We start from the raw sequence: 72,089 nt of genomic DNA on the forward strand, positions 1-72,089 counted from the left end.
CGCCTTTTTTTTTTTTTTTTTTTTAATAGGCCGTTACCAGCTGGAGTTACTCCAGCCGGTAACGAGCCCTATTTACTTACCGATCCTGGCAGGTGCCTGGATCGGTAAGTGACGCCATGGGCCCCACAAACATCATTATTATACTCGGGGGTCTTTTCACACCCCCGAGTATAATGATCAGAGGCCTGGGAGAGGTAAGGGAACATAAAAAACACTGTTACTTACCTCTCCCCGCTCCAGACAGGCTTCGGCCTAGTTGTGTGATATATCTGATGTCACTTGACCTTCACCTGCGTCATGTGACGTCCCGACGTTATTGAAGATGGCCGACACTACCGAGGACTGCAGCGGAGCTGGGCAGGGCCGCCGATAGGCCAGTACTACCGGTACTGGCATCAGGGGCCCGGACAAATTGAAAAATGGGGGGGGCCCGGTTTTGGCCCGCCACCGTGTGCCGGGCCCCTGTAGCAGTCATTGTATGTCCTATTTCAACTCAGATCTGCATCCAGAGGATGCAGATCTGAGTTGAAGACATACGCGGCTGAAGCAAGGAGCTGACACACGTCAGCTCCTCGCTTCGCCGCTGCGCGCCTCTCTCGCTGACACATATGCAGCTGAAGCGAGGAGCTGATCACATCGCGTCTACAAGCCAGTAGCCGGCGAAGCGAGGAGCTAACACAGGTCAGCTCCTCGCTTCGCCGCTGCGTGCCTCTCTCGCTGACACATATGCGGCTGCAGCGAGGAGCTGACCTGTGCCAGCTCCTCGCTTCGCCGCTGCCGCCGCTGCCGCCGCTGCTACTGGCTTGTAGACGCGATGTGATGACGTCACATTGCGTCTACAACTGTACGCCAGTGAGAGAGAGGCGCGCAGAGAGCTGCGAGGGAACGAAGGAGAAGGTAAGTGTAATGTTGTGTACGCTGAGGTGGAACGTGAAACTGGGGGCAGATGAAGGAGAGGACGGCATGACACTGGGGGCAGAGATGGAGAGGACGGCATGACACTGGGGGCAGAGGTGGAGGGGACATGAATCTGGGGCAGAGATGGAGGGACATGACACTGGGGGCAGAGATGGAGGGGACATGAAACTGGGGGTAGAGATGGAGGGGACATGAATATGGGGGCAGAGATGGAGGGGACATGAATATGGGGTCAGAGATGGAGGGGACATGAATATGGGGCAGAGATGGAGGGGACATGAATCTGGGGGCAGAGATGGGGGACATGAATCTGGGGGCAGAGATGGAGGGACATGAATCTGGGGGCAGAGATGGAGGGACATGAATCTGGGGGCAGAGATGGAGGGACATGAATCTGGGGGCAGAGATGGAGGGGACATGAAACTGGGGGCAGAGATGGAGGGGACATGAATATGGGGGCAGAGATGGAGGGGACATGAATATGGGGTCAGAGATGGAGGGGACATGAATATGGGGCAGAGATGGAGAGGACATGAATCTGGGGGCAGAGATGGAGGGGACATGAATCTGGGGGCAGAGATGGAGGGGACATGAATCTGGGGCAGAGATGGAGGGGACATGAATCTGGGGGCAGAGATGGAGGGGACATGAATCTGGGGGCAGAGATGGAGGGGACATGTATCTGGGGACAGAGATGGAGGGGACATGAATCTGGGGGCAGAGATGGAGGGGGGACATGAAACTGGGGGCAGAAATGGATGGGCGGACATGAATCTGGGGGCAGAGATGGAGGGGGAGACATGAAACTGAGGGCAGATGAAGGGTGTATATGAAGCTGGGGGAGAGATAGAGGGGGTACATATAATGTACGGGTGACTGTAGGAGGATTATACTGTGTGCGGGCAAATGGTAAATTAATGAGAATGGGCGGAGTCAACATAAAAGTGGGTGGGGCTAAATTTGCCGCGGCGCGCAATTTCTCCCTCTTTTGGTTCTTCAAAAGTTGGGAGGTATGGGTACAATGGGTACAATGGAAAGATGTTAGAAAGGGGGGGATTGTTGGGGCATCGGGTGTGCGGCACTGCGGAGAGGGAACTGGGGCAATAATATATAATATATAAGTTTTTAGCTGGAGAACTACAAAGCACACAATACCTCCAAAGGTACGTGTGCTTTGTATTAATAATGATGTAGGGGCTGACATGTTACTAGCATAGCAGCCTGTTTGGGGGTGGGACTTTCACTTTAAAGGAGTGTTCACATTGCGTTTTTGGCCTCCCTTGCCGAGATACGTTGGTAACCAGTCACAATCAGCTCCCCACTTATCCCTGCACGGAGAACTGCAGGCCCCCCCCTTTTTTTTAATGGCCAGTTCTTCGTGCAGGGATAAGTTGACATCTGATTCTGACTGATTACCAACGTATACCGGCAAGGGAGGCCAAAAACACAATGTGAAAAAGCCCTGAGGATTTATTCAGAGGGCTCTTAAAAATGGTGTTGGCTCCCTATAGGCGCTGTCACACGGAGCAGATTTTACCTGCAAATAGAATTTGATTAAGCCTTGTAATGCTGCTAAATAAAGGGAAATGTAATACAGAATTGGTATGTCGCAAAATAAAGTAGTTTTAAAATGGCGAGGGGGGCCCAGACACTTAGGGTGCATGCACACTACGTAACGCCGGGCGTGTATGAGAGCCGTACACGCCGGCGTTACAGCAGGGCTGCCGAACACTTCCCATTCACTTCAATGGGAGCGCTCGTAAACGCCGCTGTTACGAGCGCTCCCATTGAAGTGAATGGGAAGTGTTCGGCAGTCTGCTGTAATGCCGGCGTGTACGGCTCTCATACACGCCCGGCGTTACTCAGTGTGCATGCACCCTTAGGCTGTATGGGGCCCCAAAATTCCTGATGGCGGCCCTGGAGCCGGGGATAGGTAAGTGACAGTGTTTTTTATGTTTGTATCCCCCCTTGCTCTCAGATTATTATACTCTGGGGTTCCAGTGTGAGAAGGCGCGCTATCGGAAGTCTTTCCTCCCTGTTGCAGATAAACTGTACAATCAACACCGAGCTAAGCGCAGATCATTCCATACAGAGAACTGAAAGATCTTTAAGTTGTGATATTGCTTCTTCTACTTTTTTACATTTACCTTTTTATCTGTACCTACTGTGACTGTAATGCCTCTACCTTGAGCTTTTGTATTTATAGTATTATATTATCTATGCTGCTGTAACACACTGAATTTCCCCAGGGTGGGACTATTAAAGGATTATTTTATCTTATCTTATAAAAAATCAATTGTTTTCAATGGGACTAATTTAGCGAACCATCAGAAAACAGAACATGTCCTATTATTGCCATTTTCATGTAGAGGCCTGGTAGATGCAAAACAGCCGTGAAAAATGTGTGAGTGGAAGACGCACAAAATTTTGGATGTCAGTTCTGCCTTCTCCTATGGGTATGTTAACACAGCAACAAATTACAAAGATTTTGAGGCAGATTCCACCTCAAAATCAGCAACAAATGCTGCCCTGATTCTGCCTTCTATTACTTCCAATGTGAAGCAGAGATTTGAACAAGACACACATATAACATAGATGTGTATATAAATATAAGCATCCTTGTCAATCCTGCCATGGATTCTGCGGGCACAAGACAGTTAGCTGGCTAGACCCATTCATCTGGCTGTGAAGAGCTAGAGCAGGGGTAGGGAACCTTTGGCTCTCCAGCTGCTGTGAAACTACAACTCCCAGCATGCTCCATTCACTTCCATGGGAGTTCCCAGAACAGCAGAGCCAGTATGCATGCTGGGAGTTGTAGTTTTGCAACAGCTGGAGAGCCGTACGTTCCCTACCCCTGAGCTAGAGGGTTGGAAAATGAAGAGGAATTTGAGTCGGAAGCCTGATTGCAGGCATTAGGGTAAGTTCACACAGGGTTTTTTGGTCAGGATTTTGAGGCCGTATCTGCCTCAAAATCCTGACCAAAAAGACGGCTCCCATTGAAATCAATGGGAGCTGGTCAGTTCTTTTTTCCGACCTGCTCATTCTTTCACGCGGATTCACATCATGACATCTGCCTGAAGACACTCCCTCCCGACTAGGCCCATTCATTTGGGCCTAATCCAGAGCGAAGTGAGCGACTGAAGCGGCCTCCGCCTCAGGTTCTGGACCAAAAAACCCTGTGTGAGTTTAACCAAAAGGTCCCTGGTGCCTGATTCAAAGCTGACCAAGGTGCCATTTTACATGTGGAGAAAATGCAAAAAAAGTTACAGGTGTCAGGGGTTAAAATGTAAATAAAACTATATAAATTTGTTATCCCTTATACCGAAACATAGACAAGTGACATGCCATATTGGATGCAGATTGAACGCCATAAACACAAAGCCTGTAAGAAAGTTGCACAAGTGTACTTTTACTCCAATTCTACCCCATTCTGATTTTTTTCCAGATTCCCAGTACATTATACAGAATAATAAATGGCACCATTATGAAGAACAATTTGTACCACAAACATTAATCCCTCATATGGCTCTGGGAATGGAAAAATAAAAAAAATTATGGGAAGCGGGGGTTAAAAGCGAAAATTGTCACTGGCTGGAAGGGGTCAAAGCGGACTTCTCACCACCTCCATCAGTTCTAGTTCTTAGCATGTGTGAATAGGTTCACTCCACTGATTCCAACACATTTGGTATTTTTTCTCTGGTCCTGACAGTTGGTGTCAGTGCCTGATGCGCTGTTTAAGCACTATACTATCAGAAGGGCAGTGTGTCAGGGGTTGTGATTCAGAGCTCCAGTCAGAGGCAGCCACTGTCATAGGTCAGAATCACACCCCTTGTCTGCTCCTGCCTGACACCGCCCACCTGACAGTACAGAGACTTAGGGTGCATGCACACTACGTAACGCCGGGCATGTATGAGAGCCGTACACGCCGGCGTTACAGCAGGGCTGCCGAACACTTCCCATTCACTTCAATGGGAGCGCTCGTAACAGCGGCGTTTACGAGCGCTCCCATTGAAGTGAATGGAAAGTGTTCGGCAGTCTGCTGTAATGCCGGCGTGTACGGCTCTCATACATGCCCGGCGTTACTCAGTGTGCATGCACCCTTAGGCTGCATTCACACTGAGTAACGCTGGCGTTTTTTGTGCTTATTTTTGCACACAGCGCCGGGCAACGCCACCGCAAAATAGCGCAGCGTTAACGCCGCGTACACGCGGCGTTAATGCGGTGCTACGCGGCGCTATGTGCAAAAATAAGCACAAAAAACGCCAGCGTTACTCAGTGTGAATGCAGCCTAAATAGCTTATCAGGCACCAAAACTAACAGAACTTATTGCTCAGAAATGGTGGGGAGCTAGAGAATCCAACGGTGCCAGACTCAGTGGAGCATTGACTATTAATTGATGTAAAGAGCTGGACTTATTAGAGGTGGTGAAAGGTTCTCTTCGTCGTCATGTTCTGAACTCTGGGGAGCTAGGAATCTGCAGAATACGCTTTTGGGTCTGTTGGAGCAAGCACTGGAGACAAACAACTCCAGAAACAACATAAATAAACCAGGTTATTATTACTAGTCTCTTTCCTCACACTACACGCGCAGCGCGTGAACCACGCCCACCAACGTAAGAGGTCTGGCGTATGACGGAAACCACGCTGCTCTTCTGCGCATGCTTCTTGCTCTTGATCAGCGGCTGCTTCCTTAGCGCAAACGCATTACTTAGTGAACCTAGTGCGCATGCTCGATGAGCCGGGCCAGGCGCTGGAGACGGCAAAATGATCATGGCGCTGAGTAAAACATTCGGCCAAAAGCCGGTGAAATTTCAGCTAGAAGAAGATGGCGAATTTTACATGATCGGCTCCGAGGTACGAGACTGAGAAGTCCGAGTTCAGAGCCCGAGAACACGGCAGCGCTAATCCGTTTAGAGCCGGGTCACAGACAAAGGCTTGGGAGGGGGTGGGGAGCTCCAGACAATAATGTGTAGAGAGGAGCACCAGGAGTTTTATCTACATTATTATCCTGATCCTTGTCCTGTGGTAACCTGTATCTAAATCCTGTCAGTGACTTGACATGAGGTCTAGGAACATCTTCAATGACTTTGCTGTGCATGCTGTGACCCCAGTGATGTCTTTGTGTTTACAGGTGGGGAATTACCTGCGCATGTTCAGGGGTTCGCTGTACAAGAGGTACCCCTCTCTCTGGAGACGCCTGGCTACGGTTGAAGAAAGGAAGAAAATAGTAGCGTCTTCACATGGGAAGAAATGTAAATGTTGATTTTATCATCTTCTTGCTTTACCAGTGTATGTGACAGCCCAGAGCCGGGCAATGTGAAGGATTGTACCTAGCACTGTGATATGGATGCATGGCAAATCGTAGTCACGCAGCATAAGATCATAGCATTGTGATTTTACACCTCAGCCAGTGACAGGCAATGTGATCATGTCATAATCCATGTTACTGCCATCTGGCAATTGTGATAGATCCATGGATCTCTGCAGCCATCCCACTAACCTACTATCATTAGTTACAATTGGCAGTGCAGTATTCGCATTCTAAAGCCCCTTGCAGACAACCGTGTCAATGGTCAGTGTGCTATGTGGGTTTTTTCCTGGATGGCACACTGATCCATTCATTTCTGTGGGCCCATTCACATGTGTGGGCCAACGCTCAACCACAAATGGAACAGGCCCTATTCGTGTCCGATTATGTGGCCTTGCTTCTGCAGCTCCTATTCATTGAATAAATGGGACTGCGGAAGCAGGGGTGACGCACAGATGACATTCACATGAGGGCTGTGCCTTTCATTCACGGCCGGTGGTAATTGCACAGTCGTGTTCAACCAGGCTTAATGTAACACAGCCATAAGTAACCATATATTTGTAGTAAGGTTGGGTAATTAATCGAAAAATAATCTAATTTGAAAGTCCACTCAATTAATAGTCGTGAATTTACATAGGTTATTTCAATTATTTTGCATTCACACCATCCTGTTTTCACACTGCTATTGGCTAAAGAAGATGTCGCTAACTGTACACTATCCAGTCTACATAAGTTATATGTAAATAACCGACTAAAATTCATTGGCATGGTATGGCATGTAAAAAGGGGAGTGTCCTAAAATAATCATTCATGAATTGTAATCATCCAGCCCTAACCTGTAGCCTAATATTTGCTTCCTGACGTGCTCGTCCCTAGTGAACAGTAGGAAGATTCTGGGATATTTGCGAATACAGAAAGGCCAGTGTTTATTACATTGCATTTCTGTGTCATAGCTCTGGTGGATTGGTAGTGATACATATTGTTTGTAAATATCTGTGGAATATGTTTGTGAAATATAAATAACATATCAAGTTGTTTTATGATAAGGTATTGGAGTGCTAGGTGCCCACGAATACCGCTCTTTCACAGGGACACTCTGCTCTCTTTTGCTTTGTGTCCATATATCTGTGGATGTATAGGAGATAATGCTGGGGACCAGATAGTTTATTGTGGTGGCTGATGGAACGCTGTAATACTCGTGTATATTTTGATGTACAGTATTATTCATATCAGAATGAAACATTCCCTTATATTGTGCAAACAGAAATGCAGTAAATGTGACCTCATTTAATTATATACAGTCTTTTATAATATGTCTGAACTGTGTGTGGGGGGGGGGGACTTTTTTAAATTCTATACATATGGATAAGATATAAATATTGCTGTGGCAATGCATACCAAGAAAGGCAAAAGAGTTATACTCACCAGGGTATCTGGTTCATATGTTAAGTAGCAATGGGCCGTTTTATGCATTGTTATCGACTGAGCACATTTTGTCTCCTTGAAATGGGTTAAAACATTTATTTTTTTTGCTCTGACTCCATAACTTAGAGAAGTGCGTGGATTATATACACATATGGATATGAAAGTAGTGCTAGTTTGACGGTGAGGCCTTAGCCTTTTAGTGTAGATTGTGAGCCCCATATAGGGGTCACAATGCACTTTTTTATATTTTTTTTCATTTAAGTATGTCTTTGTAGAATGGGAGGAAATCCACGCAAATACGGGGAGAACATACAAACTCCTTGCAGATGTTGTCCTTGGCAGGATTCAAACCCAGGACTCCAGCGTTGCAAGGCTGCAGTGCTAACCACTGAGCCACCGCTTTGCCCCTGCCTAAAGAGGTTTTGTCACAAAAATATATCCATAGGATAGGGAATAAGTTGCTGATTGGTGTGTGTGGGGAATCTGACTAATGAAAACTCTAGTGATCTTAAGAATGGAAATGCCTTACCCTTGTTATGAATGTAGCATTGGATGCAGAATTTATGTTCCTTCTCTATCCACTTCAGTGGGAGTGGTGCAGATTTCTGAGTGCTATTACCTGTGTAACTCATTTGAAAAAATGTCCACCACTTGATATTGTCGATGTAATCAGTGAAGTTAGTATAACAAGGTCTGTTTTTCGTGTTTTCCTTTAGACCATGGTTACACAACATTAGCTACTAGTGTCACCCTATTGAAAGCTTCGGAAGTTGAAGAGATCCTAGATGGAAACGATGAAAAATACAAAGCTGTTTCTATTAGCACAGAACCTCCAACTTACCTCAGGTAAGCTTGATTTTAGGTAAAATGCGTGTTTTTTTTGCTTGTTTTTTATAGCTAAAACCAGGAGTGGATTGAGCAGAAGTATAAATACTTCCTATATATTTCCCATTCCTTTTGTAGCCATTCTTGGTTTTGGCTCAAAAAAACTGTGCAACATTTGCAACAAAAACTGCTGTGTTTCCGATAAGTGGGGCCTTAACCTAAAAAGTAACTTTCATCAGCTCCAGCAACTTGAGCTTTTTCCAACCTTTAATGGCTGCCACTCTGCTGATTCCAGCACAGTTGGCTTTTTTTTTCTCTAGCCTCCACTGTTCCCAAGCAATCAGTGCAGTTAGTTTTGGTGCTGATAAGCTAACTGTACTCTCTAACGTTCAATCAGTGGTGTCCGATAGGAGCAAGATGGTGTGACTATCAGAGCTCATAATCACATCTGCTTCTGCCTTACACCATCCACTTGATAGTAGATATTCTAGTTAGCATAGCAAGTACCAAAACTAATTGCACTGATTGTTCAAGAATGATGGTGGCTAGAGAAGTGTGAAGGGGCATCTGTTAAAGGAAAAGAGCTTGAGGTGGTGAAAGGTGCTCTTTAAATGAAGATGCAAAGGTTCATTTTTTGGGTGTTTCAGTTCTTTTTGGTTGTACATCACATCTCTGTTTTGTTTTGTTTTTGATTGCAGGGAACAAAAAGCAAAAAGAAACAGTCAGTGGGTTCCAACACTGCCTAATAGCTCTCACCACTTGGATGCTGTGCCCTGTTCTACTACTATTAATAGAAACCGCCTAGGTCGTGACAAGAAAAGGACCTTCCCTCTCTGGTGAGATATCCTTGTTTATTTTGTGTTATTGGTTATGTAGTATCACTGTTGTATTGCACACCTTTTGATACTAAGTTCTTATGCTTACTTACAGATAAGAAAAGATAAAATATGTTATATAATTTCCCAGTTTCCATTGGGAAGACATTGTCTGTCTGATCTTTGTGATTTATTTAGTCAGTCTATGTTAACTAGGACCTCAAAAGAAAAAGATCTAGACATCTTGATATCAGACAGCTGTATAGAGGTATAACCAGGAAGTGATGAATTTTAATCCCACTATATAGAGCGCAGGTAGGACTACATCTGGAATACTGTGTCCAGTTCAGGAGATATCACTTCAGGAAAAGACATAGATAAAATAGAACAGGTGCAAACATGATCTGTTGGAGCATCTGGTGCAAAAAAAACATATCAGGAGAAGTTAAATCACTTCAGGGGACATTTTAACATTACTTTTTTTTTTTCCTGATTTCCCTTGTAACTTGGTCTGATGTGTTAGCCCCAGTTACAAGAGGAATGCAGCCTCCTATACTATACCATAGAACTGATCTGGTTCCTCTACGACCCAGCAGCTCACGCAGTCTGGAAGTTGAGCCACATCATGGTGGCTCTGATAGTGGTTTCTTTTGTTTGTTTTTTCGTACAGTTGTCGGGAAGGCAGGGATGGTGATAAACCATCCCTCACTTCCCTATGGGAGCATGGGAAGAATATGCAAATCTGTCTCCCAAGATGTAAACAGGGAGACAGTGCCTCTGTTATGCTGCCCACTATTGGGAAGCACCCTGAACATCATGCCCGACTTTCCCAGAAGTCTTTACTGCATAATGCGGGGTTATAACCAAATCAATTTCTCAGCTACGGACGGCACCGTTTCTGTCTGGTTAGCAGCGCAGCCTAGAGAGAACTGATTTGGTAGAAGTGAGAGGCTGAGAGACCAGATTATGGGGATAATGTCACTCCTTAGGGAGAGACCACCTTCTCAGGTGTGTGGAGACTTATACAGCCATAGTTGCTGTGGGAGGTCAAGCTGTAGTAATAACTGGCATCACGATTCTGTAGCTGTACAATTTTGTGTAGCTGCTTAACTTTGAAAGCTTACACACACACACACACACACACACACACACACACGTGTTCTTGCAGAGTTAAGCATGGACTATCTGGACATATATATTGACAATGGATAGTCAGGAAATAGTTAAAGAATTTAATCTGTATAGCCTTGAGGGACGAAGAGGAAGGTGGGATATTATTGCAATCGTTCAATATGTTAAAGGTATAAGTAAACTTCAGTACGGGAGAGGTTTTAGTTAAAAAAAAAAACAAAACAAAAAACAAAAAACAAAACCCAAGAACAAGGGGGCACCGTTTGAAATTACTTGAAAGGGAGGACAGAAGCTGTGTCAGGAAATAGATAACATGGTGAAGCTGTCTTTTTGAGTTGTTAGACAATACAAAACAATATATTTCATGTATTTATTTTTTTCCTCGATTTTATAGTTTTGATGATCATGATCCAGCAGTGATTCATGAGAATGCTTCTCAGCCAGAGGTGCTAGTTCCTATCCGATTGGACATGGAAATCGATGGGCAGAAGTTGCGTGATGCCTTCACATGGAACATGAATGGTACTTTCTACTTTAATTTGATCAATATTTTGTGAAATATCTTTTGCAAGCTGTGTCACTACTAGTAGTCTGTCAAAATGTAGACTTTCAACTTATAGGGTATCAAAATTGTTTTAAAGGGGGTGTGCACTCTTCTGCTTGAATTCATAATTTTTGAGATGGATGAGAAAATTGTATTGGTGGTCAGAATGCTAAGACTTGCACCCATTGCTTGAACAATGGGCTCTGAAGATCTTCAATCAGTGCCCATTTGGCTCCAGTAAGTCTTCACTTGAGATTGTTGCTGTTGGGCCATGGACCGTAGCCAATCCACTTTAACAGCTCTGTACTTTTTTTTTTTTTTTTTTTTTTTCTTATGTAGATTGTGAGCCCCATATAGGGATCACAATGTACATTTTTTTCCTATCAGTATGTCTTTGTAGAATGAGAGGAAATCCACACTAACACGAGGAGAACATACAAACTCCTTGCAGATGTTGTTCCTGGCGGGATTCGAACCCAGGACTCCAGCACTGCAAGGCTGCAGAGCTAACCACTGAGCCACTGTGTTGCCCCCAGCTCTGTACTTTTGGTTGTTGTGCCTAGTATTACAGTTTATAGAAATCCAGCCTCATTCAATTGAATTACAGTATCAGCCACAGCCACTATAAAGCAGTGTCTGGTTAAGCAATAAATGGTATAGCATCTTCATTGTGGGGGTGCTGGGAGTTGGATGTTTATGGCCTGTGCAAGTCCTAAAGACCTGTGGAAAAATTGTCAAACACAACAAATGATTGTGCAGTACCTTGCTAGGCAGAGGCCCTGCTTATGCTGGGTTTGAGTAAGACCGTTTGGAAAGTTGAAATATTAAATGCTATACTATTTATTAGAGATGAGCGAGTACTGTTCGGATCAGCCGATCCGAACAGCACGCTCCATAGAAATGAATGGATGCACCTGGTACTTCCACTTTGACGTCGGCCGGCGCTTAACCCCCCGCGTGCCGGCTACGTCCATTCATTTCTATTCGGCTGATCCGAACAGTACTCGCTCATCTCTACTATTTATGCTATAAATATTTAGTTTTTGGTTATTAAGAGAGTTATGACACATTTTTGTTTTCCTCTTTCATCTGCAGAGAAGTTAATGACCCCAGAAATGTTTGCAGAGATTCTCTGTGACGACCTAGACCTCAATCCTCTTGCCTTTGTCCCAGCCATTGCTTCAGCTATCCGCCAGCAAATAGAATCTTATCCTACTGACAGCATTCTGGAAGACCAGTCTGACCAGAGAGTCATCATAAAGGTACATCTGAATTCTGTCTCTACATTGTGCCATAACATATAACAATGGCTTAAATGCATTTTCAGTTGACTCCATTGCATGTTGTTGCAGTGTGTTGCATGGGTTTACTTTTAGTGTAGTTTTAAGCTTGTAAGATGTGTTTGCCTTTTTCAGACAGTTTTTTAATCCTTGGACATTCGTGCAGTTTTCACAGCTGATTTCATTTTTGGATGATGTTTTTGCATGGCACTTCTGGAATATGACTGTTTTCTAACATCAAAAAAGGCTGGCCGTGTGTGTTCCGAATCTGCATAATGTCTCTCTTTGGAGACTTTTGCTGTGTTGGTGAATGAAAGATAGCAGCCTCACTTTGTGGTTTGCGGTTTTTCTCCTTGTGCTCTTCCTCAGCTAAATATCCACGTTGGGAACATTTCCTTGGTTGACCAGTTTGAGTGGGATATGTCGGAAAAAGAGAACTCCCCGGAGAAGTTTGCACTGAAGTTATGTTCAGAGCTTGGCTTGGGTGGCGAGTTTGTTACCACTATTGCATACAGCATCCGTGGGCAGCTCAGCTGGCATCAAAAGACCTATGCATTCAGGTAGGTACTGGTGCAAGTGGTGACAAAATGCATACACAAAGACAATGTGTGGTTTGAAGTGAATATCCAGTTTACTTACATAGAACATATATACACCGCAAATAACACTATATCCCTGACTTAAAGGCGTTTTCCCATGGTGTCAGCTGTCCCTCCTGTCGTTTTTATTAACTAGTTTTTGGGGCTCAGCAACTGAAAACTGTATGCAGAGTGAGGGAAAGAATTTAATCTAGAATGGGAGCAGGAACTGTGACCAGAAAGGAGGTCTGGAACCTAGGCAACTAGCTGTATAAACCCAGTATACCCTAAATAGCTATAGCTGGCAATTGGAGCAAGATAGATAATGTATTGGGTAAAGCGCTTCGGTTAACTTAAGGTACAAGTCTGAATATGATCCTTGAGATGGGAAGGTCCCTATAAGCATGGTTAAACTTTGTCATTCTGTGAAAGTTTCCAATGAAACATACCAATCACTTGGACAATCGGCAATCTCAGGGAAGGCCCAAGCAGCCATTTTTGATGGCAAGTGGCCATGCATTTTGTTTTTTTACACCACATGTTAAATGCATATGTAGCAGAAATGTTCTTTGTAGGATTAGATCACCACCTAAATTGTTTATAAACCATTCTATTTTAGGGATGGTTAGTGACAGTGAATATATCTTTTTTGTGTCTAAGTACAATCTTGCTTCTGCGGAACTCAACTTTTTATTTCATGGAAATGAGCTGTTCGTAGCATTCATCGTAGACCCACAACTGTCAGAGCACCAATTTTTTATTTATTTTTTTTTGGTCACCAGCCACATATGAAATTTACATATGGAATAAAAGCTGAATTGAGTTTTGACACAAGAAAGGTATATTCACCATGTCACTAACCAGCCCTACAACAGCATACAAGTGGTTTAAAAGTAGCTTTGGTGATGGTAAGATTTGCTGCATATTCATTTGTCACCGATTTCACCACAGATTGTACCCCTTTAAATTTGTGAGGGGTAAATCTGCAGCAGATTCTTCCTTTCCATATGGCGCTAACCTTATTGTACTGATTATAACTTTAGAACGTTGAAAGCCTTAAGTACAGATAGCAATTTCAGCACAAACAGTATGTTCTCAGATGATACAGTATTTGTGGTTGGCTCATTTTGTTTTGTACGCCTCAGATGCTGTTTGTTTGCATATTCTGAAAATGTGAATCAATGTTCTTGTATCACTGTCAAGTTGGAATGCAAATGAATCCCTTTTACCCTCCCTTAAACTCTACACAAAATACATTTCACTTGGGATGCCTTCCAGGAGAAACTAGTGATAAGATTTAAGCTCACCCAGCTTAAATTTTATCTTGGATGACTACCAGGGTCATAGATTTCTTACAATTTTTTTTTTCATTACTTGTGAACATTTGTCAGTCTCAGCATAAAACATAGGTGGTAACACCTTGTGGCTAAAATAATTGCACATGTGGATGGAATTTTCTACTTTTATTAAAAGTGCATATCATAGCTTCTTGAAGGTCACTGGTATTTAAATGGGTTTTTTCAGGCAAAAAATATTTTGTTTTTAAATTATCTTGGGTTAATAAGCTTATTAATGGGTTAATATGTACACTCCTATACCTTTTTAGCCATGTTTTGAGTGATTTCTGTGTGTCCCTTGGAGCTCCTGGCATCTTCTGTATTTGTTTTCATAGTTCAGCTTCCTGCTATGTAACTTCCCTACTAACCCCTCTCACCTTACTCCAACCCCCTCCTTTCTCTGCTCCCCCTATACACCCCCTCCCTGTTTTTCTAGCTATCCCACCTACTAGCCCTTTCTTACCTACTCAGCCCAACCTCCGACCCCATTATTTACTTACCTCTCTTCCTTCCAGGCTTCTTTCTGTGAGACGGCCCCTCCTTCTTTACTGATTCTGCCAGAACAAAAGTTGCCCTGTTCTCTACAGCGATGATCCACCTCTATTGAGCAGGCGTGGAAGCTGAGCAGTAGAGGTGGATTATCGGCAACCGTGCACAGAGCAGCGCTTGGAGAAACGGCAGCAGTCAGAAAAGGAGGAGGAACCGTCCCACTGGAAGAAGCCTGGAAGGTAAGTATGATGGCGTGGATAGGGAAGGGGAGAGTAGTAGTGTCGATCCGTTTCCTGAAACGGATCGGCACCGGATAATCAGAAAATGGGTAATATGATTGATTATACTTTTTTTTTTTTTTTTTTTTTTTTTTCTATTACGTTATTTAGAAAGTAGGCAGGGGAGGGTGTTTAGATTGGTGTAGGGATTTCCGTTTATCCTAGACAAACCCTTTAAGCAACAAAAATCCTTATGAAAATTTATAGCTATGTAATCACATACTTTGGAGATATTTCCGATATTTCATCATCTTTGTTATATTAAAAATTATATGTTGCCTCTCCTTAAATGTCTGTCTTATTAAATGTAAATTCCTAATGGGTTAACAATTCTGGAACATTTATCCATTTAATAAGCAGGCAGTGTGATATTAATCTGTAATTACTCCTGGGAATGTAGGACTAAATCGGCATCTGGGTATTTCCATTCCCCTTGTGAAGTGAAGGAGGCTAGTTTCAAGAGAGGTATCAATAGACCTGACTTCAAAGGTAGCCATGGTCATCCTAGTGTGGTTTTTGATCTGGATGTTCTAACCACAGATACATCTACACACAACAAATCACTCCAGGCAGTAGGTTTCTGCCTGTTGTCCAATTCCTTTGTCACCTGAGCCTATCTGTCTTATCTTCACTTTCTGTCCCCCCAGATTTTTCAGTGCTAACTCTTGTCAGTATTAGGTCCTGTGTGCAACATTATCGGTCATTCAGCTATTGCGTATTACTTGTATAGAAAGTGGTGTCGCCCATTAACATCTAGGGTGGAAAAGTCTTCAAAGCATGCATTGTAAATTTCCATAGAAAACAGCACTGTGATGCAATGTATTTTATTGCTATTAGAGAATTGTTGTGCAAGTGGAGTAACATTAGGACCCTTTTGGTGAATCTTTCTTATATACGTATATATGTTATACGATAGGGAATTGCAAGCGCAACAGTTCTTCAGAGTGGTGTATGTGAGATCTGAATTGGGATAAGAAGAACATGTTTTGGGAGCTGCGGCATATGCAGTTCTTCATTGTATTATTGATTTTGTGGGGAAAAAAGACCTAACACCGTAGCAAAGTACTACAGTTACAATATGTTCAAAGAAAAGTTGGTCACTTATTGAACGCCATTGCCACTGAATCAATGATTTCTACCTTTAGTTGACGCTGTACTGTTATGCAGCTGTGTCCTCTATTTGTCCCTTAACATTTTAATACCTTATTTCAGTGAAAACCCCTTGCCAACAGTGGAGATCGCCATCCGAAATACAGGTGATGCAGACCAATGGTGTCCTCTTCTGGAGACCCTCACAGACGCAGAAATGGAAAAGAAGATCCGTGACCAGGACAGGAACACCAGGTGCCACCGTCGTTTCATACGCTTTTCCTTCCGGGCTTCTCGCCGGGGTAGAATATAGACAACAATGTGGCACTTCCTCGGAGCGTCCGCGAGGAAGACTTTTCAGCTTTTGCGCACCAGCCTATGAAGTGATGTGTGTCTATCCGTGTCTGTGCTGTCGTGCTTCAGCCAGTGGAGCTGCTCTTTTAATCATTATCGCACTTTGCAAGTGTCGTGTTGGTATTTCATTTGACTTTAGCTGGTGGGATTGGACATTTCTCCCAGTGCTCGCCATTAGCTTAGTAGCACCATTTGTGCCCAATTCCCCTTATTAGAAAAGTATTTCTGTATAAATGCTAATCCCGGTACTTGGCCCTGAGGCTTAATGCACTTATAATTGATTTCCAACTTCTAGCACCTTTGTCTCACATTGAGATAGTCAATCACCCTCTTGCCTCATAACTTTTTTTTTTTTGACCCCTTAGCGGGACTTACAATATACAAGATATTGTAGGTTCCTCTAGCAAGAGTACATCTGTGTAACTAAAGAGTGCCCACAACAGAATCTTTTAACGTTCTCTAGTGTATCTCATTTCTGTTGATCAGGCTTTAGTATTCTTTATATTGATAGATGATACTTAAAACTGGTGCCAAAAATATGCTTGTGAAATGTCGTTCTAGATATAGCTTTGCTGCTTCAAATGCTAACCATAATCCTTTAACTTCTGCTAGTTCCTGTAGAGTATAAGTCTACTGGTGCATGCTGGGTTAATGGAACATGAATCGCCACTGGTTATATTACAGGTGGTGGCTTTATGAAGTACTTATGTGCAGTATTAAGACTTGTATTTTTACTTTTCCGTGTATAGCAGTGTAGTGACAGTATTAATGTTTTCATGGAAGGTTAGGAGCTGTGTTTCAGAAAGGTTGGCTCACGCTGGGCATAGGTCAGAATATAAACGGTACACGATCAGTACTGGAGAACTCCGGTTGGGTTCTTTGTGGACTTCATAGCAGATATTTCTATAAAGCATTGCGATACTCCTCTTGCAGTTAAAGGGCTTATGGACACTAATGTCTGTAGTATTGTCCACTTTGTGGTATAAGCTGGAATTATATGAATACCCGGCTTGCTGGTATTGTTTATCGTCCCTGAGACTTGTGAATGCACAAGTGTAGCTTTTAGTCTTGGTTTTCAGTAATTGAGGACATTCGGATCCATATTACCCGATCTGGTTCTTATAGGTTCCGTATGAATGTTTTAGTGCAATACCTTCTTCTATATACTGCAGCATGTGCCTTTTGTAGGAAGTGTATGTGCTTTTAGGTGGTTGCCTCAATAACGGTGGTAGTAAGAGCTGTTACAAGCACAAGAGGTGTAGGACAAGCTTCCTAGTAGCTTTATTGAAATATCACAGAAAAGGCTGTGAATGTACTAACATTTTGAGTCTTTACACAAATGCCTTAGCTGCCCCAGGCAAGGAGAGTTTTCGATTTGGCACTTTACTTAGAAGAAGAAAAGGGAACTTTTGGGACTGTTATTGCTTTATTGTCCCCAATGCTATATTTGTACACAGATGGCAATTTTGTCCATCTATAAATATGTTCCAGGTTCTCTCTTTAAACACTAGGCCATTTTCATAGCATTGTAACACTCAGCACTTTTGTGGTGTGTCATAGTGGTAAAATACACTGCCATATTAGAATTAGTCAGGCTTAGTTCACGTTGCGCAGAAACTGGCAGAAATTGGTGGAGAGAATAGTCCTGCATAGAGGACATCTGGTGGACCTGATTATAGTTAATAGTCTGTCGGTGGCCACTATTTTAGAGTTCCAGCTGTTTGTCATTTGTGTCCCCCCCCCCCCCCCCCTTCCCGAGAGCCCGTCGCAGATGTGAACCTAGCCAGAAACTAGCAAATTTAATAAAGTAGTGCAATACTTTGCAGTAGCTGTCACTTGTATGACTATTAAATCCTAGTACAGTTGCTTCTAACAAAAGCTTATTGTTTGGCCTTGATGTATTCCATCAGCACATACCAGTTCTCACAGTAGTAGACTGTGAGATTACAAACATATAATTCCCATCAACTTGGTCTAAACCGGAATTGTCTTAAGAGTTTTATTTGGCTTCGGGCATGTAGATGTGTATACAATGGACTTTGCAGTTGGCATTTCCAGTTTTGAAGCGGTGCCACCGCATTACATTTTATGCCTTTTGTATAGTATGACTTAGCAGCAATGCTCTTTAGATGAAGGATTATTTCAGGATGCAGGAGTTGGTTTTATGTTGGTTTGTTAGCGTGTCTGGAAGGGTTAGAAAGATCTTTAGTACAGAATTGTTTTTCAAGTGGCCAGTGTGAAGCTAAAACCCCCCCATGAACATAACATGATCCTCTGCCTTAGTGTTAAGAATACACCTACAACCTCCTTATCATTTACCTTGCCCCTCTTCTCTTTTCCTCCCTATAGGCGTATGAGACGTCTTGCCAACACTGCACCGGCCTGGTAAACAGTCCCCTCCCGACGAAAATCGCGGTTCACATCCTGGAGATGGAACCTCGCCCCATAAATAAACAAAAAAGTAACCATTAAAAAAAGAGAAAATTGTTTAAAAAAAAAAACAAATCTAAGACTAAAGAGTTGTGGAGGAGAGGAGGGTTACCTTAGCACCTCTTGAGCCCAAATCAGAAGGTGCAGGGGACCCACACATTCCACTTTCAAAGCAGCTGGGTGCTGCCTAGTTTGACTCCCTCATCCTTTCCTTCCATGTACAGAGTGTGAAGCTTTAGTGTTACCTGACTACCGGAAGACCTGAGACAGATGTCCCAAGCCCTCCTTTATACCTGTGTACGTGATATGTAAAGCTTTTTTGTGTTCTATTTTTAATTTGTATAGGTGCATCACGCACTTGTAGAGAACTTTTTAAATAAACATAATGCTCAATATTTTGCATTGAGGGTTTTGCCTTATTTGCTTTTTTCCTTCAATTTCTTCATGTGCCAACTGGGCAAGTTTGTTTTGGGTAAAGTCTTAAGATGAGTCGATTTTGTCTGCCAATAACCTCTTCCTTTTAAGTGCCTTACTGTTTAGTTAAGTCAGCGCTGTAAGATACTGCGTGCACAGAAGCAATGTTATACAGCTGGAACCCAACACTGTATGCTGGTCAGAGAGACGCCCTAGATGCCATGATCAAAGGTGGTTACTATGGAAAACATTTGCATTATCCATTTGCATACAATTCTGAATTATCAAAATGTTTATGCTATACGTGAGTGATGTATATTAAAAAAATGCACAACTTTTTTTTTTTTTTTTTTTCTCCTCCTGCAAAAAATAAAAGGAGTAAAAAAGTTGTATATGCCAGAAAATTGTAGCAACAAAGATTACAGTTTACCCTGCAAAAAAAGAGCTCTCAGGCCGAGGCCCCACATTGCAGAACCTCGGCTTTTCTTGTTGTAGATTTTGGTTTGGTTTTTTGAGACAAAGCCAGGAGTGGATTGAGCAGATGGGAGAAGTATAAGTGATGCCTTTATATTCCCTATTCCTTTTGTAGCTATTCTTGGCTTTGGTTGAAAAAAAAAAAAAAAAAACCACAGTAAAATCTACAACAACAAAAAAACTAGATTTCCACAGGGTGGGACCTCAACATCAAACAGTTTCTACAAAAAAAAATTATGGTTGTCGGAATATGGTGTTCATAGGCAAATTCTTTTTTACAAAAAGACATTTGGCCCAAATCTACTGTTATGGCTACAATTGGTTACTGTCTTAAATCTGGTCTATTTAGTTTGGTCTACCGTATATACTCGAGTATAAGCCGAGGCCCCTAATTTTACCACAAAAAAAATTGGGAAAACTTATTGACTCGAATATAAGCCGAAGGGGGGAAATGCAGCAGCTACTGGAAAATTTCAAAAATTAAAATGGTCGGAGTTTTTTTCATCAGATCGGGCACATGCAGTTTTATATACTGCTGGAAAGCTGACCGTGCGCTGAATTCGGCGCACTGTCGGCTTTCCGGATCTGTGCCCGGTGTAAAGCGCTATTGGTCTCGGTACCGTAGCGCTTTACAGTCAGAAGGGCGTTTCTGACACTTAGCCAGGGACGCCCTTCTGCCCAGCAGCGCCTATCGCGCTGTACAGAGTGAGCGCGGAGAAACACCCCCTCCCTCTGCTCACTATGCTCACTTATAGACGAGTATTATCAGGAGCGGGAGGGGGGAGTTACTCCCCGCTCCACAGTACAGCGCGATAGGCGCTGCTGGGCAGAAGGGCGTCCCTGGCTAAGTGTCAGAAATGCCCTTCTGACTGTAAAGCGCTACGGTACCGGGACCGATAGCGCTTTACACCGGGCACAGATCGGGAAAGCCGATAGTGCGCTGAATTTAGCGCACTGTCAGCTTTCCAGCAGTATATATAGAACTGCCTGTGCCCGATCTGATGAGAGGTCCTCTTTAAATCTCTTATTTTCAGACTGCCTAACTCTAATAGTAAATCTGGGCCATGCTGTTTAGTAAAAGTGGTAAAACATAACTAAACCTATTAAAATATGACTTGGCTGTAACCGTAATGGCACATTGGAAAGTCACAATGTCATTTTTTAATATGGAGTGAATGTCATAAAACCAAAACACAAAAAAAGAACACAATTGCAGTTTGTTTGTTTTTTTGTTCACGTAGTCCTCTAAAAGCTAAATAAAATTACATGTACTCCAAGGGGCAACTTGTAATGCAATAGAATAATCCTTCTTATCGCTATTTCAACAGAAAAATAAGTCATCAGTTTTGGAATACAGAGCTTAGACTAAGAAATCCACCAAGTTAAAAAAAAATAAAAAAAAATCATTTCCAAAACTATGTAAAAATCAATATTGTACCATATGTATGCATTGAGTTTTAGTTCTTTTCAGATATTCTGGTAATTTGGGATTAAAACAGTTACTTTAGTCATCTTGGGGTGGTTGGTCATTGTTCCACTGGTTTACAATCTCTTCAGGCAAAGGGTTGTAGTTGGGGTCTGAATGAGGATCTTCAAATATTTGTTTCCTGCAGAAGACATAGACACAAGGCTGCTCATCCTATTACATTGCTGCCTGTAGGAGGTTGCATTCACGTTTTCAGAATGACTCTCTTGAAAGACCATGGTCGCTATTTATTACATTGCTTGTTTTTTCCATGCCTTATTTTCTTTGTATACATTGGATTATCCAGTACAAGATGTTCTGATTTTAAGTCTGGGCAAATAATATCTCTTCTGCCAACAACTGAACTCCTGCCAGTATTCTACATCAACAAATGACATATAGTCCTCTGGCTTTATCATACTCACAGAAAAGCTGGAGTAACTAAGAGTTTCTTTCCTCCTGGTTGCCTTGGGAAAACATCTTCAAGAAAGAAGTAAATGTGCCCAGTTAGAATACCTGAAATAAGAATGAGATTAAATGCAAATAAAAATATAAAGAGCAAAAAAAAAATCCCTTCCATCACTTCTTCTTTATCTTATTACAATTTGAGCTAGAATATATGTGTATTTCAGGAGCTCAACCACATCCTACTGGGTATACGACAACTAGGTGGAGCAGGAGCCTCCCACCTGTGCTCTGGGTTAAGCCCCATACTGCTGCTGGTCTGCACCCAAACATAGTTCAGATCAGTAGGAGATTAATCCTTGTGTTCTTTGCAGGGTTTCTAGAAGCCCATCTTGTTTCTGTATCATCAGATGATGGTACAAACAGTGAGGCCAAGATTATCTGTTTACTTTTATAAACAATATTCCTTTTGCTATGTATGTAGCATTTGTAGATTTGGAGAAAAGACATTTTGAGCCTTATACAGATGAGGCAGTTGGTGCACTGGGGGCGGGCCTTGGTTCTTGCTCCTTACGTAAGCTAAGTGATGTAATAGCTGTGGGAGGATCAATTCCAACTGCGCTGATTGCTCACTTGCATAAGGCTTCAAAGTTGTTTCTCTAAATACACAAAAGTGACATACATAGCAGGTTGGTTATCTCTGTAATGTGCTCTGTAACATGGTGGTAACAGCTGGATATGCTTCAGGGAAATGGTAGACTCTCCTTTAAAACAACTGAAGATATTTCTTACCTAGTGTGTCCACAAGGATGGAGTCGCCCACCAGTATGGAGAAAGCCAAAAGCACCCAGGGCAGGTAAGGGGCCTGAACTGTCATAACTCCAAATATATTGATGCGAACATTTGGATTTCTGCGGCTCCAAACATATACCAACATCAGAGTGAAAGCTTGGCCCAGGAACGAAATATTGACAAAAAGACCAAACAACTGTTTCTTGTTTAGGAGCAGGGAACGGGTGCATTGATATACTTAAGTTGGATTTTCAAGTTGCAGTTTTTGAAGCCAAATCCTGAATCTGAAAACCCAACACTAGACGTTCATTAGAATTAAATTTATTGAAGAAATCATTGGCTATTGTCAAGATCCACATTTATTTAATTGCCACAGTACTGTTGCCATCTGATGGAAATTAACAGGTTATGATTCAGCAGTCATCGTTTATAAATAAATATACTACTCTTTTTAAGAATTTTTTTTTTCTTTACTTTGATTTGAATATCAGCTACATGGCTGCAGTATCATTCATGTGGGGTGCGAGCATATGAGTTTCTGCAAGTTCCATGCAAAATGAATGGTACATTTGCACACCCCCAAAAGGTTATGACTTGCTGAGCATATTCACATCCTCTTGTTTACTAGAGATTCCTACATAAGCTCATTAGGATTTGGATTTCTTAAATAGGGACTCGCTCAAATATATTTAATTTTTGAAGATGCAGCCAAAATATTACATTTGTTTTACTTAAGTCTGGTACACAGAACCTTTATATTTGTTAATTTCTGTGGTCCTATTCACACAGTCATAATACTTATAGAACTGTGTGGGGATGTGAAGCTGGGCCCCAAGAACGCAGCACATGATCTATTGTTGTCTCTTGTGCCGTCCAGAATCCTTTATTGAAGTGTATGGGTTTACAGGAAAGCACAGACTGCACATGGATGGCATCTGTGTGCCTTCCTTTCTATTTTCCAAGGACCTATTCATGTACATAGTCATAAGCATTTAGCCTAATGATATTGTCAGACAATAACTATACAGTGGTGGCCAAAAAAAAAAAAAGCACCACCAGTGGATTTTGTGAAATGTATGTGATGCTTATGAATTGAGTCCCTGCAGATGATATGTATATCTCCTACTACAAAATCGACTGAAAATATCACATACTCGTCATCCAAGAGAGAAGAGGATAGAAATGGAAAGACAAGAAATCATTTTCGCTACAATCATTACACTTTGTGAGATGGTGTGGGGTTTTTTTGGCCGCCACTGTATATCAATAGAAAGACTGTATTCTACCAAACTTGGATCAAATGGAACTGAACATGAATCAACAGGATAATCCAATACCCAATCCCATTTTCTGGATTCAGGACAGCAGTTTCTTTAAAAAAAATCCAAAATGTGCACTTTAATCAATACCATATAAAAATAAACCCAATAACCATGCTAGAAGAATTTCTGACAACAACAATAAAAAAAAAGTATACTGATGCATCCTTCAAGCTGCACATCCAAACCCTCAACACCTCCTGCCGCCTTCAACTCAAGAACATCCATTGAATCCGCTCCTTCCTCATCCCTGAAACTATAAAGATGCTCGTCCATGCCCTCATAATCTCCCACTTAGATTACTGTAACACCCTTCTCCATGGCCTCCCAGCAAACACCCTCGACCTCCTCCAGTGCACCTTAAACTGCGCTGCTCGCTTAATCCACCTCACCCCCAGCTCTTCATCGGCTGCTCCCCTCGGTCAGTCCCTCCACTGGCTACCTGTTGCCCAGCGAATAGAGTTCAAGTTATTAACGCTGACATACAAAGCCATCCACAACCTGTCCCCTCCATATATCTGTGAACTAATCTCTCACTACCTGTCCACACGTAACCACCAATGACTTCCTACTCCGCTCTGCTCTTATCCACTCCTCACACAACCGTCTCCAAGATTTCTCCCGTGCATCCCCCATACTCTGGAACTCGTTACCAAGACACATGAGACTGACTCCCACAATCACAGGCTTCAAGAGGGCCTTGAAGACTCACCTATTCAGAAAGGCCTACAAACTCCAATAACACTACTATCACCTCACCACCACCTGAACTGTCTCCCTCTCTCCTTCTGTCTCTACCCCTCTTCCGTCATAGATTGTAAGTAGAGATGAGCGAACAGTGTTCTATCGAACTCATGTTCGATCGGATATTAGGCTGTTCGGCATGTTCGAATCGAATCGAACACCGCGTGGTAAAGTGCGCCATTACTCGATTCCCCTCCCACCTTCCCTGGCGCCTTTTTTGCTCCAATAACAGCGCAGGGTAGGTGGGACAGGAACTACGACACCGGTGACGTTGAGAAAAGTAGGCAAAACCCATTGGCTGCCGAAAACATGTGACCTCTAATTTAAAAGAACAGCGCCGCCCAGGTTCGCGTCATTCTGAGCTTGCAATTCACCGAGGACGGAGGTTTCCGTCCAGCTAGCTAGGGCTTAGATTCTGGGTAGGCAGGGACAGGCTAGGATAGGAAGGAGAAGACAACCACAACAGCTCTTGTAAGAGCTAAATTCCAGGGAGAAGCTTGTCAGTGTAACGTGGCACTGACGGGCTCAATCGCCGCAACCCAGCTTTCCCAGGATCCTGAATGGAATACACTGTCAGTGTATTCCCGTATACCCGATATATACCCCCGATACCCATTCCAACGGTGTGCCCCCCCACCTTCACCCCAGAAATACCCTGCAAGTCCCCTAGCAATAGAATTGGGGCTATATACACCCACTATTTTTGCTACTGCCATATAGTGCCATTGTCTGACTGGGAATTCAAAGAATATATTGGGGTTACGTGCACCCACAATTTTTGCTACTGGTATACAGTGCCAGTTTCTGACTGGGAATTCAAAGAATATATTGGGGTTATAAATACCCTCATTTCTTGCTACTGCCATATAGTGCCAGTTTCTGACTGGTAATTCAAAGAATATATTGGGGTTATAAATACCCTCATTTCTTGCTACTGGTATATAGTGCCATTGTCTGACTGGGAATTCAAAGAATATATTGGGGTTACGTGCACCCACAATTTTTACTACTGGTATACAGTGCCAGTTTCTGACTGGGAATTCAAAGAATATATTGGGGTTACAAATACCCTCATTTCTTGCTACTGCCATATAGTGCCAGTTTCTGACTGGTAATTCAAAGAATATATTGGGGTTACGTGCACCCACAATTTTTACTACTGGTATACAGTGCCATTGTCTGACTGGGAATTCAAAGAATATATTGGGGTTATAAATACCCTCATTTCTTGCTACTGGTATATAGTGCCATTGTCTGACTGGGAATTCAAAGAATATATTGGGGTTACGTGCACCCACAATTTTTACTACTGGTATACAGTGCCAGTTTCTGACTGGGAATTCAAAGAATATATTGGGGTTACAAATACCCTCATTTCTTGCTACTGCCATATAGTGCCAGTTTCTGACTGGTAATTCAAAGAATATATTGGGGTTATAAATACCCTCATTTCTTGCTACTGGTATATAGTGCCATTGTCTGACTGGGAATTCAAAGAATATATTGGGGTTACGTGCACCCACAATTTTTACTACTGGTATACAGTGCCAGTTTCTGACTGGGAATTCAAAGAATATATTGGGGTTACAAATACCCTCATTTCTTGCTACTGCCATATAGTGCCAGTTTCTGACTGGTAATTCAAAGAATATATTGGGGTTACGTGCACCCACAATTTTTACTACTGGTATACAGTGCCATTGTCTGACTGGGAATTCAAAGAATATATTGGGGTTATAAATACCCTCATTTCTTGCTACTGCCATATAGTGCCAGTTTCTGACTGGGAATTCAAAGAATATATTGGGGTTATAAATACCCTCATTTCTTGCTACTGGTATATAGTGCCATTGTCTGACTGGGAATTCAAAGAATATATTGGGGTTACGTGCACCCACAATTTTTACTACTGGTATACAGTGCCAGTTTCTGACTGGGAATTCAAAGAATATATTGGGGTTACAAATACCCTCATTTCTTGCTACTGCCATATAGTGCCAGTTTCTGACTGGTAATTCAAAGAATATATTGGGGTTACGTGCACCCACAATTTTTACTACTGGTATACAGTGCCAGTTTCTGACTGGGAATTCAAAGAATATATTGGGGTTACAAATACCCTCATTTCTTGCTACTGCCATATAGTGCCAGTTTCTGACTGGTAATTCAAAGAATATATTGGGGTTACGTGCACCCACAATTTTTACTACTGGTATACAGTGCCAGTTTCTGACTGGGAATTCAAAGAATATATTGGGGTTACAAATACCCTCATTTCTTGCTACTGCCATATAGTGCCAGTTTCTGACTGGTAATTCAAAGAATATATTGGGGTTATAAATACCCTCATTTCTTGCTACTGGTATATAGTGCCATTGTCTGACTGGGAATTCAAAGAATATATTGGGGTTACGTGCACCCACAATTTTTACTACTGGTATACAGTGCCAGTTTCTGACTGGGAATTCAAAGAATATATTGGGGTTACAAATACCCTCATTTCTTGCTACTGCCATATATTGTGCCAGTTTCTGACTGGTAATTCAAAGAATATATTGGGGTTACAAATACCCTCATTTCTTGCTACTGCCATATAGTGCCAGTTTCTGACTGGTAATTCAAAGAATATATTGGGGTTACGTGCACCCACAATTTTTACTACTGGTATACAGTGCCATTGTCTGACTGGGAATTCAAAGAATATATTGGGGTTATAAATACCCTCATTTCTTGCTACTGCCATATAGTGCCAGTTTCTGACTGGGAATTCAAAGAATATATTGGGGTTATAAATACCCTCATTTCTTGCTACTGGTATATAGTGCCATTGTCTGACTGGGAATTCAAAGAATATATTGGGGTTACGTGCACCCACAATTTTTACTACTGGTATACAGTGCCAGTTTCTGACTGGGAATTCAAAGAATATATTGGGGTTACAAATACCCTCATTTCTTGCTACTGCCATATAGTGCCAGTTTCTGACTGGTAATTCAAAGAATATATTGGGGTTACGTGCACCCACAATTTTTGCTACTGGTTTATAGTGCCAATTTCTAACTGGGAATTCAAAATGCGCAAGGCTCCCGGAAAGGGACGTGGACGAGGCCGTGGGCGAGGTCGGGGGAATGGTTCTGGGGAGCAAGGTAGCAGTGAAGCCACAGGGCGTCCCGTGCCTACTCCTGTGGGGCAGCAAGCATTGCGCCACTCCACAGTGCCAGGGTTGCTTGCCACATTAACTAAACTGCAGGGTACAAACCTTAGTAGGCCCGAGAACCAGGAACAGGTCTTGCAATGGCTGTCAGAGAACGCTTACAGCACATTGTCCAGCAGCCAGTCAGACTCTGCCTCCTCTCCTCCTATTACCCAACAGTCTTGTCCTCCTTCCTCCCAAAATTCCCAAGCTTCACAGAACAATAACCCCAACTGTCCCTGCTCCCCAGAGCTGTTCTCCGCTCCTTTCATTGTCCCTCAACCTGCCTCTCCACGTCACGATTCCACGAACCTAACAGAGGAGCATCTGTGTCCAGATGCTCAAACACTAGAGTCTCCTCCATCTCCGTTCGATTTGGTGGTGGATGACCAGCAACCCACCCTCATCGACGATGATGTGACGCAGTTGCCGTCAGGGCATCCAGTTGACCGGCGCATTGTGCGGGAGGAGGAGATGAGACAGGAGTTGGAAGAGGAAGTGGTGGATGATGAGGACACTGACCCGACCTGGACAGGGGGGATGTCAAGCGGGGAAAGTAGTGTGGATGTTGAGGCAAGTGCAGCACCAAAAAGGGTAGCTAGAGGCAGAGGCAGAGGTCAGGAGCTTAGGCGAAGCCAGGCCACACCCGGAATCTCCCAAGATGTTCCAGTTCGTACCCAGCCCCGAAAAACTCCCACCTCGAGGGCACGTTTCTCGAAGGTGTGGAGTTTTTTCAAGGAATGCGCCGAGGACAGATATAGTGTTGTCTGCACAATTTGCCTCTCGAAATTGATTAGGGGCTCTGAGAAGAGCAACCTGTCCACCACTTCAATGCGCCGTCATTTGGAATCCAAGCACTGGAATCAGTGGCAGGCAGCAACGGCAGGACAAAGGCCGCCTGCCGTTCACGCCACTGCCACTGCCTCTGCCACTGCCACTGCCACTGCTGACTGTGCTGGCGATGCACTCCAGAGGACGAGCCAGGACACCACTTCATCTGCCTCCGCCACTTTGTTGACTTCTCCCTCATCCTCCCCTGTTCCTGTCTTATCTCCTTCTCCTGCACCATCAAAGGCACCATCAGGCGCTTCTTTACAACAACCCACCATCTCTCAGACATTGGAGCGGCGGCAGAAATACACTGCTAACCACCCACACGCGCAAGCCTTGAACGCCAACATCGCTAAACTGCTGGCCCAGGAGATGTTGGCGTTCCGGCTTGTTGAAACTCCCGCCTTCCTGGACCTGATGGCAACTGCGGCACCTCGCTATGCCGTCCCTAGCCGTCACTACTTCTCCCGGTGTGCCGTCCCCTCCTTGCACCAGCACGTGTCACTCAACATCAGGCGGGCCCTTAGTTCCGCGCTTTGCACAAAGGTCCACTTGACCACCGACGCGTGGACAAGTGCATGCGGACAGGGACGCTACATTTCACTGACGGCACACTGGGTGAATGTAGTTGAGGCTGGGACTGCTTCCCAAACTGGCCCGGTGTACCTTGTCTCCCCGCCTAACATTCCTGGCAGGGACACGAGAAGAACACCCCCCTCCTCCTCCTCCTCTACCGCCTCCGCCACCGCCTCCTCCTCCGCCACCGCCTCCTCCTCCGCTGTTAGATTGACCCCAGCTACGAGTTGGAAACGTTGCAGCACTGGCGTTGGTAGACGTCAGCAGGCCGTGCTGAAGCTGATCAGCTTGGGGGACAGACAGCACACTGCCTCCGAGGTGAGGGATGCCCTCCTCGATGAGACGGCAATATGGTTTGAGCCGCTGCACCTGGGCCCAGGCATGGTCGTTTGTGATAACGGCCGGAACCTGGTAGCAGCTCTGGAGCTTGCCGGACTCCAACATGTTCCATGCCTGGCCCACGTCTTCAACCTAGTGGTGCAACGTTTCCTAAAGAGCTACCCCAATGTTCCAGAGCTACTGGTGAAAGTGCGGCGCATGTGCGCCCACTTTCGCAAGTCGACAGTAGCCGCTGCTAGCTTAAAATCTCTCCAGCAACGCCTGCATGTGCCACAACACCGGCTTTTGTGCGACGTCCCCACACGCTGGAACTCAACGTTTCAGATGTTGAATAGAGTGGTTGAGCAGCAGAGACCTTTGATGGAATACCAGCTACAAAACCCTAGGGTGCCACAAAGTCAGCTGCCTCAGTTTCTCATCCATGAGTGGCCATGGATGAGAGACCTTTGTGACATCCTACGGGTGTTTGAGGAGTCCACAAGGAGGGTGAGCTCTGAGGATGCGATGGTGAGCCTTACAATCCCGCTCTTGTGTGTTCTGAGAGAATCCCTGATTGACATCAGGGATAACTCAGATCACACAGAGGAGTCAGGGATAGCATCCGATCCGTCACAGCTGGAGAGTAGGTCCACACATCTGTCCGCTTCATCGCGTTTAATGGAGGAGGAGGAGGAGGAAGAAGAGTTGTCCGATGATGTGATGGTGATACAGGAGGCTTCCGGGCAACTTTGAATCGTCCCATTGTTGCAGCGCGGATGGGTAGACATGGAGGATGAGGAGGAAATGGAGATTGAACTTTCCGGTGGGGCCAGAGGAGTCATGCCAACTAACACTGTGGCAGACATGGCTGAGTTCATGTTGGGGTGCTTTACAACCGACAAGCGTATTGTCAAAATCATGGAGGACAACCAGTACTGGATCTTTGCTATCCTTGACCCCCGGTATAAAAACAACATCTCGTCTTTTATTCCGGTAGAGGGGAGGGCCAATCGCATCAATGCTTGCCACAGGCAATTGGTGCAGAATATGATGGAGATGTTTCCAGCATGTGACGTTGGCGGCAGGGAGGACAGTTCCTCCAGTAGGCGACCAAGTTCTCACCGGTCCACACAAACGAGGGGCACACTGTCTAAGGTCTGGGACACCTTGATGGCACCCCCTCGCCAAAGTGCCGCCACAGAGGGTCCTAGTGTCACCAGGCGTGAGAAGTATAGGCGCATGTTGCGGGAATACCTTTCCGACCACAGCCCTGTCCTCTCCGACCCCTCTGCGCCCTACACGTATTGGGTGTCGAAGTTGGACCTGTGGCTTGAACTTGCCCTATATGCCTTGGAGGTGCTGTCCTGTCCTGCCGCCAGCGTCCTATCTGAGAGGGTGTTCAGTGCAGCCGGTGGCATCATCACTGACAAGCGCACCCGTCTGTCAGCTGAGAGTGCCGACCGGCTCACTTTGATAAAAATGAACCACCACTGGATAGAGCCTTCATTTTTGTGCCCACCTGTGTAAAGCACCCCAACATGAAACTCCATGTCTGTACTCAACCTCTCCAATTCCTCCGCATCCTCATACTCATCCACCATAAGCGTTGCACAATTCTGCTAATACTAGGCTCCCTCCAACATGATTTCCCCCAACTCTGCTGGTTAGAGGCTCCCTCCACCCTGATTTCCACCAACTCTGCTGGTTAGAGGCTCCCTCCACCCTGCTTTCCCACAACTCTGCTGGTTAGAGGCTCCCTCCACCATGAATTTGCCCAAACTGGGCTGGTTAGAGGCTCCCTCCACCATGAATTGGTCCAAACTGGGGTTTTTAGAGGCTCCCTCCACCATGAATTTGCCCAAACTGGGCTGTTTAGAGGCTCCCTCCAGCATGAATTGGTCCAAACTGGGGTTTTTAGAGGCTCCCTCCACCATGAATTGGTCCAAACTGGGGTTTTTAGAGGCTCCCTCCACCATGAATTGGTCCAAACTGGGGTTTTTAGAGGCTCCCTCCACCATGAATTGGTCCAAACTGGGCTGGTTAGAGGCTCCCTCCACCATGAATTTGCCCAAACTGGGCTGTTTAGAGGCTCCCTCCACCATGAATTGGTCCAAACTGGGCTGGTTAGAGGCTCCCTCCACCATGAATTGGTCCAAACTGGGTTTTTTAGAGGCTCCCTCCACCATGAATTGGTCCAAACTGGGGTTTTTAGAGGCTCCCTCCACCATGAATTGGTCCAAACTGGGGTTTTTAGAGGCTCCCTCCACCATGAATTGGTCCAAACTGGGGTTTTTAGAGGCTCCCTCCACCATGAATTTGCCCAAACTGGGCTGTTTAGAGGCTCCCTCCACCATGAATTGGTCCAAATTGGGGTTTTTAGAGGCTCCCTCCACCAGGAATTTGCCCAAACTGGGCTGGTTAGAGGCTCCCTCCACCATGAATTGGTCCAAACTGGGCTGGTTAGAGGCTCCCTCCACCATGAATTGGTCCAAATTGGGGTTTTTAGAGGCTCCCTCCACCATGAATTGGTCCAAACTGGGCTGTTTAGAGGCTCCCTCCACCATGAATTGGTCCAAACTGGGGTTTTTAGAGGCTCCCTCCACCATGAATTGGTCCAAACTGGGCTGGTTAGAGGCTCCCTCCACCATGAATTGGTCCAAACTGGGTTTTTTAGAGGCTCCCTCCACCATGAATTGGTCCAAACTGGGGTTTTTAGAGGCTTCCTCCACCATGAATTTGCCCAAACTGGGCTGTTTAGAGGCTCCCTCCACCATGAATTGGTCCAAATTGGGGTTTTTAGAGGCTCCCTCCACCATGAATTTGCCCAAACTGGGCTGGTTAGAGGCTCCCTCCACCATGAATTGGTCCAAACTGGGCTGGTTAGAGGCTCCCTCCACCATGAATTGGTCCAAATTGGGGTTTTTAGAGGCTCCCTCCACCATGAATTGGTCCAAACTGGGCTGTTTAGAGGCTCCCTCCACCATGAATTGGTCCAAACTGGGGTTTTTAGAGGCTCCCTCCACCATGAATTGGTCCAAACTGGGCTGGTTAGAGGCTCCCTCCACCATGAATTGGTCCAAACTGGGTTTTTTAGAGGCTCCCTCCACCATGAATTGGTCCAAACTGGGGTTTTTAGAGGCTCCCTCCACCATGAATTGGTCCAAACTGGGGTTTTTAGAGGCTCCCTCCACCATGAATTGGTCCAAACTGGGGTTTTTAGAGGCTCCCTCCACCATGAATTTGCCCAAACTGGGCTGTTTAGAGGCTCCCTCCACCATGAATTGGTCCAAACTGGGTTTTTATAGAGGCTCCCTCCACCATGAATTGGTCCAAACTGGGGTTTTTAGAGGCTCCCTCCACCATGAATTGGTCCAAACTGGGGTTTTTAGAGGCTCCCTCCACCATGAATTTGCCCAAACTGGGCTGTTTAGAGGCTCCCTCCAGCATGAATTGGTCCAAACTGGGGTTTTTAGAGGCTCCCTCCACCATGAATTGGTCCAAACTGGGGTTTTTAGAGGCTCCCTCCACCATGAATTGGTCCAAACTGGGGTTTTTAGAGGCTCCCTCCACCATGAATTGGTCCAAACTGGGCTGGTTAGAGGCTCCCTCCACCATGAATTTGCCCAAACTGGGCTGTTTAGAGGCTCCCTCCACCATGAATTGGTCCAAACGGGGGTTTTTAGAGGCTCCCTCCACCATGAATTTGCCCAAACTGGGCTGGTTAGAGGCTCCCTCCACCATGAATTTGCCCAAACTGGGCTGTTTAGAGGCTCCCTCCACCATGAATTGGTCCAAACTGGGCTGGTTAGAGGCTCCCTCCACCATGAATTGGTCCAAACTGGGTTTTTTAGAGGCTCCCTCCACCATGAATTGGTCCAAACTGGGGTTTTTAGAGGCTCCCTCCACCATGAATTGGTCCAAACTGGGGTTTTTAGAGGCTCCCTCCACCATGAATTGGTCCAAACTGGGGTTTTTAGAGGCTCCCTCCACCCTGATTTTCAAAACAAATGTTGGTGCCAACCTCAACTTACTACAAGGGCCAAATTCACTGCTGGTGACAAGCTCTCCTCACTGCAAGTGCCAAATACACATGTTTCAAGGTGTTTTCCTACTGTCAGAGAGGTGGTATTGAGTGTGTAAAGTGTGTAGTTGTTAGGCTGTGATGTTGGGGTAATAGAGGGTCTTTGGTGTGTTAGATGCCCCCAGACATGCTTCCCCTGCTGTCCCAGTGTCATTCCAGAGGTGTTGGCATCATTTCCTGTGGTGTCATAGTGGACTTGGTGACCCTCCAGACACGGATTTGGGTTTCCCCCTTAACGAGTATATGTTCCCCATAGACTATAATGGGGTTCGAAACCCGTTCGAACACACGAACAGTGAGCGGCTGTTCGATTCGAATTTCGAACCTCGAACATTTTAGTGTTCGCTCATCTCTAATTGTAAGCCCTCTCCGGCAGGGTCCTCTACCCCACTGTGCCAGTCAGTCACTGTTAGTATCATATCTGTTTGTATATTTTGTGTACTGTATGTAAACCTTCAAATGTAAAGCACCATGGAATTAATATAATAATGTACAGCACCATGGAATTAATGGTGTTCTAGAAATAAATAATTATGACAAATAATACACTTATGGTGATATTAAAAGAGTTAATAATAAGTAATTAAAAGATACTCATTCAAACACAATTAACATCAGTATCTTTTTAATTGTTTATTTTTTTAACATCGTAATTAATGTATTATTTGTCAAAATCATTGATATATTTTTTTGTTGTCAGAACTGCTTCTAGCTTCTTATGAAGGCTCCCAGAACTGTCATAATTATATGTCTATTGAGGCTTGTCTGTGACAGACCTCAATAGGCATATAACAATTTTAAAATATTTTTCCCATACGGTAAATGCCATAGTGGTAAGATAAAAATGGCAAAGTTGCCATTTCCCATATTTTCACTTCCCATAAAAAAATTGAATAAAATGTAATCAAAGTGACAAACAATCCCCAAAATGTTATATTTGAAAAGTACATCAGACCTGAAAAAAAAACACCCTATGCATCCCCATATACAGAAATATAAAAAAAAGTTATATGCAGTTTTTCTCCAATTCCACCCCATTCTGACTTTTTTTTTTCCAGCTTCCCAGTACATTGTACAGAATGTTCCCACTATGAAGTACAATTTGTCCAGCTTAAATTCAATGCTCATATGATTCTGTGAACAGAAAAATAACAAAAATTATGGTTCTTGGAAGGCAGAGAGCAAAAATCGAAAACTGCCTGCGATGGGAAGGGTGTTGAAGGAAGCTGCTATCTTGAATCCAGGAAATAGGAGATAGATTTCTATGTATTGTTTTCACTGCCAATTTCTCTAAACTTTGTATTTCATTGTGTAGAGGCTAAAATAAAGTAACACTTCCTCCTGTTATTTATTGCAAATTTTACACAAAAAAAAACCCTGAAAGGCCTGATACACATTGGCTGTATTACATTTCTATATTGTATAAAGCTGTCATAGGGCAGCCAACTTTGATATTCATGTGCTTTCAGAAATCTTGTAGCATACCATATATCCTCTGAGTTGTATACATGAGGACTTTCACATAGGTTTATTATAGCTGAATTATTTCTATTAAGGGCACCAAACCTTACCCAAAATAATACTATTAACCCAAACCTTATTTACTGTGGGTTTCTTTGATTATTAAAGTTTTCTTATATAGGGATACTTTATGTTTTGGCACCCCCACCGATCAGCTGTACTAAGTAGCTGCCACAGGTGGAAGCACAGTCCACTGTGTAGTGGCTGTGCTGGGATACTAATGATCAATTCCCATTTACTTGAAGCTTTTTAGAAAAAAGGATACTGTAATGAGGAGTCCTCCAAAGAGAAACATGAATACAAAATCTGCTGTGCGCCCCCTAAATGATGTCTCTTCTAACATCTTGCAATATCTGTACCTGGATAGAAGAAATATCTGTAAAGGAAACTAACAAGAAAACTTAACCATTTAACTAAATGTCATTATTTTTATAATAATATATTATTATAATTATTATTAGTCACATTAATAAAGGTAGCTACATATATTTTTTTAAACTTGTCATTATTTAGAGAGTGGGTGCTTACTAGCATGTGAGGATACGTAAACATCATGTTGAAAAGAAAGCTGAAACCCAGTTGCCCAAAGTACAGAAAATTGGTTACTAGTCTCCAAATCTGTAAAAAAAGAAAAGAAACACATTGAGATAATAAATGTAAATATAGAGCTCACTGTTTCTTATTTATATATACTTATAGATATATGCACCAAACACATTAGTAACGCTAGGGACACACTAGCATTCAGATTCTGTCCGTCAGGTTTGCATGGGGACCTGATAGATGGAAATCCTATCTGCTTAAAAAGTGTTACATGTGGAAATCTGCAGACCACATAGACTATAAAGGTCCATTCACATGGAAGAAAATGCAGCCTTTTTTGGTGCTGAGTTTTCAGCGCTGAAAAAAAAGCCTCCCATTGATTTCAATTGGTGCTGCTAGCTTTTTTTCCCGCTAGTGGAAAAAAAAGCTTGCAGAACCCATTGAAATCAATGGGAGACTTTTTTTTCAGTGCTGAAAATTCAACGTCAAATAAAGCTCCATTTTCCTCCATGTGAATGGGCCCTAATAGGGTCCGCTAATTTTATACTAAAATCCATGGAGAGAAAAGTTCTCCTTTATATCTGATAAGTGGAGGATATACAGAAATAACTTTTTATCTCATCTCTGGAGTGCAACACACAAGATCTGAAAGGTACCCCCCCCCCCTCCCAATACATTGCTTTATCTATTGCTATGTCTTTTTTCTGTTTGCAAGGTACTGCTGAATGTCTCCTCAGTCAGAACTTCTTGCCTAGGTTTCAGACCACTTCTAATATCTAGCCGCAGTGGTTGGGCTAGTGACATTATCCTCTGTTCCCAGCCATTTCTGTTCTCTTCATTGTGACTGATGTTTATTGGAGCTGTCTGGCAGCTCTGTAAAGTGTATTTAAGTGTGCTGAGCCCAGTAAGGGCTAGAACAGTGCTTGATCACTTCACCAAAACCAAAAAATGTAGGAGATGGGAGAGCATGGGGAAACCTGTGATGAAAAAAACCCTTTAACTAAATTTCCTTTAATAATGTTCAGTACAAATTACCTTATTGGGAATCACAGAGCTAAAAGGGAACCTGTCACTGAGAAAATGCATCTGCAGGCAGTATGTTATAAAGCAGGGGGAGCTAAGCAACATGATAAATAGTTTTGTGGGAAAAGATTCAGAATAACTTGTACTTTATTCATTTATTTCTCTGTTCTTTCTATGAGTAGAGGTAGTTACTGTGTCCAGTTGGAGACCCTAACAGCTACTAATAGAACCTAAGAGAGGAGGCTCTTTCAGTGTGTAGAATGCTGGCTCAATGCTTAGCACTGGAGTCCTAGGTTTGATTCTGACCCAGGAAACCATCTACATGGAGATTGTATGCTCTCCCTGTGTTTGCATGGATTTCCACTGGGCACCTGAAAACTATTCCAGCAAAATCTGCTTTCAAACACCCTGTCTCATTTATTTCCTTCCATGTGCTGTTGTTTGCCGAAACAGCAGTTTACATCCACATGAGGGGTATTTCCGTGCTCAGGAGAAGTTGTTTAGCACATTTTGAGACATCCATTTTCTCCTTTAACCCTTTGTAAATGTGTAAATTTTAGGGCTGAATGAACATACAATAGAATAAAAATGAAATATCTAAATTTCAACCCCTTATTGTGGGAGGTTGTTAATCCTTTATGCATGAAATTCATAAAGGGTTAACAAAAATCCCAAATGTGGTTTTGCATTATTTTGACGGGTGCTGTACCACACGCCAGAGGATTAGATACGCGCATCTGCACACAGTCCTACACGCCAGAGAATTAGATACATGTGTCTTCACACAATACCACACACCGGAGGATTAGATACACGCCACTGCACACAATACCACACAGGAGAGGATTAGATATGTGCCTCTGCACACAGTACCACATGCCGGAGTATCAGATACGCGCCTCTCCACACAATACCACATGCCGGAAGATTAGATACGCGCCACTGCACACAATACCACATAGGTGAGGATTAGATACCTGCGTCTGCACACAGTACCACATGGGGCAGGATTAGATACATGCCTCTGCACACAATACCACACGCCAGAGAATTACATACGCATCTCAGCACACAGTACCACATGGGGGAGGATTAGATATGCTTGTTTGGACACACTACCACACGCCAGATGATTAGTTACACGCGTCTGAACACAATACCACACGCCAGAGGATTAGATACGCGCGTCTGCACACAGTACCACACTCCGTAAGATTAGATATGCACGTCTGCACACAGTTTCACTTGCCCGAGGATTAGATACGCGCCTCTTCACACAATACCACATGGGGGAGGATTAGATACATGCATCTGAACACAGTAGCACACGCCAGAGGATTAGATATGTGCATCTGCACACAGTACCACACCAACAAGGATTAGATACTTGCGTCTAAACACAGTACTACACAGGGAAGGATTAGATACAGCTTTACTCCAGGTATCCATAACAACTGATCACAGGTTTTTCACTGATATCCAAAATGAGATACACATAATCACATGACGCTTATGGACATACACACAAACCACATATAAAATACACCATTGCAAAATTGGACAATTCTTATATATATATATATATATATATATATATATATATATATATATATATATATTTTTTATATATACATGCTAAAAATATTGATCAATGTGTACCACTAACAAGTACTACAATGTGTCTAGAGAAAACAATCTCAAAGTTATTGCCACATAAAGTGACACAGGTCAGATTTGAAAAGTGGGGCCATGTTATAGGCTGCATCCTTAAGGAGTTAACAGTCACTCAGCAGTAATCGTACACCACTAGCCACCCTATAGTGTACTAACAGCTGTTTCATAGACACTTACCTGCAGCCTTTTGAAGATCAAATCTGGGTTGAAATAAATTTGAAAAGGGCTGACCAGTTCCATTTGCTGCAGAAGAGAAGGCACAAGGACTGAGGACAGGCACATGGCACTGAAAAGATGACAAATGCTGGCGACAATTTAGAGTTGCACATTTCATCACTGCACAGAAATGCCTAGTATGGCATTTGGCATTTAATAGCTGGCATCAGGTGGGCACTTACCACAGCAGCGGTAGTGATGAAGCAGGCTGTGGTATAAGCTCGGGTGACACATGGGATGTGCTGATAATTGAAGACACCAACACCCTGCTGAGCCATATTACTGCCCTTTCACTTGTGTATGATGTAGTATCTGCAGGAGTCAGGTTCCCAGTCATGTTCTTCATCATCCTGTACTAGTTCCTCCTCCCTCAGGGGAATTACCCGTTGGCTTTATTTTAGATGTCAAGTTAGGTGCTCCCTTTGTGTACTCATCTATGAGGTGAATCCAGGAGGCTCTGAACAAACACATCCATCTAGTTCCAACATTTCTGAAGACAACTTGCCGCTGCTGTGTTACATAACCAGTCTGCCAGGTAATATACCTACTTGCTGAAAGCAGAAGTGGAAAAGAAATTTAAGAGCGGGCAAAGATTTTTTATTTACCATGACATTATATTATCAGAAAATATAACCCCTTAATTTTAGGGAAATCATTGTAATCACATGATGGCTTTCACATAGATATTGACATTGCCCTAAAGCCTCATAAACACTTGAGTATGTGATCAGTTTGTCTCATCTGTTTTGTATAACGGTCCATTCCCTGTCGTCCCACCAGCGGCACAATACGGGGGAATTTCTACCCCTGTGTGCTGGTAGGACAGGCAGAATTTTTAATCAGCCAAATGAACATAATTGCAATGGCTACAGCCCTATAAGAGGGCACAGGGACCTCCCCTCCACGTGTTTTTTTCTGTCCTGTGCGGACTAGGACAGGTGGGGAAGACCTTGTGTCCTCTTAGGGGGGCTCGGGCCAGGGACTTACCTGAGGGTTCGGGTCCCCATCTCCATCTTCATCTGCAGCTTTATTTTGAAGATGCTTCCTGACTGCCTGCAGACAAAAAAGGTATCACTGTTTAGCTGGTGTGCACCCAGTAAGGTTTTTTTTTTTTTTTTTTTTCATTTAAAAAAAAAACAAAAAAAACCCCTTGTGTCCTTAACTAGTTCTCTGTTTTAGGTGCTGTTCCTAACTACCTTGTATGCTTGATGCCTTATGTCATCCTCCACTACCCCTCTGGGGAACCAAAGTGGGAGGAAGAGTTCCTCTATGAGGAGACATTTAACCTGTACGGGCTGTGATGGTAGGCATTATTTTCTGAAAGTTATTTTTTCCCCAAAAAAAACAAATATTGTCCCTGATAGGGATTAACTTTATGCCTCCATGTTACGGCTGGATGCGTTGTCGCTCTTGCCGTGGTCCTCCTCCTGATGAGCGCTCCACGAATGAAGGCGTGGCTTGCGTTAAGGAGTTTATAATGAGTACGGATCCAGATTATAAGTCGAAGCAAGGGAAAGTCTTCTTCATTCTGGTAAGCATCCTCTTTTAAATTCAAGGAGGATTCGCTAAAGGATATCCATAGCTCCCTAGCTCAGCTCTCAAAAAGACAGCACACAGAAAGGCGTTTGCTGTCCCTTCCCTCCATGGAAAGACTCCATGTTGAGGATGACTCCATGATTTCTGAGGTGGAATTTGTAGTTTTCAGCAGACCTATTTTCCATTGGGATAAAACACCTAGGCTGCTGAGATCCATCTGGTCAAGAGGGGACCTGGATGTTGAAGGGGAAGTCTCCGCGTCTGCCTCTGGGGGGTGGAGGGCCTTCCAAGCAGACGCTGCTCTGAATGCGGTCATGGAGCATGAATGGAAACAACCCAAAAGGGCTCATCTGGCCACTAGAGTTTTTAAAAATCTTTTTTTCCAATTATCCCATCCCAGTTGGATCGGTGGGGACCTCCCCCGAAAGTGGACCTTGCTGTAGCAAAGATGTCTCGCAAAACTGTCATGCCCATGGAGGACGGATCAAATTTATCGGATCCTCTGGACCGTAGAGCAGATTCCACCCTGAAGAAGGTTTACTCTTCCTCACCTGCTCAAGCGTCAGTCGCCATTGCGTCCGCTGAAGTTTCAGACGACTTGCGGGCCCGTCTCTCCCAGCTGGAGCGAGACATTGATACTGGAGTTCCCCGCGATGATATCCTGACCTCATTGGAATCCATCCATCTGGCGGCCAACTTCATGGGAGAAGCTTCTAGACAGCAGCTAAGGCTCGCCTCCAAGGCTATGGCGCAGTGAACAGCAGCCAGAAGACCCCTCTGGCTCAGGCCCAGGAGGGCTGATCTCACCTCTGAACACGCTTTATGTGCACTTCCCTTTGAACCTGGCAGGGTTTTTGGCCATGGGCTGGATGTCCTAATGGAAGGTCTGGCAGAAGGGAAAGGAAGATCCCTGCCACAGGCTACCTCCTCCTTCTAGGGGTAGAGGCTCCTACTCGCAGGCTAAATCTCAGCCTCAAAGGCGTTCGAGATATCGCTCCAGAGGAGCAGGGCGTGGGCTCTCCAAAGAAGAGCAAAAGAGGAGACCTAATTTTTGAAGGTGCGCCACTCTCTGTGGCCTTTCCCACTTTATGGCACCAATTTATAAAAGATCCCTGTTTATTGTGGGTAGTAGAGTATGGGTACCCCATAGAATTTATCCAACCTCCCCGCAACCGCTTCATACTTACTCGTACCTTACCCACTGTTCAGCAGAAGGATGCCATGATAACCCTGGATCTAAAGGACGCTTACCTCCACGTCCCCATCTATTCTCCACACAGAAGTAATCTCAGGATCGCTATCCAGATGTCTGGCCACAGAGAGCACTTTCAATTTGCCGCACTCCCATTCGGCATCCCTTCCGCTCCTTACACCTTCACCAAGGTGGTCGCACCTGTCACCACTGCCCTCAGAATGCACGGCCTATTTATCGGTCCCTATCTGGACATCTGGTTGATAAGAGCTCAGTCTTCCCCGGTTCTCCAATGTCACCTTCTGATGAACATTTCATTCCTACAGAAGCTAGGGTGGTTCATCAATTGGGAGAAATCAAAAATAGTGCCATCTACCCAGAGGACATTCCTGGGCTTCTTCTTGGATTCAGTAAACATGCAGATTTCTCTCACCAACCCAAGAAGACTACGGATAGAGGCTTCTGCCCGTTATCTCTTCAGGACCAGGCAAGTCACCATCCGCACCGCCATGAGAGTCCTCGGCATGATGTCATCCTTGCCCAGGTGGTCCCTTGGGCTTTATGGCATTTGCGTCCCCTCCAGATGGAAGTGTTGAGCGCCTGGAACAGGTCTCCATGGGGACTGCACAAGAGAATCTGCCTTTCTCCCAGTACCCGTCTTTCCCTCAGATGGTGGATACACCTGAAAGACGGAAGGTCCTTGGTCCCACCAGCGTGGACCCTGTTGACAACATCTGAATCCTACAGGGGAAGGGGAGCCCATTTGGAAGACAAGACCATTCAAGGACTTTGGAAAAGACCGGAAGAGGGAAAGTCCAACCTGAAGAAGCACAGGGAAGTGTATCTTGCACTGTGCCACTTCTCCATTCTCCTCAGAGGAAAAGCGGTCAAAGTCTGGTCAGACAACATGACCGTGTTGATTTACATCAACAAGCAAGGAGTTACCAGGTCTCCAGCCCTGCTAAGAGAGGCGAATCTGATATTGGCTGATATCCGCTGTTCACATCAAGGACTTCCTGAACATAGTAGCGGAACAGTTGAGTCGGGGTATTACCATATCAGGAGAATGGTCTCTCCACCCAGGTGTATTTCAACAGATCGTCCGAAAATGGGGTCTTCCGGGGGTTGATCTTATGGCAATCCGACTCAACGCCAAGGTGGAAACCTTCTGCTCATTGTACCAGGAGGACAATCCCTTGGCAGTGGATGCCCTGTCCATCCCATGGAGGTTCAGGCTGGTCTACATCTTCCCTCCAATTCCCATCATACACAGGGTATTGATGAAGTTCAGACAGGACCAAGTCTCGGGAATTGCCATAATCCCGTTCTGGCCAAAAAGGACTTGGTTTGCCGAACTCACCTCCCAGACCTGGTAACCCAAGGAGAGCTGAGCTGCCAGGATCTGAGGAGACTCAACCTGACAGCCTGGAGGTTGACCAGTCCCTATTGAGGAATAGAGGACTGTCAAGAGTCATCCTGAAGACTCTTGCTTGTTCCCGTGCAGAGTTTACCAACAAGATTTACCGCAGAATCGGTAACATCTTCAATTCCTGGTGCCGGGAACAGGATGTGGACTCCTCCGATTCCCCATTAGTGACGATCCTGGATTTTCTTCAGGACGGACTCCGCAAAGGGCTCTCTGTCTCCACCCTCAAGGTGCATGTAGCCAATTTGTCTGACTATCTGGGGGGGGTGTTTATCACAAGAACCCTTAGTGAGCACCTTTATAAAAGGGGCAACTAGGTTGAGACCAGCAGTCGCTGCTCCTGTCCACCAGTGGGACCTCAGTACGGTCCTAACGGCACTTTGTGATTCACCATTCGAGCCTCTAGAGGAAGCGGATTTAAAATTCCTTACCTACAAAACAGTATTCCTTCTGGCGATTACATCTACCAAAAAGGTAGGGGAGTTACAGGTACTTTCTTCTGAAGACCCATATATTCACTCTCAAATATTGAGCAACTGATTTCATTGCCTGTCTTTCATCCCTCTCCTTCCTCTCCAGAGGAATTCAGGTTACACACATTGGATTTGGTCAGATGTCTCAAGATATATCTGAGACATACTAATGGGTTTAGAAGATCTGAAGATACGCGCGTATCACATTGAAAGCAATAGGTAAAAAAGCCTCCCATTGATTTCAATGGGTAGCGCGTAAACCGGTACCCATTCAAGTCAATGGGATCTGTTTTACGCCGCTCACTCTGAACGAGTTTATGTTCAGAATGAGCGGAGCGTAAACTCCGTGTGAAGGCAGCCTAAGTCAATGGGAGTCTTATTTTTACACGTGTATTGTTTACATGTGTATTTTGCCAAAATGAGCACGCGTTTACTCCGTGTGAATGGACCCTAAGCCAAAACCAGGAGTAGATCCTAAGCACAAAATATATAATGGGAGCATTTATAAGTTATTTTATTTGGTTTAAAAACACATAGATAAAATATACTGATGAAATACTAAAATGTGAGACTTCTCCAATTTTATGTGGTGGAAAACAGCGTTTTTCATGGATTCCATATAAATCTGTGATAAACCTGGTGCGAAGTTCTCTACAGGAAATGGCGCCGGAGCGTGTGCAGTAGCACTCTGGAGGGAGCGCTACTGCACATGTGTGAGATTTTAATCGAAACCGCCGGGAAGATAGATGCTGGAGGCGGAGAATCACAGGGAGGAGGAGGGCTTGGAGGCACAAGCAAAAGAGGTGAGCGTGCATAAAGTATAACGCTGGGTGGATGCACGGAACGCCCAGTGTACACGTTGGGACTAATTAGCATATCCATTTAAACAGTATTTAATAAAAACGGTCTTCTGTAAAACGATTAGCAGCACCTGAATAGCCTTTTCAAAGGCTATTCAGGCATATGTTTATCTCAAATTACGGAAATCTAATGATAGAGCCCCTTTAAGACCTCAGAAGTGATGCTCAAGTCATTGAAGGCAATCCACAAATGTCAAACTGATCCTAGACCTTCCTACCAGATTACATCTAAACATGAAATTGGCGGAAAGCAGTAAAAAAATAGGAACATTCTCCAACAATGGTGGTCACAGTTGCTAGCATTTTTATCATGTTTACTGCCAATTTCTTTACAGACATCTGATTTGATGTTTTACCATTCCTTCAATACATTTTGAACATCACTTTCTGGGTGCCAGGTTTTTCTTGAAAACTGTGGCAAAAACTATGTCATAGATCAGTGTTGAACAATGGAGGCAAACAGCATGGACCTAAGTCCACAACAGGGAATCCGCGCTCACTGGTAGGTAGAAGAAGAGCCGGGTCAACAATCCAAATGGACAGAAAGCTTTTATTGAGATCTCCTCAGGTGCTGCTTTAATCTGCACTTGTGAAAGGGCCTCTAGGTGGCCCGAAACGCGTCATGCTTTTCTGTTTTTATTCATCTCAATAAAAGGTTTCTGTCCTTTTGGATTGTCGACCCGGCTCTTCTTCTACCTACCAGTGAGCGCGGATTCCCTGTTGTGGGTCCATGCTGTTTGCCTCCATTGTTCTCTCTGACCTCCGGTGTAAAGAGGTTGAACCTCTGCCATCCTCACCTTGGTATCTACATGCATCATAAGGTGTTGTGACCGGCACAACTCCATAAGGTGAGAGGTACTATGACTGCATTTAAGATATTTCAGTATCATTCAGCCTAATACTACACATATTGCGCTCAGTGTCTCTCCTTCTTTCTCCTATAGATCAGTGTTGGACTAGGGTGTCTGGGGACCCTCATCGAAATTAATTCTGGGTGCTCACTATACAGTGATGTACAAAGATCTGCATAGTACTAAAATGTCACCATCATAAATTTATGGTAGCTTTCTGCCTAGCCCTTAGCTCTAATTCTGTCCTGGGGTGCTGTCACTAGCTTACCTTGAACTAGGGTGCCCTTAGCTCTGTGAATCAGGGATATGCCCACACAGCAATTGGCCCCAGGCAGCAGAAAGAAGACCCAAAATATTTGGTGATTGCAGCCCCTGCAATGTGACTGAGAAGACGGGGCCCTGGAAGGAAGGATAGTGGCTGCCCTGACTCTGCACCCGGATGTCATCTCAGCTGCCCAACGTGTCTACAGCATATGACAATCTAATAGACAAACAATCTATTGAGTATATTGTAGTGACCCATATCCTGGTTACGATGCTGTGATCAGTAAGTTTATGAAGTATAGGGAGCGCACTGTACCATGCCAGGTGAGCTGGGGGCCCATCTGAAGATTCACCAGTCCACCTGTGGACAAATCCGAAACTGCACAGATGTGAATGATGCCTAATCTCCAAATTATTTCTACTTATCACAGCATATGTGTGGATTTTCTGCATTAGATGCGGGGCCAGGATTCTTCTTATTATAGAAAGTCTTACTGGGGACACAGTGCTGGAAATGGCATAGGGCCATAGTACTCCATGTGGAGAATTCTGCAGAAGAATAAAGAAGCACTGGGCTTTAATTCTCCTTTGGGGTCAATGTCTGGGACAATGAGTCAGTTATGTTTAGCCTTAGCCAGCAATAAATTTTGAAGAGTAACAAGAAATCCCACAAGGAGCAAAGCAGCATCTGTAAGGAAGTTCTCCTCAAAAAGCGATTTTCTCCTTTAAAATTTCCATACCCGCTGACCTAATTTTACCCCTCTAATCAGTCATCAACCACAAGAATTAGAAGCTATGTGTCTAATGATAAGTCGGGGGAGGGGGCCGCGTCTTGTTTCCATCTTCAGCTCCTTTTTTGTGCTTAATTTAGAAAATTTGTTTTTCTTTCGTCCCATAGCAGATATGCGTCATGGTTCTGGGGTTTACTACAAAACAGGAACAGGGTCAAGTCTGCAATCCATTAAATGTACAGAACACATTTCCATCAGTTGCAGGCTCTATGTGTCCTCAATCTATAGTTCAGCAGGATGCAAATACTTTTTGTAACGGATCTCTCTATTCATTTTGTTTTCCTCGCTGAACATTACGATATTTCATAAAGCCTTATATTGAATGAAGTTAATATTGGCAATTCAAATGAGATACAAAGAACACATGTGATTGTCATGGCTCCGTGGTGGTCCCAGTGTGGGAAGTAGAGCAAGGCTGAAGCATTTTCAGACTCTTACAACAGAAACTCAGCAGAGCTGAGGTCATTGCAATTTATGGTTGTGTAGTGTCACTGCCACCTAGTGTCTAGTGCTGAGCATTGAATTATTCATATATGGGCAACTCTAGAGAAGTATTAAAAAAAAGTAAGCAGCTAACCCTCTCTATAGTACAGTTAAAGGGGCTGTCCAGGAAATATAGTTGTTTTTTTCCTGGACACCAGGGAAGGTGAAAAAAAAATAAAAAAAAAAATACTCAGCTGTCCCCGACACTTCAGTGTTCCAGGCCACTGTCCGGTCCAGTGGTGCCCCAGGGCTTTTTCCAGCAGGGCTTAAGTCCTTGCCGCATGCGACCTACCTGGGACATCACAGGTAACATAAATGAGTGACATCCTGGTTCCTTTCCTTAGGTCGCTAATGCCAATCACATGTAACATATAAACTTATAGCAGAAATAGAACAAAAAAATCCATACAAGCAAGTATTTAAAATTGATAAAAAGTAAAGGAATGGGATCAGACCTGACAGAAAGAGAGCCCTTTATATAAGGTCAGGATATAAATCACATTATATATATTTCATCACATAGAAATAAACTATTCCCGTGAATTACCCTGAACACAAGTTAAGTAAGGCCTGGTTAACAGCTGCGTTCGGTATTCCGCTCCGGAAGTCCGCTTGGGGACCCCTGAACAGAATACCAAACGCATTAAAAAGCAGTTAGCAGAGAAACCACACAGACCCCATAGACTATAATGGGGTCCGTGTTTTTTGCGCAGTGTCCACACAAATCATGCGGAGAGGAAAGTACTTCAAGCAGCACTTTTCTCTCCACATGATTCGTCCGGACACCGCGCAGAAAACACAAGGATCCCAGTGGTGTAACTACCGCCATAGCAGCAGAGGCAGCTGCCACAGGGCCCGGGACATTAGGGGCCCGGTGACAGCCGCTACCGCTGCTATCATTATACTCAGGGGTCTTTTCTTACCGGGAGAGGTAAGAAACATAAAAAACACTGTTACTTACCTCTCCACGATCCTGCCAGGCCTCCTTCCTAGTTGTCTGACGTCACATGAACCCGGCCTGCGTCCTGAAAAGACCCCAGAGCATAATAATTGTTTATGGGTGTCCACAGTGTGACATAATAGTGTGTGCAGGGACCACTATGGGACATAATACTGTGTGCAGGGGCCACTATGGGGGATAATACTGTGTGCAGGGGCCACTATGGGGGATAATACTGTGTGCAGGGGCCACTATGGGGCATAATAGAACGCACAGGAATGCGTAGGAGGGGGTCGGTCAAGGTCTTCGGTGTTGGTGGTGGTGGGGGGGGGCAAGTCAAAAGTTCACCACGGGGCCCCGCCATTCCTAGTTACGCCACTGACAGACCCCATTATAGTTTATGGGGTCTGTGTGGTTTCTCTGCTAACCGCTTTTTAATGCGTTCAGTATTCCATTTGGGGAGACCGAACACAGAGGTGAACCAGGCCAAAAGTAAGCATGTATGCCAATAGTCTTAACCATAGCATCTATAAGATTAGGCTAGGCGAGGTGAAAATATACAGAACATAAAGAAAATATACGGACCATAAAGAAAGTGTCTCACCAAGACATCTGTATTGCCTGCAGCAGAAAATGTTTTAGGCTGCTTTCACATGGAGTAATGCTCCGCTCATTCTAACACGTAAACACGTGTCAGAGTGAGTGCTGTAAAACACAATCCCATTGACTTCAATGGGTGCCGTCTTACGTGTGCTACACATTGAAATCAATGGGAGGCTTTTTAACCCATTGATTTCAATGTGCAGCGTGCGTAAGATGGCACCCATTAAAGTCAATGGTGATTCTATTTTACAGCACTCACTCTGACACGTGTTTACGTGTCTAAAGGAGTGGAGCATTAATCCATGTGAAAGCAGCCTTACGTGGTACATAAGGGGTGGGGGATTTGTAATTGTACAGCCCAGTTGACAACCTTCAGTGCTAGATTTACATGCTGTGTGTTTTTGCCATGTTACTATAAACAGAAAAGCATAGGGAGTGATCCATCATAACCGCTATTCCATACTGCATTTACTTGGCTGTTTTCTACTAAACATTTTTATGTTCTCTTATAAGCTTATTATAACATTATTATGACCACCTTCTACTTCTGACATATTTGGTGGGTATATAAGTTGTCTAACAAGCTGTCTGAACACATATCACATATCACTTGTTATTGCCATGGGTAAAAGATACGATTCATCAGAGTTTCAACAATGGATGATTATTGGCTTTTAGGCCAAGGGTGGCAGTATTTCCTCCCTACATTTCCTCCCTCATCTCTGTCTATCGCCCAACCCGTGTTCTCCGTTCACTCAATGACCTAACACTTACATCCTCTATTATCCGAACCTCCCACGCACGTATACAAGACTTCTCCCGAGCTGCAGCACTTCTCTGGAATGCTCTACCCCAGACAATCAGATTAACTCCCAATTTCTACAGTTTCAAAGGCAAACTAAAGACGCATCTTTTCAGACAAGCCTATCACAATTACTAACGTAAACCCTTAACCCTCCTCTGTCCCCGCTCCCACATGATATGATGTCATCTCAGGATAACTTTATAGGTCCAAGCTCCATCCACATGTTAAAGGACACGACTGTCGATGGCTCATAAAGTCTTATGTTCATGTAATGACAGTCACCTCTATTACAAAAGTGTCTGACCTCTGCATAAGCAATGCCGCCCCTTCTACCTCTTGTGTCACCCCCTCTACCTCATAGATTGTAAGCTCTTGCGAGCAGGGCTCTCAGTCCCATTGTGTGAAATGACTTTCTTTGTAATGTATCTTTCTGTCTGTATTTGAACCATACAAATTGTACAGCGCTGTGGAATATGTTGGCGCTATATAAATAAAATTTATTATTATCATTATTTCTTCAGTGTAGTTTGTGAGATTATTGCATGCTGCTGCAGTGAAAGTGTGTCTTGCGTGAACAAAAAGCACCATTGGGAATAACCAATGTGGAAACTGCAGAACACCACGTGCCACTGATGTGAGAGGTGAACATTTGGCCACAAAGGTGTGCGAGTGCTGACTGAAATGTTACAGTGGAACAGCTCACTGTGAAAATGAAGCAAGGGGCTACCAGACATGTATAGAATACGGTTATATACACCCTACTACTTATGGGGCTCTGAAGCAGATGGATGGTCACCGTGCCTGCACTATGCTAAAAACAGATGCATCAGAGAAAAAGGCTTTATTTTGCATGGTCCTATTGGAATGGACATTTGTGTGTCATGCGAGAAGCGTCAGAGAACAAAGACCCTGCAATAATTGCTGGAAAACTCAAACTGCATGGTGGCAGCATTATTGGGAATTTAGCCCATATAGGGAGTAGTCTGCTCCCTAGCTCTTGCCTTGAACTAGTTGGAGGCCCATGGGGCTCATGGGCCCATCAGGGATTCACCTATGGGCCAGTCTGAGCCTGTTTATGGGAATGATTATGGTCTGGTAACTGATTAGTCACTTCTGTGAACATTACAGATGTAAAGTTATCTCCTTTATCAATGACCAGTCAGACACTTGTATTAGCTTTGGCATGAGAAACACTAGAGAGCCATTACTCTACTTACTTTAAATGTCCCGGCACCCTTACAAAAATACATGCTGAGTAAATGACATATTTGCCTTTTAGCTCTGGACGTTTCCAGTGATTTCATAGTTCACAAAGAAATTCCTTCATGGAACAAAAATCAAGCCTAGTCCTGTGGAAATGCCAGTCAGCACAAATGTTGCTTTTAGCTAAACCAACGGCTTCAGACTAGATTATATGTATTATATATAATAAGTAGCTCCTAACAAAGAGTATAGGGAAAACGTGCACTACACCTTTAATTAACTCCTTACATCTGCCTCTTACAGATGAACCAGATACCAATAAATTGCTATATACACAAAGCTACGCTGCATGGTTCTGCACATGATAACTAGATAACTAATTAGATAACTAAAATATGCTTCATCAGCAGATCTGTACCTAGCAAAGGCTCAGAGACAATTCATATGGCGCCATCTCTTGCTGTTTGTTGGTTCTATCATAACTGCTACTTCAGTATAATTATATGTAGGAGACAAGGACAGTCATACCCCATGTCTGACAATTTCTGTATGTAACAGAAATAAATAAATAATACCCCTGTAAAAAATGATTAAGTTTGAAGAATTATTAATGTAGAGCAGGGGTACCCAATACGTTGATCGCGATCTACCGGTCAACCGCAAAGAACGTATGGGTCGATCGTGGGATGCAGCCAGGGATCCCCGGTGTCTGCTTGTTCACAGTGCAGGCTGAGAGTCGACTCTCAGCCTGTGCTGTGAACAAGCACTCCGGACACTTGCAGGCCAGACAGCAGCAGCTCCAGGGGATGACGCGCTCCCCGCTCTTAGGGATGGAGGGAGCCGGGGTGCTGCTTGTTCACAGCGCAGGCTGAGAGTCATCTCCGGACACTGGCAGGCGGGGCTGCTGCAGGGGATCCCTGGGCGGCCACAGAATGCCGCTGTCTCCTGCTCTCACGCTCCGCCCGACCCCGCTCACAGACCCGCCCCGGCCCCACCCACAAGAAGTGGGTAGTAGATTTTTTGCCTTTGTCAGTTTATAAAGTAGCTCACATGCTGAAAAAGTGTGAGCACCCCTGATGTAGAGCATTCTGGTAAAGGGGCTTTCTGCAATGAGATTTTTTTCTGGCCAGAAGCAACTGGGCAACTATTAAAGCTTTATTTACAAAAAAAAACAAAAACAGAAACTGGAGGTCTGTTCCCACTCCATAGAAATGACACTATTACAAATACTTGCATGGTTGTATTAAATTTAAATATTACCTCCTGTTCTCAGTACATGAGGACTCAATAGAAAAAATAAACATTTTCCATATGTCCCATTAGCATAACTTAGGAAAAGTTATCCCCTACCACCACCACCACCAGTCAAAACAGAGATCCGTCCTGCTTCACCCTACAACCTCCATCAGCTATATAATGGCTATTTGCTGGACTTTTCAGTTCACAGTACTTGGCAGTTCAGTACAGGTTGGTTCTAGATACGTCAATTTGGCTGGATGTTCATCGCTAGGAAAACCTCCAAACTTATGCTATGTTCTCACATATGCCACCATATACCATACAATGATATTCATCAGCCACTATTAACCATACGATGTAAGATTTCTTAAGATAAAATTAAGAGTTTTTTTTAATTATAATTATTATACCCCTAGGGGTCTTGAAACCCAGGGGGTTTGGTCACTAATACAATACATTGAAATGTTAATGCATTGCAATGTATAGTAATACCCCTAGTGCAGCCTGAAATAGCAATGATCTAATGACAAGCCTGGGAATCTTCAATAGGCTCCTAGCTGTTATGGTAATGGATCAATGCCCCTAGATCTCCAGGACAAGGCCATGCATATGCTAATAATGTTTGGAATATACCTTATGATACTTTCACACTACCGTCTTGAGTTCATTGTTCTGCCATGGGATTAGAACAATGGACATAAAAGTTTTCCAGACTGACAAATTTCCATTTCTATACATCATCATTGATTTCAGTGTGAAACATGGGAGAGGCTCTGTACTGTTCTGTGACTGCTTTGCTGTATCTGGCACAGGGTGCCTTGAATCTGTGCAGGGTACAATTAAATCTCAAGACTATCAAGGGATTCTAAAGAGAAATATGTGCTACCCAGTGTCAGAAAGCTTGGTCTCAGTCGCAGGTCATGTGTCTTACAACAGAATAATGACGCATAACACACAGCTAAAAACACCCAAGAATGGCTAAGAGGAAAACATTGGACTATTCTGAGGTGGCCTTCTATGAGCCCTGACCTAAATCCTATTGAGCATCTTTGGAAGGAGCTGAAACATGTCGTCTGGAAAAGGCACCCTTCATACAAGAGACAACTGGAGCAGTTTGCTCATGAGGAGTGGCCAAAATACCTGTAGAGAGGTGCAGAAGTCTCATTGACAGTTACAGGAATCATTTGATTGCAGCGATTGCCTCAAAAGGTTTGCAAGAAAATATTAAGAGAACCATCATTTCTGTCCAGGCCTGCTTCATGAGGTTTTTTTTGTTTGTTTGTTTTTTTTAAATTCTGTTGAAGCGAAAAACAATGTCTGACTTTCATTTGTTCGTTTTCATAGAATTTTTAGTTATTATTACTTTTGTCAGATTCAAGTTATTTCTGTGACCATTATGTGATGAATCCACCTGAAAGAATCAGCATCTTGCTTTTTTTTTCCGGGAGTCGGAACAAACGGCTCCCGGAAAAAAGAACTGACCGGCTCCCGTAGATTTCAATGGGAGACGTCTTTTTGGTCAGGATTTTGAGGTGGATACGGCCTCAAAATCCTGACCAAAAAACCCAGCGTGAATTTACCCTTAACCTAAAGGGAGTCTCTCACTAGAACCCAGCACATCCACCCAGTCTCAAAGATAAGTTAGCATCACCTCAGTGTATTTCCCTTGCAAACCTATGCCTTCACGTTTTTCACAGAAAGTCTTTTCTGTCCCTATTATTACAGAAAACGCCAACGGTATTAATGACATGTTGTGACTTTCAAAAACACAAGCATTTCCGCTGCAGAATTTTTTCTGCTATGTGTAGATACAGTTATGCAGAATCCCATACACTTTGCAGGTAATGTAAAATGCAGCGTTTTGCCTCTTCGCAACAAGGGGCCCCGGGCAGTGGTGTAACTAGGAATGGCGGGGCCCCATGGCGAATTTTTGACATGCCCCCCCCCCGACACTGATGCCGAAGACCTCGACCAACCCCCCTCCTATACATTCCTGCGTGCTCTATTATGCCCCATAGTGGTCCCTGCACACAGTATTACACCCCATAGTGGCCCCTGCACACAGTATTATGTCCCTCAGTAGCCCCTCCACACAGTATTATCCCCCATAGTGGCCCCTGCACACAGTATTATCCCCCATAGTGGTCCCTGCACACAGTATTATCCCCCATAGTGTCCCCTCCACACAGTATTATCCCCCATAGTGTCCCGTCCACACAGTATTATCCCCCATAGTGGCCCCCCCTCACAGTATTATCCTCCATAGTGGCCCCTGCACACAGTATTATGTCCCACTGTGGACACGCATAAACAATTATTATACTCTGGGGTCTTTTTAGACGCAGGCCAGGGTCATGAGATATCAGACGACTAGGCCGAAGCCTGCCCGGATCGTGGAGAGGTAAGTAACAGTGTTTTTTATGTTTCTTACCTCTCCCGGTCCGCCGATCATTATTCTCGGGGGTCCGAAAAGACTCTGCTGCTATGGCGGTAGTTACGCCACTGGCCCCGGGCCTTAAAGTAAAGTAATTGTAAAGTTGCTCAAGTTTATAGGTAAAATGTATCTGTAAAAACTGGAGTGGTGCAGCTACACTACCCTAGTATGTATCCCACAGTAATAACTACATACTTTAGTGTTGCTAACCCATTCCTGAGTGTTTACATTATAGAAAGACATGCCAACCGGATGTGTTGCAAGAACCAAGAAAAAAAGAAAAATGTCACGCTAATTGACTGTGGACTTTGCTTAGTGTGTGAAATCAAGAACTCTATCCCCTTGTGTATAAAGGTCGTAGCCCTTTCTCATTACAATCTACACACATTTACTTTAAGCACCATTTATTCTTTATAACATACACAGGAAATCATATTTCTTTGCCCCAAACTACCGACTAGGAAGGGTGTAACAGTGCTGAACCAATGTCCCCTTGTCTGCTTAAATTACAATAACTACTTGTAAGCTGGGAGTATATAGTTGCATATGCATGAGTACTAGTGAAACAGAAGCTAGCTGAGTTCTCAGCACAGAGATCCAAGGTTCAATGTGCGGACAATTACAAAAACTCACAAGCCTTCACATAGCGAGTCACCAGAGGTCACACAGGAACATACACTAGTCTGAGTCTACTACAACAAAAGTCATACAGTTCCACAGACTCACAAATAACATTTATTAGCACCACCCCACACATATGACAAACCACATCTAGCTAATGGGTCAGTAAGACTGTACCCAAAATGTGCTGGCTAGCTTACACACTAGACGGCTTATAGTACGCTAAAATTTGCTAGCTACATCACACACGCATACTGTCACAGCCTCATCTGTATCGCACCCTGACGCATTTCTCAGCTCCTCAGAGGTATCAATAGTAAGGCAGCTAAATGAACAAACAAAAATATATAGCCCTATAAGGTAAGAGCCTAATGTGTTTCACAAGCTTAGGTATGCACTTCTCACCCAGTTATCACGGCCGACAGGGCGATGCATACCTATAGGGCACTGGACAATCTCTTTAGAAGGGTCCATTAACAAAAATTTGATCACTGGTCCTTCTGCTCAGTACCTGATCAACTAAAATCCAAGAGGGAACAGAGATGCTTTTTGGAGCATCTTCTTTGAGGTCAAATTCTTCCAAGTCACCCAACAAGTGGATGTCATTTTGAAGGAAAAGGGATCTTATAGGGCTTATGGGGGAAATTCATAGATTTGCACAGTGCTGCAGGGGGCGAAATCTCACTGTGCTCTACCTCTGCCGCTCATGATCCAACTTTGGGTCACAGAGTACTGTACAGTTGAGTTGGTTATGTGACCCTGACCTAGAGGTGTGCTCATGTCAGGCAGTGAATACACTGCCCAAAATTTTTCCATAAAATTCTTGCTAAAATGAAAAAAGATATAAAAATAAACTAAACAGTCTAAAGATTCACCAGATTTATTTTCCAGACTGCCTATTTCCAGACTGCCTCTCTGGGTTTACACTGCCTATTAGCAAACGTAGGCCATTATGTTTGAAATGTTTATGTTGAAAAGCCTACTGCCAATGTTTGCCATTTTGAAACCCCACACTCCTATCTGTATAAGGGTATGTTAATACGGCAGAAATGAAAGAGGAATTTGAGCCAGAAGCCCTTCTCAAGTTACTCTTCCATTTCCACTGTTCCAGTATCCAAAAGTGGAAAGGTAAAGTAGAGCTTCAATTTGCTGCCACGTATTTCACCTGCTGATTTAAGCTCAGATGAAAGGTTCTAAGCTCAGATGTAAGGTTCGTGCTATGGGGCCCTGTGGGTGCATTAGCCACATAAGCCGCAACAAGCTCGAATAAGATGTTAATCTTTTCAGCATCCTACTTAGAGCGATACCTCAGATTGAAAACAATTGGTGGCAGAAACAGGGCACAATTTGGTATTGATTTTGAGTTAGATTCTACCTCAAGATCAGTACTAAATTCCACCATGTGAATGAACCCTAAGGCCGGAGCTCAAAGAGGTGTTCACGACAGGATTTGGCCACGGAGTTTTACAGTCCTTGCAAAGTGGATAAGATTCTGGCAAATCCTATTCACACATTGAGAAAAAATATGCGTAACGAAAATGCTGCCATTTCCAAATCCGCTGCAGTTTTGGAAATTGCCGCATGTCAATGATACAGAAACACCAGCGGTTTCCCTTTTATAATGGAAGCACAAAGTCCACAGAGGAAACCTTTGCAGACTTTCTGTGATAAATGATGCAAGAAAAACAGCAATAAATTGCTTCTGTGGTTTTTCACGCAGCACTTTTTTGCTGTTGCCTGCTAAGGGTGTATTCACTTGTAATATAACCTGTAATACCACAAAATGCACTGTAAAACTACAGCATATGCTTTTACAAGGAATAATTTATTTCTGAGCAAATTATACAGCTCTCTGCAAATGTAGGTTTACACTGTACGTCTCTAATTTTATACATACTCTGATAATCCATGTCAAATTAAAACATAAACTGAAATGTGTAAATCTAAAGACAAAAGGAATATGTTGGAAAACAAGGAACCCACTTTAAGGTCTTATATACAGTATACAACAGCAGTACTTTTACACATAGTTATCTGACCAAAGATTGTCCAGTCAGACCAATCTCAAGATAAGGTAATGTGTAAATGGCCGATTTATCTGACAAATGATCTGTCATGGATAAAAATGATTCTGACTATTGTAAAGATTACGGTGTGAACAGCATCAGAAAGAGTATCTGATAACTTATATTATATATAGGGAAAAAACAAGGTTTGGTGTAGAAGGATCAGAACAAAGAAGAAAAATGAGATTGGTACTTATAATAACAAAATGTGTGTGTATGCGTGTGCATGTGTGTGTAAATGGCGACCAATTTCATCATCTGGAAGATCAATCTGAGTGGTCAGAAATCTGTCTGTTGTTCAGGTGGACTATATTGGCTTTTTTAACTGTGTAAAATTGCAGGTTGTTTTTTCTTTTTCTACAATGAAAATCAACTGTTAATGTATGTAACAATAAGGCATAAAGTTTCATATGATGGGATTATCTCTCTGGATATGCACTCAATTGCAATAGTGGTAAAGAATCAGGGTGGCAAAGTAAAATAAGACGTATTTTGATTCTAGCGTTTCCTGGAAGATGCTGGGTTTGCTTGATGTTCTTGGATCTGGCTACCTAACATCAGCCCATAATGGATAACTAAACTGACATTCCTTTAAGGGAGAGGTCTAGGACTGTATTTCTTAATATTTAACAGAGAAAAAGTGTGGAAATCAATATCTTATACACAGCAGAATGGAAGAAGAGCAGAGATTGGTAAGTTGCTGAGTGTGGTATGTACCTGGTATACCTGTATTACTCATACTTGCAGAATCTGACATGCGGCTATTCTGAAGTTGCTTCAAATACAGTATCATTTAGGAGGTATGAATGTTATGCACTGCTTATACTAGTCATACTTACCTTGCCATGTTCCAGGTCCTGGTGCTGGCAGCTACTGCTCTATTCCCTGTAGTGGCAGTCACCCAAATAATCAGGGAAAAATCGGCTGACCGGTTGCTGGTGCCAGGTGTAGAAGTTTGTACCTTGTACTATGCTGTTACTGTGCTATTATCTACCCATCGTTCCCTTGTTATTTTGCATGTATAGTTTCACTGTGCTTTTGATTTTTTTTTTACTCACACCTTCCAAAAGCCATAACTTTTTTTTTATTTTCCTATCTACAGAGCCATTGAAGGGCTTAATTTTTGCAAGACAAATTGTATTTCATAATTGTACCATTTAATATTCCGTACGAGAATCTAGAAAAAACATTTAGAACGTGTATTCTGCACGACAGTACTATTACAGTAAAAACAATACAAAACTATGAAGGAAAAAAATTCTGCTTTTTTATGGACGGCGAAACAAAAGTTTGGCTCTATTTATTTCTTTTTTTTCTCGCTTCGACATTCACCATATGAGAAAAATGTTTTTACAAATTTTTAGCTCAAACATTTTTAGACTCTAAGATGCATAATTTGATTTTGTTCATTTGTTTGAAATCTATGGAAAAAAAATGTAACGATTTTACTAGCCACCTTGGGGGGTAAAACTGCAATATTTAGATGTGGACTGTATTACAGTCTATGGGATAGTCTCTACATAGTGAGGCCAGCCATAGACAAGCCTCAATAGCTATAATTCCATGAAAGGCCTGGGAGCCCGGCTGAAATAGGAACAGGACGGCTCCCACAATCTCACCGCACACGAGCCATCCTGCAGCAGAGAGCTACGGGGGTGGTAGGGATTCTTTTTGAGAAGTCCACGGACGTACAATGTAAAACAATGCCTGCAATCAGAATGGCAATAGCGTGGAGTCCCTGATGTATAATACAGAGGAGAACCTGCAGCTGTGGCCGTCCCTTTGCTTCTTATTCAACCCGATTTCTGCTGCAAGCATTTTTTCGATTTTGGTTTTTGAATCCCCACCTTCCAATACCATAACTTATATTTTTCTGTTCATAGAGCCATATGATGGCTTACAGGGCAAACTGTTCTTCGTAATGGTTTAATATTCCATACAATGTACTGGGCAGCTGAACAAAAAACATTGAGAATCAGGTGGAATTGGAGAAAAACTGCATTTGTGTGACATTCTTACAATGTTCACTGTGTGGCCAAAGGGACATGTCATCTATAGTCTATAGTTCGGTACGATCCTACGATCATAAAGTTTTTTTTCTACATTTTAACCCCTTAACAAAATCCAAAACATTGAAAAAAGAAATTTCTTGGACTAGCCATATTCTGACATTCATAACTTTTTTATATATATATATATTTCCGCATGCAGTGATGCATAAGGCATTTTTTTTTTCTGGGGCCAGATGTAATTTTTATATATACCATTTCGGGGAAGGTCTGATGCTTTGATTGCTTTTTATTAAAAATTTTATTGGAGGTAAAACGGTGAAAAAAAATGTTGGTTTTTCCCTTTTGATAGCCTTCCAGATGTCATAGGAACAGGAGGCTTTCGCTGTGCGGGAGCTTTCCTGCAATGGCAGAGGAATGGGGTGGTGGGTTGGGATGGGGGGGGGCTGCTAGATTGTCATATGTTGGTGTATTACCAAAACCAGCTCCAGTGGGGGGTCCACTGGAAAATATGATTACATAAAAGGTAGAGCATCCCTTTAACATGATATGATAAGCCTGTCAGCTCCTCCACCTCCAGCCAGCACACTGCAGCAGTTTTACGACGTCTGGTAAGAGAGTCCAGCCTTGTGCCAGCCACAGTACAGGTTACATCTAGCACTGCCTGTCACCTCGTAGCCAGTGGCAGGCAGCAGTGACACTCTGCCGCAGACACTGGCAGGCAGCACCCGCAGCCCGTCCCTCAGCCCCGGCGACCTAGCAGCCCTCCCGCCTATGGACGAAGAGGGAGATGACGAGGAGGAACAACCGCAAAGCAATGCCCGAGCACCGGTAAGACCGGGCAGACAGCATGGACGTCGTGCGTGGTGACGTCTCTGTCCTCCCAGGTTAGGGCGGAAGTATCTGGTGCGGGAGAGGACAAGCTGCAGATTGTCTCTCATTGTCCTTCATTCATTGTTTAACCCTCTAGAAGCCGCAGAGATTTGAGCACTGGAGTTCTGATAATGTTCTAGAAATATTGGGTGGGTTTCAGAGGGGCGTAATATGACTTTATTCAATGTCTCTATTATGGCTACACAGGCCACCATTGCATTGGCTTGAGTTGTAACCCTTTGTGTCCTTCACCAGACTGAGCCATTGTAAAGGGGTTATCCGGATTATAAAAAAATATGTAAAACCCAAGCAAATGGCAGAGAAATATACTGTCTACTGTTCATTTTCCACCTCAAACCACCAGTGCTTCTCCCCATGTATATAGAAAATGGCTGCTGTAGCCATTCAGTAGCCACGGGCCCTGTAACCAGCATGGTACCAATAATACACAGCGTGCTGCTGTATTCATGGAAACATAGCTTTGCTGAGGGAAGACAAAGAGTATTTTTATTTATCTTTAATCTGATGCAATTTGTAGAGGTTTTAATTTTTATTTAACACCCCTTTAAATAGGTCGTGCCACTACTGACATTTATGGTTCCAAAGGATAGGGAACAATTGTCAGATACCTGGGGCTCACTTGAATGCTCAATGTGAATAGAGCATTGGTGCGTAAGTTTGCCCAGTATTCCATCCACTTATTTGGTGCTGCAGAGATGGTGATCTCCAGCTCTGGACAAGACATCCAGTAAGTGTTATTAGTGGCACAACCTCTTGAAAAGGGTTTTTTCAGGCTTTATTATCGATAGGTCATCAATTAAAGATCGGCGGGTCTGACACCTGGGCCCCTGGCTGATCGGTTGTTTAAAGAGGCTACAGTGCTCAGGTGAGTGCTGCAGCCTCTTCAGTACTTGCCAAGCACAGCTCCATGCAGTTTCACATCTCAGCCCATTCACTTGAATGTGACTGAGCTGCAATTAGGCCATGGGTTGCTTAGCCTGTGAAGTGGAAGCAGTTCTTAGGAAGTGCGGCTGCCCCTTCAGACAGCTCATCCACTGATGTTGGACTCCCATGGTTCTTCAAGTGATGTGCCAGCAATAAGATAGGGCATGTCAATTGAAGATCCTAGGGATAAGTTATACATTTAAAGTCCCAGGATTTCTTTCTCCTATTTATTCTGGAGGCATGGAAGTAGACAAGATGGTTACTTTGTGGCACAGTTGCCCAGACAAACATATGGGAGCCAGAGACTCTTGTGTTCAGGTTCAATCATAATTTATAGGACAAGAGTCATAGGATTGGTCCAACAAATGTATTGCCCAGCAGGTCTACTGCGTGTTTTCATAGGTTTATAGAACAGAATTGTACACAGCCTATAAAACAATGCCATTCTTTTAAATTTTGCTAATCTGCAGCCCCCCCCCCTCCCACACACACATTTCCTAACACTTTTGTATGTATTGAACATAAGCAACAATGAAGCTTTTTAAGTATTATACCCTGCTCAAAAAATATAGGGAACACTCAAATAACACAATCTTGATCTGAATGAATGAAATATTCTCATTCAATACTTTGTTCTGTACAAAGTTGAATGTGATGACAACAAAATCACACAAAAATCATCAATGGAATTCAAATTTATTAACCAATGGAGGCCTGGATTTGGAGTCCCCCCAAATTAAAGTGGAAAAACACACTACAGACTGATCCAACTTTGATGTAACATCCTTAAAACATGTCAAAATGAGGCTGAGTAGTGTGTGTGGCCTCCACGTGCCTGTATGACCTCCCTACAATGCCTGAGTATGTTCCTGATGAGGTTGTGGATGGTCTCCTGAGGGATCTCCTCTCAGACCTGGACTAAAGCATCTGCCAACACCTGGACAGTCTGTGTTGCAACTTGACACACTGGAGGCGCTACCAGGAGACAGGCCAGTACACCAAGAGACATGGAGGGGGCAGTAGGAGGGCAACAATCCAGCTTCAGGAACCGCTGCTTTTGTGGAAGGAGGAACAGGAGGAGCACTGCCAGAGCCCTGCAAAATGACCTCCAGCAGGTTACAAATGTGCATATGTCTGCACAAACGTTTAGAAACCGACTCCATGAGGATGGTATGAGGGCCCGACGTCCACAGATGAGGGTTATGCTCACAGCCCAACACTGTGCAGGAAACTTGGCATTTGCCACAGAACACCAGGATTGGCAACTTCGCCGCTGGTGCCCTGTGCTCTTCACAGATGAAAGCAGATTCACACTGAGCACATGTGACAGAGTCTGGAGACGCCGTGGAGAGCGATCTGCAGCATCCTTCAGCATGACCGGTTTGGCAGTGGGTCAGTAATGGTGTGGGGTGGCATTTCTTTGGAGGGCCGCACGGCCCTCCATGTGCTCACTAGAGTTAGTCTGACTGCCATTAGGTACCGAGATGAGATCCTCAGACCCCTTGAGAGACCATATGCTGGTGCGGTTGGCCCTGAGTTCCTCCTAATACAGTACAATTGCAGACCTCATGTGGCTGGAGTGTGTCAGCAGCTCCTGCAAGATGAAGGCATTGAAGCTATGGACTGGCCCACCCGTTCCCAAGACCTGAATCCGATTGAGCACATCTGAGACATCATGTCTCACTCCATCCACCAACATCACGTTGCACCACAGACTGTTTAGAAGTTGTCAGATGCTTTAGTCCAGGTCTGGGAGGCGATCCCTCAGGAGACCATCCACAACCTCATCAGGAACATGCCCAGGTGTTGTAGGGAGGTCATACAGGCACGTGGAGGCCACACACACTACTCAGCCTCATTTTGACATGTTTTAAGGACATTACATCAGAGTTGGATCAGCCTGTAGTGTGTTTATACACTTTAATTTTGGGGGGGACTCCAAATCCAGGCCTCCATTGGTTATTAAATTTGATTTCTATTGATGATTTTTGTGTGATGTTGTTGTCATCACTTTCAACTTTGTACAGAACAAAGTATTCAATGAGAATATTTCATTCATTCAGATCTAGGATGTGTTATTTGAGTGTTCCCTTTATTTTTCTGAGCAGTGTACTTAGTTCGTTTGGCACATAACTCAATGTATTTATGCTAGAAAACTGCTATGAAAACATTGATACGTCTGCCTCAGTGTGTCTGGATAAAATACAGCTATGTTTTCAGTATATACATAATGCTGAGACTACAGCTCAACAATTGGATGTTGAAATTCTGTGCTATCATGAGCATTGTACTGATCAGTCACCAGGGTTATACAGTAACTTCATGTAAACTCCATCACAATATGAGTTTCACAACAATACTTTGAGGTACACAATTTGTACCGTTTGTTGCAACATCTATGCCAGTTTGAAGCTGCAGTTAAACAAAAATTTGATGGTTCTTGCATCAGATGTAATCCTTTACTAGTACATGGTAAATACTGAAAAAATTAGAGTGCAGGCTGTGCTTTCACTAGAATTCATGAACCATTTGGGAACTCCGTTCCCCATTCTGCTTAAAATATGTGGAGAGAAAAGTCTATGGGGTCTGCAGATAACAGATTTTTAAGCGGATAGGGTTTCCATATTTCGGGTCCAAAGCGGAACCGAAGAAAGGAAACCTGAACACTAGTGTGAATCTAGCACACCCTATCTAAGGGTGCAGACACTCATGGCAGAACTCACATAAAAAAAAAGGCATGAACCGCACATCTCAATTTTATACGTTGATCTATGCTTCTCATCAACATCTACAAAAACACATGGGGTTATTATTATACATTTTGATCAAGACTTGTAATTCCCTAGCTATTTCTAGCCTGTATATTTGGTGTTTATGCTATTGGTGAGCATCATGACTGCAGCATGGCGCCCACAGAGAGAGAGACCCAGTAATCCAACAGCGCCCCTCCTGTCAGACTAAGCTCTCAGGCTCTGAGTCACCTTAGGGTAAGTTCACACAGGTTTTTTTTAAATCAATGGGAGCCAGTCAGTTCTTTTTTCCAGGAGCCGGTTTGTTCTGGCTACCTGTTTTTTTGGACCGGAACCTGAGGCGGCCTCCGCCTCAGATTCCGTTCCAAAAAACCCCGTGTGCACTTACCCTTAACGTGCAGGCACAGCACTGGCAGCCAAAATGCAGATCTAAAACAGATCATTTGATTGTATGGTCTCAGAGAACTACCAGAACTACTAGGTAGATTCCTTACACAGTCTTCTGCTCATTAAAGAAAAAAAAAACAGGCCAAATGGGAGCAGAGCTGGTACCCAGACAAACAGAAATATTGAGAAAACAGAGTTTACAATTATGACCACATTTAAGAATAAAAGTTATAGACCGCACACGCTGCATTGCGATACTTGTCATCCTAGACATTCCACCCACCATTGCACACACAATTCTGCAGCTTAAACAGATATCTGTGTCAGTTTTTGCAGGACTCATACCAATAATGAGAAAAATGAAGCAGCAGGTCAAGCAGACGAGTTGTCACCTTAGTCACTCTCCATGGCACTGCTGGAGAGTCAAGTACAGTACGATAGAAGCAAAGTAAAAGGGATCCCCGTTCCCATGATCAGAGTCCCAATAAACAGACCCCTGATTGATGAGACAGTTATCTCTGTGGAAAGGGGATCACTGTAAATTACCACAGTACCGCCTCAATGAACATGTTCTCAAAATCCTTATAAAATAATCTGTATATGAAGAGTAAATCTTTTGACGCCCAAAATTCACATAGTTCTAAGCATGCCGTAAAGAGTGCTTATTCCTAGAGTAGGAACTTGTAGGAGGGATGACATGATATGGGATGAAACACCATGAAAAATTTGTCATGCCTGGCCTCCTTAGCCACTGCACAATGAGAAATACAGTGGGGCAAAAAAGTATTTAGTCAGTCACCAATAGTGCAAGTTCCACCACTTAAAAAGATGAGAGGCGTCTGTAATTTACATCATAGGTAGACCTCAACTATGAGAGACAAAATGAGAAAACAAATCCAGAAAATCACATTGTCTGATTTTGTAAGAATTTATTTGCAAATTATGGTGGAAAATAAGTATTTGGTCACCTACAAACAATCAAGATTTCTGGCTCTCACAGACCTGTAACTTCTTCTTTAAGAGTCTCCTCTTTCCTCCACTCATTACCTGTAGTAATGGCACCTGTTTAAACTTGTTATCAGTATAAAAAGACACCTGTGCACACCCTCAAACAGTCAGACTCCAAACTCCACTATGGTGAAGACCAAAGAGCTGTCAAAGGACACCAGAAACAAAATTGTAGCCCTGCACCAGGCTGGGAAGACTGAATCTGCAATAGGCAACCAGCTTGGATTGAAGAAATCAACTGTGGGAGCAATAATTAGAAAATGGAAGACATACAAGACCACTGATAATCTCCCTCGATCTGGGGCTCCACGCAAAATCTCACCCCGTGGGGTCAAAATGATCACAAGAACGGTGAGCAAAAATCCCAGAACCACGCGGGGGGACCTAGTGAATGAACTGCAGAGAGCTGGGACCAATGTAACAAAGGCTACCATCAGTAACACACTACGCCGCCAGGGACTCAGATCCTGCAGTGCCAGACGTGTCCCACTGCTTAAGCCAGTACATGTCCGGGCCCATCTGAAGTTTGCTAGAGAGCATTTGGATGATCCAGAAGAGTATTGGGAGAATGTCCTATGGTCTGATGAAACCAAACTGGAACTGTTTGGTAGAAACACAACTTTTCGTGTTTGGAGGAAAAAGAATACTGAGTTTCATCCATCAAACACCATCCCTACTGTAAAGCATGGGGGTGGAAACATCATGCTTTGGTGCTGTTTCTCTGCAAAGGGGCCAGGACGACTGATCCGGGTACATGAAAGAATGAATGGGGCCATGTATGGTGAGATTTTGAGTGCAAACCTCCTTCCATCAGCAAGGGCATTGAAGATGAAACGTGGCTGGGTCTTTCAACATGACAATGATCCAAAGCACACCGCCAGGGCAACGAAGGAGTGGCTTTGTAAGAAGCATTTCAAGGTCCTGGAGTGGCCTAGCCAGTCTCCAGATCTCAACCCTATAGAAAACCTTTGGAGGGAGTTGAAAGTCCGTGTTGCCAAGCGACAGCCCCAAAACATCACTGCTCTAGAGGAGATCTGCATGGAGGAATGGGCCAACATACCAACAACAGTGTGTGCCAACCTTGTGAAGACTTACAGAAAACATTTGACCTCTGTCATTGCCAACAAAGGATATATAACAAAGTATTGAGATGAAATTTTGTTACTGACCAAATACTTATTTTCCCCCATAATTTGCAAATAAATTCTTACAAAATCAGACAATGTGATTTTCTGGATTTGTTTTCTCATTTTGTCTGTCATAGTTGAGGTCTACCTATGATGTAAATTACAGACGCCTCTCATCTTTTTAAGTGGTGGAACTTGCACTATTGGTGACTGACTAAATACTTTTTTGCCCCACTGTATATTGCATCAGGTTTGTGGGCAGTATACCTCAACTCATGCATGAAATTCTGTAAATCCATCCTCTGATAACTATGTCAGTGGTGGTCAGACTGGACCTTCCCCATACCTTCCAACTTTTGAAGAACCGAAAGAGGGACAAAATGTGCGGCGGCAAATTTAGCCCCGCCCACTTTTGTGTTGACTCCGCCCACTCGTTAATTTTTCATGTGCCCGCACACAGTATAATCCTCCTACAGTCACCCGTAAATTATATGTCCCCCCTCTATCTCTCCCCCAGTTTCATATACACCCTTCATCTGCCCCCAGATTCATGTCCCACATCTCTGCCCCCAGATTCATGTCCCTCCATCTCTGCCCCCAGATTCATGTCCTCTCCATCTCTGCCCCCAGATTCATGTCCTCTCCATCTCTGCCCCCAGATTCATGTCCCTCCATCTCTGCCCCCAGATTTATGTCCCTCTATCTCTGCCCCCAGATTCATGTCCTCTCCATCTCTGCCCCCAGATTCATGTCCCCCATCTCTGCCCCCAGATTCATGTCCCCCATCTCTGCCCTCAGATTCATGTCCTCTCCATCTCTGCCCCCAGATTAATGTCCCCCATCTCTGCCCCCAGTTTCATGTTCACTCCATCTCTGCCCCCAGATTCATGTCCCTCCATCTCTGCCCCCAGATTCATGTCCCCATATCTCTGCCCCTAGATTCATGTCCCTCCATCTCTGCCCCCAGATTCATGTCCCTCCATCTCTGCCCCCAGATTCATGTCCTCTCCATCTCTGCCCCCAGATTCATGTCCCCCATCTCTGCCCGCAGATTCATGTCCCCCATCTCTGCCCTCAGATTCATGTCCCACATCTCTGCCCCCAGATTCATGTCCCTCCATCTCTGCCCCCAGATTCATGTCCCTCCATCTCTGCCCCCAAATTCATGTCCTCTCCATCTCTGCCCCCAGATTCATGTCCCTCCATCTCTGCCCCCAGATTCATGTCCCTCCATCTCTGCCCCAGATTCATGTCCTCTCCATCTCTGCCCCCAGATTCATGTCCCCATCTCTGCCCCCAGATTCATGTCCCCCATCTCTGCCCTCAGATTCATGTCCTCTCCATCTCTGCCCCCAGTTTCATGTCCCCCATCTCTGCCCTCAGATTCATGTCCTCTCCATCTCTGCCCCCAGATTCATGTCCCTCCATCTCTGCCCCCAGATTCATGTCCCTCCATCTCTGCCCCCAGATTCATGTCCCCACATCTCTGCCCCCAGATTCATGTCCCACATCTCTGCCCCCAGATTCATGTCCCTCCATCTCTGCCCCCAGATTCATGTCCCTCCATCTCTGCCCCCAAATTCATGTCCTCTCCATCTCTGCCCCCAGATTCATGTCCCCCATCTCTGCCCCCAGATTCCTGTCCCTCCATCTCTGCCCCCAGATTCATGTCCCCCATCTCTGCCCCCAAATTCATGTCCTCTCCATCTCTGCCCCCAGTGTCATGCTGTCCTCTCCTTCATCTGCCCCCAGATTCACGTTCCACCTCCACATTAAACTTACCTTCTCCTCCGCTCCCTCGCCGCTCTCTGCCCGCCTCTCTCCCTGACACATGCGGCTGAAGCTGCTCGCGTGCTCGCTTCGCCGCTGCGTCTCTCTCTCGCTGACACATGCGGCTGAAGTGAGGAGCTGACCTGTGTCAGCTCAGCGCTTCGCCGCTGCCGCCGGCTCCTGGCTTGTACATCGCGTCTACAAGCCAGGAGCCGGCGGCAGCAGCGAAGCGAGGAGCTGACACAGGTCAGCTCCTCGCTTCAGCCGCATGTGTCAGCGAGAGAGAGACGCAGCGGCGAAGCGAGCACGCGAGCAGCTTCAGCCGCATGTGTCAGGGAGAGAGGCGGGCAGCGGCGAAGCGAGGAGCTAACCTGTGTCAGCTCCTTGCTTCAGCCGCATATGTGTTCAACTCAGATCTGCGTCCTCTGGACGCAGATCTGAGTTGAAATCGGGACATACCTCCCTCCAACCGGGACCGCGGGACATGTCACCCAAATGGTGACTGTCCCGTGGAAATCAGGACGGTTGGGAGGTATGCTTCCCTGCCAAGCTAGTAGTCATCATCAAGAGGGCATTCAGGATGTAATAGGCCAAAGAATAAGGCAAGGGCATAGACAGTAAGGAAAAAAGAAAACTCCTATACACATTAAATGGATCGGACATGTAATGTATGTGGCCATCTTAGCACATTCTACAGTAAAACAAGGTAGTAATGGTACCATCCCCTCCCCAACTAAGTACTGATTTCTATTAATGGTGTCATTGTAGAACATTTATGGCTTCTGTCCTATACAATACAGTACCAGTTGTGTAATTTTATTTATAAGATCCTAATATTTGTGCTTTTATAACAAAACTTCTCTACTTTTGTAAAATGCCTATGTTATTGCCAGCATTATCTTCTGTGTTTCAGGGATGGGTGCTGCTCCTTACTATGTGTGCAGCAGGTATCGGAGGTACTTTCCAGTATGGATACAACCTCACTATCATCAATGCTCCTACAAATGTAAGTATGCTGGATGGATCTTTTTTACAGATTATTTTCAGTTTAGTATAAATTACTGGACTACTCTTATTTTGTATCACAGTGTGCCAAGATGCCAAAAGAGTCTTAAGTCTGAAGCTTCATGTTGTAAAAAATACATTGTTTTTACCACTGTACTGCTTTTACTGCGGCAAAAGATGCTGCCCTTTAAAGTACCTGCAAAGTGAATGAAATTCTGGCTAATCCCATCCACACATTGCAGAAGAAAATCTGCAGCGGAAAAACTGCATTTTCCAAAACGCCAATGTGTTTGAAAATTGTAGCATGTCAATTATACCTGTGGAAACGCCAGCGTTCATTTTCTGTATAGGTATAATAGGGGCAGAAAGTCTGACGAGGAAAGCTCTGCGAAAAGGCAGTGAAAAACACGTGGAAAAAAACACGTTGAGCTTCTGACACATTCTTTCTGTAGTGTTTTTTTTTTTTCTGCTATGTTATATGTAATTGTGATATTTCTTATTTTATTTCTTTACAGCATATTCAAAAGTTTGTGAATGAAACATGGCTAGAGCGATATGGGTCAGAGCTGGACAGCTGGATTATCACCCTTATCTGGTCCATAATTGTCTCTGTGTTCCCACTTGGTGGTTTCATGGGAGCACTGCTGGCAGGTCCTATGGCTATCAGGCTAGGAAGGTAATTGATGTTTACATTATTAAATAAAATAGGTACTTATAGAGCCATACAACCTAGGTAGAAAAAAACACATTCCCCAGTTTCCGTGCAGTGACATATATTAAAGGGATTCTATTATTGGGAAAACTCATTTTTAACTAAGCATATATTTCCATAGCCTATAGAAAGGCTATTCCAGACATACCTTTTGTATGTTAATCCTCTTTATTGATATGCTAATTAGCCAGCAATGAACACCGGAAGTTCAGTGAGCACTGTGTACTGTGTGTAAACGGGGGAGGTGAGAGCAGGGAGGCTGATGAGTCATCAGCAGCAGAAGCCTGTGGTGTACACACAGCAGACTGTGCTCACTGAGACTTCCAGTGCTCGTTGCTGGCTAATTGTCAATGGACTTGATGGACTAATGTCTTTATCCAACCTCATATACTATGTAACTATGTAACTCTACTATGTAAAAGCGGGCTAATTCAAAAACAGCTGAGAGGATTAACATACGAAAGGTATGTCCGGAATAGTCTTTCTAAAGGCTATGCAAATATATGCTTAGTTAAAAATGAGTTTTCCCATTGATAGAATCCATTTAAATCCTTGTTTTAACAAATGACTTTCTGTTTTAAGGGTTGTTGAGTTTCTCAGGCTCCCTTGGATAATGCAGGGAGTTGAGCCTGAGGATAGAGATCATCCAAGCATTTATATCTCAGCATTTTCTAACACACAACAGTGATTATGAATATGAAAGAAGAGAGTTCTGTCCTACCTGTCAGGATTGGTATATACAGTATATGTGCACAGAGAGAAGGTAGCATGCACCAGTCCATTTAACCTTTCAATTTATTAGATCCAGGCCATGGAAACACCACTGTTTGTGGGTGAGTGGTGTATAGTAAGTACAGTAGTTCCACCATTGAACTCTCTTACCACGATGCGCTGGTATATTTATAGTATATGCAGCTGCTTCTGCACCCCATCCTGACTGTGTTTTCAACTGATGATATATCTGGAAACAATACAGATTATAAAAAGGCCAAGATATAACTGTTTAAAGTGACCCCTCAAACCCCTCCCACCCACCCCCAGCTTCCATGTGCTATACAGTACATAGGTCGGTCTACATGCACTCTAGTGAGAAGCAGTGTACAGATTTCAGCTAACAATAAACATGGAAATAAAGTGGATTTCACCGCAGGGTTTTACAGAAAGGAGCCAAAATTGTTGATAAAGTATTTTACAACAAATGCTAACAAAAAATCAAAAGGATTCTGAAAGTTTACTTACAATTTAATCCATTTAGCTAGGCTACAAAAGTGTTTTGGCCCAATGCTGGCACTATTGCCAATTTATTACTTTTTTGGTTTCGAGTCCCCCATTGCTTTTTACTACATGACAACAGTGAGTTGAGGTTTCAACTGGACAGTGTTCAGGTAGGTACTGTACACTGCATGCTCTGTACTTGGCTGTCTCCATAAGACCCATAGACTATGAATAGAGCAGCAGGGTGCATGTGTGACCCCTGCTCCATTCAAATGCCTATTCGCTGCATCCATGGGGCTTGGGACCTCCTCTATTCTAGTGATCAGTGGGTGTCCCAACTGTGGATTCCCCAGCAATCATACTATCCTTTGCATCAGTAACTAATGTCTATTTTGGAAAAAACACTTAAAGTATCAGATGAACTCTAATTTTGCTTCTTATGTTATGTTGAATCAATATCTATCTATGTACAGGTAGTTTCTGCTATTATTGTCATTATGTTTGTTTGTTTGGTTTTTTTTTTCAGAAAGAAGTCTTTGCTCTTCAATAACCTATTTATAATACTCTCTGCAATCTCTTGTGGGTTTAGTCGCTATGCCAAGTCCTTTGAAATGATTATATTGGGAAGAATCTTAGCTGGTGTGAATTCAGGTGAAAACTGGCCGTTTCACTTGGCTGTAATGGTGCCAAAATCAAAAGAATGTATGTTTCTGTTTCAGGATTGATAACAGGGTTTTTTTTTTTATACTTTTTGTCTTTTCCTTATTTCCAGGAGTCAGCATGAATATTCAACCTATGTATCTTGGTGAAAGCGCTCCCAAAAAACTACGTGGCACGGGTGCTTTATCATGTGCAGTCAGTACCGCTATAGGGCTGGTAATGGGGCAAGTAGTGGGACTCAGGTAACATTGAAATATGACAGAAAATAACATTCCTGATAAAAAAAAAAATCTGTTTTCCATATTGTTTTAAATGTAATATATTTTGCTCTATAATAGATGGTTGTAGATAAGTTGTACAAACCAACATTACCTGCCTTGTAGTTCCCTGGAACCACATGGTTTGTTATCAAATTGATAAATAATATTAAGAAATTGTCATGTCGTTAGTTTAATCTTTGGCATGGTTCCAAATTATAGTTATACTTTGAAGAAGTGTTCTCTTCTAATATATTATCAATAGTTGTCAGATGCAGTCATATGATCATGTCTGTGGTGTTTATTACTTACTATGTGTTGCCTTCCCTGTAGTATGGGACATCACATATCTCATAAGTCTTATCTTTACTGCTTTCTGGTGCCCCACTCTTTTCTCCCCTTCTCTGTCTCTGAGGGATTGTGTTTCACCTGCTGGGCAGCAAATAATTCATCCCCAGTCAGCAGCAGAATAGAAGAACAGGCATGGATTAATTACAACACTGTCTTACACCCTGTAATAGAAAGACATGCAGACTGCTGTTAATAGAGGCAATGTGAGTGACAAGGGAAGACATTTTGGGAACTTTTTTCTTCCCATTGGTAATAAAACCACAGAAAGCCCTGGCAGCATCAAAACAAAAGTGCAACATAGAGCTGGACAAGATAATAAAATAATGATAATTTCTTATGAGGTGGTGGCATTGTCTAGTGAGTGTTCAGACACATATGGGTCTGCATTATGTTTATAAGCTTTAAAATCCCTTTAAATAAGGAATGCAGAAATATAGCTTTCTTTATTACATAGAAATAATAAAGTATGTGTTTTCAGTGACATCTGTGACATATTGTGAATAAAGAAAGCCAGAAATAAACATTTATAAAGCTACGGATTACATTTTAAAGAGTGTATCCAAACATAACATTTCACCAGAACATCCTGAACTACATTACATACAGGGGTGGCAACCCGGAGAATGTATTATGGTAAATACTGGAATGCTCTAAAAGAGTCTTGCTGTTATCTTCCTTCACAAAGTCATTTTGTGCAATTATCTGCAAACATAAATAGAACTTCTAGATTAATTCTAGAACTAACATTTTTGTTATTTTACAGGAAGTTTGGGAATTGTGTTTGTTTTATTTGTGTATGCTATGACTGCCTGAGTGACATTTACACAAAAGTTAAAGGATAATA

General features: G+C 43.7%; 3 protein-coding genes across 5 annotated transcripts in view; 2 read left to right on the top strand and 1 right to left on the bottom strand.

Annotated features, from left to right (window-relative positions):
• Positions 1 to 5,651: 5,651 nt before the first annotated feature.
• SMARCB1 (SWI/SNF related BAF chromatin remodeling complex subunit B1) lies at positions 5,652 to 18,854 on the top strand. Of its 2 annotated transcripts, XM_075275855.1 has the most exons (9): positions 5,652 to 5,771; positions 6,049 to 6,169; positions 8,367 to 8,496; positions 9,174 to 9,311; positions 10,816 to 10,943; positions 12,061 to 12,227; positions 12,615 to 12,805; positions 16,140 to 16,271; positions 18,720 to 18,854. In XM_075275855.1, the coding sequence occupies exons 1-9, from the start codon at positions 5,682 to 5,684 to the stop codon at positions 18,757 to 18,759; spliced, it is 1,137 nt and encodes a 378-aa protein (XP_075131956.1). In that variant the 5' UTR covers positions 5,652 to 5,681; the 3' UTR covers positions 18,760 to 18,854. The 2 variants fall into 2 exon arrangements, with proteins under 2 accessions (XP_075131956.1, XP_075131949.1); XM_075275848.1 differs by having other exon boundaries at positions 16,140 to 18,854.
• Positions 18,855 to 21,192: 2,338 nt separating this feature from the next.
• Positions 21,193 to 38,671, bottom strand: DERL3 (derlin 3). 2 transcript variants are annotated; one of them, XM_075275964.1, is made up of 7 exons: positions 38,572 to 38,671; positions 38,351 to 38,416; positions 35,478 to 35,551; positions 35,199 to 35,292; positions 22,351 to 22,546; positions 21,579 to 21,669; positions 21,193 to 21,295 (listed from the first exon to the last, which is right to left on the bottom strand). In XM_075275964.1, exons 1-7 carry the CDS (start codon positions 38,665 to 38,667, stop codon positions 21,193 to 21,195), a joined length of 720 nt encoding a protein of 239 aa, XP_075132065.1. In that variant the 5' UTR covers positions 38,668 to 38,671. The 2 variants fall into 2 exon arrangements, with proteins under 2 accessions (XP_075132065.1, XP_075132072.1); XM_075275971.1 differs by having other exon boundaries at positions 38,575 to 38,667.
• Positions 38,672 to 58,851: 20,180 nt separating this feature from the next.
• The window catches only part of LOC142204426 (solute carrier family 2, facilitated glucose transporter member 11-like), a 22,266-nt gene continuing 9,028 nt past the window's right edge, over positions 58,852 to 72,089 (top strand). Inside the window, exons 1-5 of the mRNA XM_075275741.1 lie at positions 58,852 to 59,016; positions 67,959 to 68,051; positions 68,566 to 68,726; positions 70,504 to 70,628; positions 70,750 to 70,879. Coding sequence (XP_075131842.1) covers positions 58,960 to 59,016; positions 67,959 to 68,051; positions 68,566 to 68,726; positions 70,504 to 70,628; positions 70,750 to 70,879 — 566 coding nt within the window. The 5' untranslated portion in view covers positions 58,852 to 58,959. The remainder of the gene's footprint in view (positions 59,017 to 67,958; positions 68,052 to 68,565; positions 68,727 to 70,503; positions 70,629 to 70,749; positions 70,880 to 72,089) is intronic.

Source organism: Leptodactylus fuscus, chromosome 1 (assembly GCF_031893055.1).
Source record: "Leptodactylus fuscus isolate aLepFus1 chromosome 1, aLepFus1.hap2, whole genome shotgun sequence".
Classification (NCBI taxonomy): domain Eukaryota; kingdom Metazoa; phylum Chordata; class Amphibia; order Anura; family Leptodactylidae; genus Leptodactylus; species Leptodactylus fuscus.

Excerpts from the sequence above, each read along its gene's own strand:
- DERL3 (XM_075275964.1), bottom strand. The coding sequence starts at position 38,667 with ATGGCTCAGCAGGGTGTTGGTGTCTTCAATTATCAGCACATCCCATGT. Across the intron at positions 35,552-38,350 it reads TGATCTTCAAAAGGCTGCAG|ATTTGGAGACTAGTAACCAA; the intron begins GTAAGTGTCTAT and ends CTTTTTTTACAG. Across the intron at positions 21,296-21,578 it reads TTAGTTACTCCAGCTTTTCT|GAAACAAATATTTGAAGATC; the intron begins GTGAGTATGATA and ends TGTCTTCTGCAG.
- SMARCB1 (XM_075275848.1), top strand. The coding sequence starts at position 5,682 with ATGATCATGGCGCTGAGTAAAACATTCGGCCAAAAGCCGGTGAAATTT. Across the intron at positions 5,772-6,048 it reads TTTACATGATCGGCTCCGAG|GTGGGGAATTACCTGCGCAT; the intron begins GTACGAGACTGA and ends TTGTGTTTACAG. Across the intron at positions 12,806-16,139 it reads CAAAAGACCTATGCATTCAG|TGAAAACCCCTTGCCAACAG; the intron begins GTAGGTACTGGT and ends ACCTTATTTCAG.